The sequence below is a fragment of the Megalops cyprinoides genome, chromosome 4, assembly GCF_013368585.1.
Source record: "Megalops cyprinoides isolate fMegCyp1 chromosome 4, fMegCyp1.pri, whole genome shotgun sequence".
Lineage (NCBI taxonomy): Eukaryota > Metazoa > Chordata > Actinopteri > Elopiformes > Megalopidae > Megalops > Megalops cyprinoides.
Window position 1 is genome coordinate 17444507 of NC_050586.1, and position 71704 is coordinate 17516210.

Here is a 71704-nt window from a genome sequence, read left to right on the forward strand (position 1 = left end):
GCCATCTTTTCCAAATGGCACGCCACCGGCCATGCTTTGCAGAGCAGTTTTCCAAGAAACTGAAACTTAATTTCCAAGAAAGCTGAAGAACTAATAATTGACATTCTCAAGTGTTTCCCAAGACACCGGCGCATGACCCAAGCTTGCACAATAACTTCCAGAGAAATTTGCAAATGAAATAAAATGCAGGGAATTTATTGCATTGGAATCAAACTAATTTCAAGACAAACACTTCAACATTCTTTAAAATAATACATCCTTTTTAATTCAACTGATTACAATGTCCCTTGTACCCATTTCACACTGGCCCTCTTCCCCAAAACAAGAAAGAATAAGCATTTTAATGAATCATGTTGTCCTATGCTCATATTCAACTACAGATTTGCTGTATTAGCATTCCTCTGTGAGATAACTCAGTAAAAGGGCGATTTAGATTAAGTACCATTTCCTCACAGCTACACAGTGAAATATCAGATGTAATTAAACATTTGTATCAGGGGTGTTATAAACACACTTTTTAAGTATTAATGATTGCAGTGTTATTGTCCTAATGCTTAAGCACTTCTCATTTCAGAAAGCAAATGACTACTGCATGCCATTACACCAAATAACCAACAATTTTATAACACAGATAAAATGAGTTATTTTTATGTACTGAATTTCTGAGCTTGCCATTTTCTATCCTGTAAGCCTTCTTAAAAATACCAGTTCTTTAAAAAATGAACTCTTTTGCAGTTGAAATGGCCCAGATGTCAATTTAATTCAATGTCATTAATTTGAAATACCAGCAAAAAGTAAATGAACAAAAACCCAAGGTTTTTTCTATTTACAAATCAAAATGCTTAACATGTTGCAGAAACAGCACAGATCCAACGCCACTGAAGCTCTCTGCAAAACAATGCTCCATGAGAAATTGACAGCTGATTACTGAGCAGTTGTTTGGAGCAAAACAATACTAACTCATTAGAACACTCCACTCACCAAAAAGATGTGCTAACAACAGTCACATTACAACCAAATAAATTTAGTTAAAGGGAGTACACTGATTAGCTCCAACACATGTCACTGAATACAGGTACAGTCAGAAAGTAACACATGTAGTTCCAAGTATGTAACTAGAACATAAGACCTACAAAATATTAACAATGCAGTAACCATATTTTTCACAACTCAATGCCATTTTAGACTAATTATGACCTTATTTAAATAAAGTATTTTAATGACATAAGAGTGAAAATCTCTTATCAGTTTGACTGAGGCTAGGAATACATTGTAAACACTGAGGAGGTAAATACTCAAGAATGACATTCTTTTGAGATTCAGTTCAATCACTGTAGGCATGGATTAATCAACTCCTTGTTACATTATTAAAAATTCATAGATGTGTGAATTTACGAACAAGGCACTATGCATGTATGAAGATAGTTCATTCAAACACACAAATCTTTTCAACAGATATATACTGCTACCCTTTTCCTGCCATACACTGTCAATCTTTTCATGAACTTTAAGTCACTGTGAAGACAAACTTCTCAGAATAAATGTCATATTTGAAATAAAACAAGATAAAAACTGGCCATTCTATCCTAATACCCACGGCATTTTGAGCAGAGAGCGATATTGATGCTGGCCTTTACAGCTATTTAAATCATGTCAGCTTTTATTAGCGTGGCCCTAGTTTGAAGATAAATAGTACAGTAAAAGAGAACAGTACAACTCTGCTGCCTGACATTTTCAGGAGCTCTTTCAGCAATAGAAAGTAACCCCTTCTATAAAGAGACAGTGGCTGTCTGTGCAACTGAAGCCTTGACACAGTCAGGAATGATTAGAGATGCCACTCCGCCCCTGGGGCGGGCATCTTAGAGGGCTGGCCTATAGAGAAGCTCTCCACTGACCGCTCTGCGCTTCAGCTCCTCCCACAGCAGCAGCCGTTCTCTCTGGGAGCCCTTCATGAAGCCCCGGTTCTCCTGGGCACGGCGGGATAGGTAAGGGATCACCTCATTCACAGGTCCATAAGGTACATACTTGTACACAGGAAAGCCTGCCTGGCCTGTTCAGACAATACACAAAAAAGGGAAGACAAGGACTACTGTTATCTCCATAAATGGTTATTTTCATACTGCCCATACCTTCTGTAGTTACTTCAGCTGCTAACAGATCAGTGATTAATTTGAGGGTGATACAGTGTTACATGTGGGCACAGTACATGAGCGCAGTTAGCATTAGGCTATATATAGCTTCAGCTACAATGGCCATCTCCCTTGAACCACCTTCTGTATTTTCTGAAGTTGCCAAACAGAGCTAGTAATAAAAACCTTTCATAGTGCATACTCCTACACTGTTTGACCTCTCAGTTGTTGGTCACACCCACAGACAGAGGAAGGAGTGGGTTCCGGAAAAGGAGAATGAGAAAACAAATGCAGGAGGAATGAGTAGGATACGCCTGCTTCCACTTTCGTCCGAGTGCCTCACCAAGTGGGAAGCTGATCTGGTCACACATCCCCAGGAGCTGGCCGAAGTAGACCTTCTTCTCCGTGGGCGAGAGGCCCATCTCATTCATTCTAAGCATATAAACAAAAGTGCCTTTCAACATCAAACCAAAACAACTTGCTTGGAACAGTTTACACATTTGGGCAATCTATCCCTAACTAATACTGCTTGCCTAGTAATCAAAAACAGAATGTGTGTTTGAAAGGGCTGCGGTTTTAATCCACTCATTCACACGCAGAACAGGCCTTACCTCTGTATGGTAAACTTCACAGTGTTTTCATTGTGTGACGCCACCATGACGTTGGCCTTTCTATTGTTCCTGATCTCCTCTAACACATAGTCCAAACACCTTCAGGGAATGGAACACACCGCATTCAATCAAGGCAAACAAGAGTTAATTAAACTGATATTCTTTGCTTCCTATGGTTCAGCTTTATATGGGCCTGTGGATTAGGTGAATAATATTGCAAAATGATTTATGGCTCTGTCTCCTTTCGTGTGCCTCTGCAAATGAGAGAACAGCCGAGTTCAAAACTAAATCAAAGCATTTTCAACTGATATTTGCAAATTCCCACGTACAAACGCATTGAAAAGGAGCCCTCCTACACACTAAATACATGTGACATTGTTTCACCATGGTGAAAATGATCATTGGGAAAGTTATATAAACCACTTTGCGTTTCTTTGAAAGGTTGACTGTACTGCATCATTTGATTTTACTACATTATTACTTCTTATCTGATCTTTTCAGGATGTCCTTCAGGTACGCTTGAAAAGCTTTGGATGAGATGACTGCAGATGATTACAACGGCAGGTGATTTATGGCCAAATTATATTTGATATGTCAACAGGAGAGCAGCTAAAAGCCCAAATGAACCAAACTGATAAGAAACATTCTGGCCTTATCTGTCCTTCAGAGGTAAAAATAACAAAGGAAAGCTACTGAATGGGCAAGTGCTGCATGTGCTGGTCTGTCCCTCACTTGTGGTACATCCTATTGGTGGCCTCGTAGTCGGGGTTGATGGGGTCTTCGTAGCCAATCTCCTCAGCCCTAGCCCTCTCCTGGTACATGTAGGCTCCGCGCACCAGTTTAGCCCCGAAGTACCAGCCCTCACGTCGGGACAGCTCCACATCCAAGGACACATTATCATAGGCCTCCTGTATAGACAAAAGGGGCACCACATAGTTCAAGGGGGAGGACACAGACGTCAAAAGGACCTTGACTGTACACAGGCTATGATAACAATTCTAAAATCCAAAATTTGTCCATGAATGCAAGATATAATGCCTTTTCAATGAAGAATTTTTTTCAAATACATGTCTACAATACTGATGGATTTCAGTTTGTCCATGCAAGCCAGGTGGGGGATCTCACCTTGAGGTAGCACTGGTACGTGTTGAAGATGATGGGCTTCTCCCTGTTGAAGATCCTCTGCATCTCTAGAGTTAGTCTGCTGATAGCTGGTTGGAAGTAGGTCTGCTCTGCATCCACCATCAGCCTTACACCATTCTCCATGGCATGCTGCAACAGAGCCAAGGTTTCATTGACATTCCCAGGCTGCCCTGCACCAATGGTGCGTGCATATGGCCCAGCGGTGCCCTTCCATCTGCTGACATTTCTCAAAGTAAACACTGACTTTGGATTACACAAACATTTATTTGTGATGGCACTACCTGCAAATTTAAGTGTCAGCCTTGCCAAAAAAATTGCAGTGGATTTACCCAAATGTTTATGTGCAATGCCTATGAAGAACAATATATCTGATACTGACCTCAGGTTTTTATACCTCAGGTACGTACAAAGCTACAGAAAATGCTATGCAGAAGTCTGTCTTTCATGGTGTTTGTTTCTTCATGAACACTGACAATTCAACCTTGTGGCCATTTGTCAATAAACAAGCAGACTGGCACTTGAAAGTGAGTGGGCGAGTAGAAAATAACTCTCACTTTCAAACACAAAAAAGCAAAGGGGAAAGTGCTAGGCCAAAATTGGACACTTGTCACACTTTGTCACAACGTCCTTTGACTTCATTTTGATCTGTTGTAAATACCTTGGCTAGGATATCCACTCTTTGCAGCATTCTCTTCATCTGCTTCTCCTCTTCTTCTGAGAACCTGCTCAGCAGTGGTTCCAGCTGTCCAGTCTGTGGACAAAGAGATCACTAACTGAAAAAGTGCCGTGCACCTTTTACTAGAAACACACTCAATCTCTGAATTGAAGATGTATGATGAGCTAAATTTGGAGAGTCAAGCTGCAAGATCCCCGTATTGCATTCCTGTTACATAATAAATCCAATCTAACCTGATTTAGCAGGGCGTTTGTGAAGCCACGCACATTACAAAGATCAATGCCTACCTCAAGGTTTGGAACAACAAGCAGGTTTGATATCTTTGTCCGTTCATCTATCAGGCTGTTCCAGTCCAACAGGTCAATGGTTCTGAAAGATCAGAAGGTGTACAGGTTTCAGGCCAAGGCAGAACAAGAACTTTCTGACTAATAGTTTACACTGTTATGTTTATGTGTTTGTAAAGAGTGTTAATAAACTTGCATTTTGTTCAGTGTCATTACAGCACCACAATATGTGCAGGTGATAAATCTTATCTGAAATAGCGTATTAGCGATTAGACACCATGCATCATTTATCTCTGTGCTCCAGTTTAATTAGGCAGTATTAGGCTTGTTACCCTGAGGATCCCAGATTTTCTCCTGTAAACCAACTCTGAATGTCCTCTTTAGCACCCAGTCTAGTCAAACACTCCTAAAAGAGAAGAGATAAAGGTTATTTGTCTTAGACTATTCTGATCATTATTACTGCGATACTTGGGGCTAGTCGGTACACAAAAAATGGCTGACCTGCCATACGTGAATGAGCATAATTTAGGCCTAAATACAAGCAAAAATGCATGTAAATAAGCACCTTCAGCAAACACTTGCTTAACAAATGAGCATCTTCCTTTGGGGCCCCTTTGTTGCAGGCAACTCTGAGGAACAATGCCCTAAACAGATGCAAGGAATCCCCAGTGTCTAAAATGACTGCTGTACTATAACCTTGGCTTGTTCAAATGTAAATTGCCCTGTTTAGATATTTTCAAAGAAAGTCAGATGAGACAAAATATGGGGATCATGTGTGTTATGAGGATCATGACAGTGTTTTCTCCCTGTTAGATCTCTGCAGAATATTAGCTCCTGCATATTTCACTCAAAAGTGGCATGTCATAGTAAAACTGTCAAAAGGAATATAGAGCCTTCACACAAACAGCATAATCAACATTCCTTCAGTGCACTACTGAATACATAATTTCTGAATACAGAACAGGCTTGAAATAACACGCGATTAATAACCTTTAGTATCCTGTTCAAAATGGTAACTGCACAAAACTACATAACGTATTGCAAAATCTTCAACACAGTGTAAGCACAAAGGCGGCCTCAACCTGACAGTGCACATATATTTTCTCTAAATAAGCCTCATTGAAAGTATATATGAAAGTATACAGAGAATACCCTGTATGCGCAATTCCAGTAAGTAATTGAAGATTTTTGGGGAGGTGTTTTTCTCCTTTAAACCTTTTAACTTTTAAGGAAATCTTCAACACCAAGTTTGTCTTCCAGTATCAGTCAAAAATACTGACACATTTTTTTCTCCATTTTAGCCATTTTCTACATTTTAGATTAATTGTAAAGACATCAAAGCTATGAAATCACACAAATGGAATTATGCAGTGATCAAGAAAGTGTCAAACAAACCAAATCAAAACTACAGTACCTTATATTTTAGATTCTTCAAAATAGCCAAATAAAACTTTTTTAAAATTAAAAAATGGAAAGGAATTCATTCATAGACATCAACTTTACTATTTACATTTGACTAAGGAACAAATTTCAAGCATTTAAGCATAAGTCTTTAGATCAAAATGTCTTTGAATGCATGTTTCCCATTTTCTTAATCAGGAGTGTCCAACATTTTTACCGGTACTCTAATTTCAATAAAAGAAATGAAAAGAATTTTATATGTTTGATTGAGACATACACTGTTTCCAATGCTCCTCTGATAAACCACCGCCTATGTGTCTACATTCAGGTATGGACTGTAGCCAATCTCTCGAGTAGTACTTATGACTTCGACATCCCAGGATTTTCTTGGATGCCTTCTTTTAGTAGAGATTGCTGTTGCTAATTGCCCAGTTACATGTCTGCTCCTTATCTTGCAAGCCAGTGTGATAAACACTTTGCAAGATAAACCTGTGTAACGAAAGGGCTAATTGTTGTATACTACTTACTTTTCTGTTTCCTGTAGAAAAGAAAAGTAACTGAGTGTAAATTTATAAAATGTGCATTATGGCCTGCCCGTGTTTTAAAATTTGCATAAACCCTATGCATGGTATGTTGTATAATAATGTACAGTAAAAACCGTAACTATGTAACTACAGCCACTTGTACGCCTATCACTGTATGTACCTGATAATTATTTAAACGTTATTTAAATGAAAATAAGTTAACTGTCAGTTAAATAACATCAGAATTCTCTAAGATTTCCACAGTATGTGACAAGGAAGGCATGTTACAAAGATGGAAAAATTGTTCATTGCCCTTTGCCCAGAACATGTCTATTAGATAACAAGACTGCATACCCTTCCATCTTTTTCTTCCAGGCCTGTGCAGCTACCTTGTTTCACCTTTCCACTAAACAGTGCATACAGTGCCACCACTCCATTAGCGTAGGCAAACAGCAGGCAATCCTGATGCTAGGGGTCACACTGTACCTGCAGCTGCTGTAGCTCCAGCTTCTGCTCCAGTGCCTCCATACCAGCCTTTCCCTGCTGTGCAGCCAGGAAGTTGAAGAAACGCCTCCACTTTACCAGCACCTCTGAGAACTGGAGCTGGGGTGGGGGAAGGGACACCAGAAAAGAACAGAGATTATATTAGAGTGCTTTAAAGCACTCTGGCGAACTTTATTGACTGACCCCTTCCCCACCCCACTCACCAAGAACTGAGGCCGTCCCAAAGCCGTCATCTTAATGGCAGAGAAACCATCTTCGGAACTTCCCCCTGGATGAATAAAAGACCTTGGAGTACAAGTCATAATATTGGCACCAAATGCAGAGCTAAGCAGAATGTAGTAGAAATAGATATGATATGCTTTTTAGGTCTTTCCACCATATTTGTTCTCATAATCCCAAGAGTGCAAAAAAGGGTGAAGTGCTTCTATCTTTCATACTTACCCTCTCTGCAATGTGCCATGCCTAACACAGTAGGTTTGGATTGTTGCCATTTCTTAATTCAATCAAACCCTTCATAAATATGCCAAATCTTGCAGGTATTCTGCAAGTGATAATGTTTGATGGGATTTAACCAAGAGACTGAGCTAAAACTGACATACATCGTGCCACTTCTGTTAATGACTTATGCCAGGCTTGTATTCTGTCTCTGGTTTGATTTGCATCATAGAAAACGGCCCTTGAGTAGCATACCCCTGAGAAGGTGCCTCACCCGAAGCTTTGATGCAGTCGAGGAAAGTCTGCATGTGGTGGTCACATTTGGCTTCATCGGCATAGAAGTAAGTGCGAGCACTAATCACACCCCCACGCCGATCCCCGAACCGTCTGTGGGCCTTATACTTTTCCTCACGGTGGTCTGTGCCTGAGATCAGAGATGTAGTGTCAGATGGCAGTACCTTGTGGAGAGACAACAGCAACAATATGAAACTTCAAATGTCTATTCTCTATCAAACCCCAAATGTCCACTATGCTACTTAATGTTCCTTGATTATGTGAAACTCCCCATCAGTGTCTGCAACATAAATAAGTGAATGACTGTCATACGCAGGTGTCTGAGTCAAATAACACATAGGCCTACACATACCAGGGCTTTCTTTTTCTGCCTCGGATACACACGACCTGAAAAAAGCAACAAAAAAGGAAAACAATGAAATAAAATGGGTTGTGTCGTGCACAAGATGCATGTCTTTGGATGCAGTAGCAGGGGGCCCGGGGTCAATCACATTTAATACCTTAGTGACCTTTTGGGCATTAAATAACTTTGTCTGATCATTAGTTTTCCCTTGCCTGCGAACACTGGCCTCAGCACTTTACACACCTCTTCCGCTGACATACAACATTTTGACATTTGCAAAAAAAAGGGCTGCAGCACCCCAGCCCGCCAGCTCGTCTCTGCCCCCGGTTACCAGACCCCGAGTCACGCTCCCTTGTGAGTGACCTGCCACTGCTCACATGTCAGCTCTGCCATTGGTTGTGCATGGGGAGCGAGGTGCTGACGAAGGTCAGTGCAGTGCATGTCGATATCTAAGTTTACACAACACCACGCCAGTATGTCAGTTCTGCTTGATCCAAAGCCAAGAATCCCCCCGGGGACCTTGCTCTACTGACAGGTGTTATGACCTTGACAGATGGCTGAACGGCATATTTCAGCATTTGCTGCTCTGTGGTTTCATTCGTGAGAGCAGTGACTGGTGTAAACTGGTGCCACCCAGAGAGAGACTCTTCGAGACTTGCTGAGAGATGCCAACTGGAGACCGTTAAAAAAAAAAAACACCCTTTGGTGTCTACACAGCCCCAGGCACACCAATAAATATGACACCAACACCCAGTGAATGAGAACATATAAGGGAATTGTTTCAAAAGATGTTCAATGGTAAGGTAAATCTCCAATCAACTGAAATGTCTTATTGTAATACTGACTGTGTGGGCACAAAACAGAACCTAAAATAGGAAGATTTTAGATTATACAGGAAGCAAATTGAAGTCAGCCTTCCTTTGACACCGCACAATCAGCTCTCTCTTCAGCAAAAAACTGCATCTCCTACTGAATAGCCAATTTAAAGTCACACTCTCTCTTTTTTATTTTCCAACATGAACAAGCAGCACTCATACTGAAAAAACAAAAACAAAATAAGCATGCACCGTTGTATTACTCACTGTATCTACTGCTCTTATACAATCTCATTGTAATCACATCTGTGATTGTTCCGTCAATATTAAGCTAAAGGAACAGCTGCTTCTGATACTTATCGCTTGTAAAAAAAAAAAAAAAAAAACAGGAGCAGTTATAACACTGGTCCATTGTGTTTCATTGTTTTGAACACCTTCAAATTGTGATTGAACACCTGCAAAAATGTTTGGGAACATTGCTCTAACATACAAACTATGTATGTTTTTTATTATGTTGATGGTTAATAAGGGTAATAAGTTACCCTTATTAACCATCAACATAATAAAAAACATACATACAATTAACTTTGTTTTTGAAGCCTAGAAAACAGAGCTAAAAATGAAAGATTCCCTGCAGAATTTATCACATCGCAACTCTTTTTAACTGTTACATATAAAGTTCTGAATTCAACTTTCATCAGTGCCATTTGATCAGTGTCAGCTATTTGTAAATTCATATTACTAGCATTATTTTTAGAAAAAAAACTTGACACATATGGTATGCCAAGAAATTTCTCACAAAGGAAAACAGAAAAATGAAACCTTTTCTTGGTAACATGATTTCTAATCAGATGACTAAAACTAGTCATCTGATTACAAATCTGACTAAATCTTTTTTTTTTTTGCAGTTACCAGATCTATACTAGTACAAGACTGCATGCTTGGGAAAGACAGCCACTTCACTGACTTGTTTAGTATATACTCATATAGCAGAAATTTTGGACATTGGACAGATAATAATATTTACCATTGAAAAAACACCTGAGAAAGCCCAGCAGGGGAATCATTAACGCCAATTCACTGTTTAGTAAGACTAGACACACTGGCTGTAATCCCTCACTACACGACAAGGCACTTTTCCAAAACACATTGCATAACATTTTCCTGGCCTCCTCCAATGAGGCATTTCAGGGTTTGAGCTTCCCTTGTGGTTCTCATGTGACAACATTCTCACAGGGTGAGTGAATGTACCAGACCAGTATCTTAACACCAACCAATCAGACAAAGAGGGCTTTGACCAAACCAACCAATAGGCCCTTGGCACTCTATTTACTTTCAGAGAGGTTTATTAAATTACACCTGGCTTCTGACTGCTTTTGCCAATGAAAAATTAGAGAGCAATTTTCCTTGGTTAAATGCAAATTGCAGTGTTTTTTTTGTTTGTTTTTTTTCCATTTGTGGAGCTGAACCCAGTTTTAAATCAACTATTAATATTGGATGGGCACACATTTACATAATTAATGCCCAGATCTCAGAATTCTCGGAGGAGTTTCGAGCAACATGATGAAATTAACAAACCCTTTACTGTACACAGAATTTTATTTTAGTGAGGATTGAATAAATAAAATTCAAGACTATCCAGCATCTGTTTACCTTACAGTATCACAAAACACCAACAGTATCCAAGACCACTTTAAGGGCCAAATGTTAAAAAATATTTCAATATCAAAACCTCAGTTATGCAGCATTTAAAATCATATACTTACAGAGTAACAGGGAAGTAACTCTGCCATTGTAACATTTGAGGAAAGAAAGGGGTCTACTGAAAATATGTGAACACTAGGGCCACTGGAACAAAAAAAGAGGATTCTAAATTGCTTCATTAAGGGACATTAATGTGTACAAAGGAAGAAATCTGTTTGTATTTACAGCGTTTGCAAATATTATGCTTTAACTGAACTGAATGGGTACTGGATAGTGTAGGAATAAGCCCCAGTAACTCTGGGCAAACAACTGAAACCTCCTGTAATGTGTGGCCTGGGGTCACCTCATGTGAATGAGGACTCACTCCATCTCTTTTTTCTCAGCCTCCTCTTGAGTTAGGTCCTCCTCCACGCTGTAGTCTAGCACGGATCCCACCCCGAAGGATCGGTTTCTCTGGATCAGTGGCTTGATGGACTGGTGGTCCTCCCCTGCTACAAATTGCCCATAGAATGTCATCTTCATCATCTGGTCAAAGGCTTTCTGGCCAAGGAGCTTCCTGCTAAGGTCCATCAACTAAAAAAAAAAAAAAAAAATGAATTTGTGATCTCCCTGAGCACTCCAGAGATGGGTGGAAAAAAAATGTGGAAAAACAGGTTACACAAACAGTCCAAAATTGTCTAAGATTACAAATTTGGAGATGCAATATTCCTTACCATAAGGCAAGATAGGAGAATAAAACTTACAAAAGAAAATGTATATATTAACTATAATGAAACAAATCACTAAACCTAGTTTTAATAATTTACTCATTGTGAGCATTGTGTTTCTAATTTAACAACTCAGACAGATTAGAATGCCAGATAATCTCTCAGTGCAACTACTATGCAAAATGGTAGAAATTGCACGCCCAATTTTTGGCTACATGTGTCCTCAATTTTAGTAATTGCATAATGATACAATTATACTTATAACTACAATTTTAGTTAACATATAACGTAATAAATACAGGTTACCGTTTCTTATCCAGGTAGATAACTATTTCATGTAGATAACTATTTCATGTTAGCAACCTTACTCACTTAATAAAATATTCGGCATTTTGTTTTTAATTGTGGTAACTTGGTAACGTTGGCCAAGTAGCTAACTAACAGCTGTAGTTATCCTAATTCTTAACATTATAGCTAGGTAGCAAGCTGCTTGGCTAGCTGTCTAAGCACATCATGCGATACAAAGCATAGATACACATTTAGTTATCGTCTAGTTAGCTCCTTAAATACCTCCTTGTTCTTTTCAACCAGGAAGTCATAGGTGCACAGTTTGAAAACCAGCAAACTTCTGAGCAGCTCGAGGCTGCTTTTGCTCTTGTAGGCTTCCTTGGTATTTTCAAAATCAATATTAATCTTGCTGGTATGGGGAGCAGCTGCATTTTTATCTTGGCTGATGAGGTCCAATTGCGCTGTCTCCTTTTTCACCACCGTACAGGTGGAGTCGTTCTGTTCATCCTTCCGCTGCCTTGAAGCGACAGTTGACCGCAGTCTCCGGCCGGAGAACGCAGTAAGCCTCCTAACGTTGATGTCCGACCCTGCCTTTATAAAGGCTGGCGCAATTTTAGTGTACGACATTTGTTTTAAGTCTTTGGGTCTAATCGCTTAAAGATGCGCAAAGTACGCAGGGCTAATTCGAGTTTGTTACTGGAGGATAAACTACATCCCTCTAGTTAGGGATGCCCGCCTGTGCGCCTGCACTCCATGCTTGTCACACTGTATGTACACGCTGACACCCAGGCACGCCCATATTTAAATATAACACGAAACTGAGGCACTGGTTGGTGTAAACGTTGTGACGCCCATCCGAACTGCAGGCTGCTTGTTTATGACGTGCTTTCGAGACATGACCGTTACTTTCTTAGTAGGATCGAGTAGACCAGCAATACGCTCATCTAGTAGACATTTACCCTGTAGAGAATGGAAACACTCCATAAAGATTACGAATATAGCTGGATTTCCGCCTTATCTCTCCAGCTATTGTTTATATCCTCATTTAATTGCCTAGATGTTTCAGTAAAATCAACATTGCTCTGTGTTTGCCTCTTGAGATTTCAGCAAAATTGTACATTGTATATAATTTTACCAGGTTAAACATACAACATAATTTAATAATGCTTTTGTTCAAATGAGAATGGTCCAAAGAACAATGGCTATCCATCTTTATTTGGAGCAAATATTATTATTAGCAGCAGTAGTATACCACAGAGCTCGCTATCCACACATTTGTTCATTTTCAACAATAAGAATGTTTTTGTCCTTTACTTTCACATTTCAGAATATATAAGCACTAAATTGCCTCATGTTATCTCTCCTCTGAGCACTTAATCTAGGCAATGAATTGTACTGAGAGAAACCAAATACCAGCTCCCCTCAGCTCTTCGAACTTAATTTCTTTCATGTTTTAATTTTATGGCTTAGAAAATGTCAGAGCATTAAAACGTGTAACTACTGACATTTCTGAAAAGGAAATTATACTGAATAAGATACAGATCTCATGGGAGTTGGTGTCCACTTTAAGTTATCTGTGAATACAATTACTTTTCATTTAAGTTACACAAAAGGGTAGCATCCTTAAAATAGTGACAATTGGTGAATGAATTGAATTTGGTAGCTCCTGTTGTAGAAACACAAGACACACAAGCTTGAAACTCCAAGTATATTTCCAGTAGTACTTTGGTACTCCAGTAGTTCTGGTGAAAAAGTGTTGCTGTGGATATGCAGATAAAAGCTTTACCCAAATTTGCTGTATACATTGTTCTCATGAAGTGTGTTTTTTCATGTTTGAAAAGTTATGATGTGCTTGTGGTGAATAGATAAAAAGAGAATAATTTCTCCTGCAAACACAGAGGGCTTCTTCTTGACTTCCAATAAAAAATGCCATACGTCACATAATTTGACAGCCACCCAGCAATCTAGCGCAAAATATTTTAGCTTTATATGTGTGTTCATACATGTCAACAATATACCATACCCTCTTTTGACTTCCAAATAGTCACAAAGAGTTTGGTCAGAATATTTTTGGTGCCTGCTCATGACTGCAGCAGCAGAAAAAGTAGCAATAGTTGTTGTTGTGATAGTGTGGTAACCAGTTTCAAGTGTAACAAATACATTTTTCATAGAAGAACGGAGGTGAATTCTATATTTTTGGCGACATTACTGAAGTATTTTGTATTCAGTTATTTCAAAGTCAGAAGACAACCAAGATCCAATTCTTCATGCAGTATTTGGATATGAAATAAACTATATATTTGGGAATTATATCATTGAAGCAATTTCAACATTTTCTCAACTCCACCTCACAAATAGATTTGTATAGGATACTAGTAACAAGCACTGGACAAAGCTATTTGTAGTAGTAGTTCATCAAGAAAACAGAGGGGGGAGCCGTTGCTGCATTTAAATGTTTACCTCTCCCTTTCAGGGCATGTAGGCCTCATGACTTAAATGCTGTTGAAGCATACATCTCAGTTCGAATTAGCCAGTAGCAAAATTCAGTGGAACAATTTACCTTCTTATTAGCAAGGTGGTAAAGGTTTACATGAGATTGCTGCGTTTTGTAACATGATATGCTACTACCATAATACTATACAACTAGTAACCACTGCTACCTACCACTACTAGGCTTATTTGTGTTATTATTATTATTATTATTATTATTATTATTATTATTATTATGCGCACTTTTACGACAGAGCGCACTGCATTGCCAAACTGAAATGGGGTACTGTAAAAAAAAGTGGTCCGGAACGTCCATCAAGGTTTCGGACTGTCCCGTATGGCGAGGGCACACCCACTTCACAGCAGTCCGTAGTGGATCTGCTGAACAAGAAATCAACTGTTGCACACGTATATTACGAAAGTCAGCCTCTCTTAATTCCCTATTGCCTAGCCAAGGATAGGGTAACAAATCAGGAATTTCCTTCTGCCACTCCTGCAAGTGCAAGCGAAAAGAAAAAGAAAAGAAACGAGCAAGCAATCTACTTTTAAGCTCCCATTTCCGCCCTGAGAAGGCGATCTGGGTAGCTGCAACACTTTTTGACGCGTATTTAATTTTATTTTTGTTTTAAGCCACTCTCTGCGAAAACAACGGGGATTTAGTCCTCTCTAAACAGTGCAACAGTGCAAATAAAAAACGCTTTCATTTATGGTTGAAACCTTGCCTTTTAATACTTTTTATGATGTACTACTTTTTCTTTGCTCACAAAAGTCTACAAATAATTGGAGTATATGCGTTCTGTTTTGCCAGAGGGCTTTGTTTCAGAAAAGGGGAAGAAAATCGTCCCTAACAAGAAGGAAGGCTGTGACAGCGTGTACAAGTTTGGGTTTTGTAACTTTTTTTTTCATTCCTTTCTCCGAGTGGATTGGTGTCGCTATTTTCTTTCTAACTCTTAGGTACGTTGTTGTTGGTTCCCTGTTTCCCTTCTTTGGGATTTTGGATTTACCCGCTCGTCTTTGGATAAAATTACCTCTAAACCATTTGATGCCGTTAAATTCAACTTGATCAAGTAAAGATTCGAACTTGAGGAAAAGTACAAACCACAAAAAGATCAATCGAAACGCCCAGTTTCTTAAAGGGAGGAATGCTCGGGATAAGAAGCGCTTGGAAGGATGCTGTTTCTAGTAAAATGGAAATGAAGACCACTTTTGCAGTTATTGTGGTGCTGGGCTTATTCTTTTGTCGGAGTTGTAGCCAAGAACTTAATCCAAAAGGCAGAAATGTGTGTAAAGTACCAGGGTAAGTAGCCTTAACTTTGAGACGGTGCATGAGTAATGGAATAACGGAACTGCAAGAATCCGGGAACACGCAGTAAAACTTTTTCATGACTTTTAAACGCCGTGGTCAAACTCGAAATCCCCCCAAATTGTGAAAAATTGATAAATCGATCGTAAAACTGTTTGACAAATGTAGGCCGAGTTTATTGTACGCTTGTCGCACAAAAGGTTTCAGTTTTAGGGATTGATGCTGTGAAAATGTACAACTTATTTCAAATGCGTATTTTTTGCTTTTTATATATGTGTCTGCGAGCTACATGCATTTTTTCGAAGCTTGAATTGTAACTTTAATATATGTAACTGGTTCAGATACATTCAAATCTGGATCACCAATCCAGATGTGCACAACTGCATTCAAACATCCGCAAGAGGGCGCCCCTTTGAATGACGTGTGGCACAAGTCGTGGCGACGACACCGTTGTGCAGAATTGTCTAACAGTAGATCAACAGTAGAATATTTGCTACTGTTACTGTTATTTTCTCTTATATTAGTGCTTGTCTAATAGGTCCGTCTCATCTAGCATGTCTGTGGTATAGGGTTAGAAGTCAGATGTTCCTCAGTCCAGCATAATACCACAATACGCATGTGCAGTTCTGTACTCTACATCTGCACATGAGCCAGATGTCTGTTTCAGGTGTACTCCACAGCAGCACAACTTGGGCAGGGTGAATATGTTCACACCAGTGTAGTTTTGGATTAATTAATTGTAAACTGCTATTGAATTAAAACAATGCCATTTACTTTGAACTCTGAGTTGGAGAATTACAAAAGTTTTGAATCTGCGTGGAATTTGACTGGAGCAAATCAAAGATGGAGTCTCCATTTTTGTTTATATTGGCATAGTGTAATGAGGCCCTAGGCAGACTGTCCTTAAGATGGAGGCAAAGGCTGCGTACTCAGCTAGATAGCAATGAAAGAGAAGTGGCCAGTTTAAAGAAAATAAGAATAAAAACACCCCTCAAGTGGATTGGCTGCTTGCTTTGGCAGAGGTTTGGTCTAGACCTCACAATCTTGAAGATCTCTTATGGCACTTGTGTGACTAGCTACTCGTAAAAAATACACTTGAATTCTTTCCATTCAGTGCTCGACCAATCAATATGTGAGTGGGGGGTGTTGGGGTATGAGTTGTGGGGTGGGGGGTGTCTTTGTTTCAATCAGCCCAGTCCTGTTTTGTTGGTAGTTCTATAAGTATATGCTAACAGAGAAGGATGAACTAAGTGTCTATTTCAGTATTCCCAGACCCAGTAGTTCAAGAATGTTGTTACCATACAGTCTATTGTTAGTCCTGTATTTCATGTAAGAATTGGACACAGATGACTAAATGGTCATAATCAATGGTAAAGTAAGTACTTGCTGAAAAAACAGAGTACAGGTCAATTAAATATGTATGCTGTTTTTAACTGACCCTGGCTGAAGGTAGAGCTAGTTGAAGTGACCTGTAGTTACCCCTGCGCTGAGGGATCAGCCAACAATTCTTACAGCCTCTGCCTCTTCAGTGGAAGCAGAAATGCATGCCCTGAGCCAAGCCCTTCCCTGCATCACAGGTTTTAGTCACACAGCACACCCTAAGATTTGTGCTCAGGTACAAATCTTTGGTAGACCTGGGTCTATGTACAGTGTGTGTTGATCACTATAGTTTCCTGTTTTCTAAACATGTACCTTGGTTGATGGGCTGTGTAAGTGCCTGCTTGGATGAAGAAAAATGCCAACAGACTTTGAGTCTAATATTACAGTTTATTTTCATTCATTTATTTATTTGGTGAGAAAGTCTCTGTGGTGAATATCTAAATCTATACTGGTCAGGGTGTTGTACCAGGTGGCTGAAATTAATTCAGTCATGAATTTGGGAAAATAGATACATTTCTTTTCTACTCTTAGACTATTCCATGAATCTTTTTTATGGCTTAAAATGGCTTAAAAATGTCTTTAGCTTTGAAAGTGAAAATCATTTCGGTCTTGAGAAAGCCAAATCAAACAAACAGGAGAATGTTACAATTTACATTCAGTTATCAGCAGGCAAATGTTTGTGGTCACTGTTTGCTGCTTTTGTCAGTTTTTGCAAAGAGTCTCTGAAAAAAGTGCTTTAATGCTTTATTGGTATAGCGTTCCATAAACTAGACTTACGCAATGGGTTGACAAATGGCTGCTTGTTCAGAGTAGATAATATTCTATTTTTATTTTATTGTTTATTTTTTGTTTACTTTTAACATTACCTGGCCTCATTAATCTAAGAATTTAGAAAAATACTGTAGAAAAATACAGTGTAAAGAGGAAGAAAGAGAGTTGTGCCTACCATTTCTGTCCAACATTTCCTGCTGTAACCAAAATAGAACTTAAAATAGAAATTGTTGGTGGCCAAATTCTGTTTTTGCCTTGGTTTTGATGCAAATGAAGTATTTAAGATGCTTCATTCATCAGCCTTGTTTCATGAATGAACTTTACCTAGGGCAGCTCTTACAGCAAAACAAAATATTAATTAAGTTGCTATTGTGCTCATGTCCAATGATTATAGTTTTTTTTAGGTTAGAGGCCTGCAGTGAGAATGAAACTTTAGTAAAGGCATAAAAAACCCTTTTGGTGTTTGGCTAAGGGAAATGACTCACAATGTGACTCCAGTCCCATCTTATTTATAGATTATCTCCATCTGGAGGTTTTGAAATCTATATTGCATTATTTCCTGCAACAGGAAACATGAGACTATTTTGTCCATGATAAACATAACAAACCACTCTGTGGCAGATTTTGAGGTGAATATGTATTTATGATCCATTCAGTAGGCATCCTGAAAACCCAACCAAACCTCACTAGCCCACGCAAAGCTGATGTTTGAAGAGCTAAGATTCACTTTATCAGAGGCACTTTTAATCCTAGCAACGTTCAAAAATGTAATCAGATTTGTCTTTTTTACAGGTCTTAAATGGAATGAAAACTACTTCATAATTGCACTGTATGTGTCCTAGAATGTCAAAATGCGGTAAACCAAAAACTGAAAACTGCTGAAATTGTGGGTGTTCTCTTGTTTGTTAGAGAGCATAATGCCTTAATGCAGCTGTGAACAAAGAACCATATCATTTGCACAGTGTTGTCACATCCCCCTCCCGGGCAATTTAAAGGCGTAAAAAAAGCCATGGATCCCTGGCTTTGAGAGTGAGGTCACCCTACTTTAGATATGGACATCTACTTACAGATGAATGGCTCATGTTGTGCATGTTGATGAAAACTTTCACTTACCAGTATGCTAGTGTAGTGATAATACTAATAGTCGGATGCTCAGTGTATCGTTATTTATACTGGCAGAACAAATCCAGCACAAGTAGCTTCTCATGATAATTTCACACAGAAACGTTTTCTACTCAGACAGATATTATATTTTACACACTCAAACAATTATATAAAGAGAGCCCTGCAGATCAACCTTGTTGGGTGAGGAATTCGCAAACAATGTAATGCCATTTGAAGGCCATATATAGAACCACCTATGCACTCAGAGACATTGCATGACTCCAGTAGTAAATAAAAGTCTTGTGTCTGTTTACTTTTCTCTGCTTTCGTGCCTTTGCTTTGCTTGGACTTTTGTTTTGTTTATTTCTTTGGAATGACTTGGGCCGGTGAGATAGAGCAGAGAAGCCACGGTTCAGGTTTAGCATGCCTGGTGGAACAAAAAACCTCTCTGACTGAACGCAGAAGCCTTCCAGCACTTGTGAGGAAATAAACGTGTGGCAGGGGCCTCCAGAAGGTCACGTGTGTGGGAGGAGGAGGAGGAGAGGCATTTGCCCTTCTAAAACAACGTCTTTTGAAGCAAACCACTCTGCCTTCCACTGAAACCACAAGTCTCTACTGCTTGCACTATGCCCTCTCTCTGCCCATCCATCAATCCTTGATGACTCTATCCACGCAGCTTGGCTTCTTACTGTTTCTGTGGGCCGACACTTCAAGATGGGGTCCTGGTTTAAATGTTGTGCTGGGGGAAGGGAAGTGGGTGGCTCTTGCTAATCTTTTGCACAGAGCTGAAAGCACAAAGCATCTGAAATTATTTGAGCCCTAAAAGCCACAGATGATACGCAGAAATCTGAAATATTCAGCACTGGCCACATGGGTTAGAGGTAAAGGAAGATGAAACAAGGGCCACTGGGGGATTGAAGCTTGCTGTCAGTTCGGGCCAACATATGTCTGCTGCTAGGCGATTTCCAAACCAATCCTTGTCACGCCCTTCTCCTCCAGGTCCCCAGGGTTTGTGTGCTGCAGCGGGTGGAGGCAGCAAGGCGACGAATGCATAACCCGTACGTATCTTGAGCTTAGTTATAATCATGAGTGCTTCCTTCGTTATCCATCGCACTTTTTAACAATAGAGGAGTCAGTGCATTTGACCTAGAAGTGGCAACAATTGTATCATGTTGTCTCCATAGCACTTTGCGAGGGTAACTTCACCTGTAAGGAGAATGAGGTGTGTGTCAGGCCCAATGAATGCCGCTGTCGTCATGGATACTTTGGAGCCAGCTGTGATACAAGTAAGAACGCTCTGACAGTATTCAGCTTGTCAGTCATCTCAAACTCATGTGTTAAAGGCAACAGTGTTGAGGATATGAGGTTATGGATATAAATGTAGTGAGGAATAGGCTCTGTGTTCATTGTTAATTTATAATTACAGTTGTGGAGTAGGGAAATGGACAAAGACAAATCTCAAAGGCATATAAAACATCCATCATCAGTGTTCTTTGGTGGAAATTCAGCTCAACAGTATAGAATACAAATAAGTTGACAGAAAAAGAGAAGCAGGGTGTACTTGGAAGGCTGAAGTGAATTGTAGTGCTCTGAGAGCTGCTTATTTTTTGTCCACCACAGAGTGTCCGACCCAATTCTGGGGCCCGGACTGCAAGGGAAAGTGCACGTGCTTTCCCAATGGCCAGTGCGATGACGTGACCGGCAAGTGCACCTGCAACCCCAACCGCTGGGGGCCTAACTGCGAGAAGGCCTGCCTCTGCCAAAAGGGAAAGTGCGACCAGGAGACGGGCAAGTGCACCTGCCACACTGGGTTCTGGGGTCCGCAGTGCGCTAACAACTGCTACTGCAGCTCCAACTCGGTGTGCGAGCAGACCACGGGCCGCTGCATCTGCAACCCGGGCTGGTACGGCCGAAACTGCGGTGCCCAGTGCAATTGCAATAATTCCCCGTGCGAGCAGTACACCGGGCGTTGCCAGTGCCGGGAACGCCTGTGGGGCACACGCTGTGAGCGCTTCTGCCAGTGCGTCCACGGCAAGTGCAACCAGGCCGATGGGTCCTGCACCTGCACACCAGGGTACCGGGGAAAGTTCTGCCGGGAGCCCTGCCCTGCCGGATTTTATGGCCAGAACTGCAGAAACAGGTGAGCTCATCTCTGGCTAAGACAAACAGAGGCACAGACCTTTAAACTCTCTGCTTCACAAGATCAGGGGGGATTAAGAAGACAAACATCTGCCTTGTTGTCCATTTGCCTCATTTGCATTGTGGTACCATCAGTCAAGCTTATAGCCTTCTTCAACACGTTGAGGAAGTGTGTGGCATAAGGCTTAAGAGATATATTACAGGTGATAATGATCCCTGATAAAACCCTCTGAATCCCCTGCTAAACCTGGACACCTCAAAGTTGATCTCGTAATCCACTGCTGGCTGAGTACTGATGATGGCTGTCTTTCAGGTGTGGCCATTGTAAAGGCCAACAGCCTTGCAAGGTAACCGAGGGACGCTGTGTGACATGTGAACGGGGCTGGAACGGTACCAAATGTGACCAGGCGTGTGTCCCGGGCTTCTTCGGTGAGAACTGCAAGGATGTGTGCCCCCCTTGCAAAGATGGTCATTTCTGCAACCGCATCGATGGCAAGTGCTCACACTGTAATCCCGGCTGGATGGGAGATCGGTAAGTAGCTGTTTAATGGCGTTAAAATTGTCAGTGCTGTAAACTGCACTTACTTCTACCAAGTATTTCGGATGACGTTGTTTAAAGGGAATGCAATCTTGCTTTTCTCTGTTGTTTTAAACTCATAGTTGTGAGATGAAGTGCCCAAATGGAACATACGGTGAGAATTGTGAAAACGACTGTAGCCATTGCTTCAATGGGGACTGCCACTTTGTCACTGGTGAATGTCTCTGTGATCCTGGCTTTTATGGAACATAGTAAGTATGGTTAACCCTTTTGAAAAGTACAGTCCTCCTCATGACACAAAAGGGACAACTCTTCCTTCTCCTTTACATTATGCCAAAGTAACTATACCCTTATTATGGCTCTTTCTTTCCTGGATTATTTTGGATATCAATTATGAATTTGGAGACTTCGCTCAGATCAGGTGTTCATTGAACATTGAAAGGGTAATGCTTAATCCCTTCATTCTTTGCAGATCTATCCACCCGCATTGTTTGCAGAGAACAATGTTTTATTACTCCTATTTTTGTATATTTTACCTTTCTTAGTCAAGAACATGGAGGATTTGATTAAAGTCAGCCTTCCCCCCTGTATCAGTAATACATGTATCTCTAATAGGATAATTGAAGTCTGCATGGACATCTGTTTTTGTTTAGCATCTTGTTGTAATAGGTCCTTTCCATATCTTTGGTTCACTTCTCATGCGGTTGTCCAAGGCCGGATAACATCTCTAGGGTGGGTGAGCTTCTTTCAGGGTGATGAGCCAGAGGCTGATTAGGGAAACATGCCCTCTCCCCAGAGCTGGGCTGTCCGCTGTCCCAAGACCAAGTGGACATAATCACGCACAAACAAGCAAGCAACACAATTGCTCTGTCGTCACACATTGTTTCCCAGTACGTGAGGAAGGCGTGCTTTTATCAGAAGAGATTAATCCCTCTTGCAGAACTTGAAATTTTTCCGCTTATTCACCCGAAACAAATTCTGGAAGTAATTTAGTCAGGTTTTTACCATTGCAGCAGAGCTGCCAAAAATGCACATCCGGAATTTGTACCTGTAACCTGCTAGCTATTATTGTAATTACAACCATTTCTCCTCACTGTTGTCTCTGTGCTGATATCTGGATACACTGTATTCTGAATCTCTTCCTTCCTTGATTTATAAATTTTAACTCTTGTAAGTCTTTTACTTCTCTGGCTGCCCAGTGGCAGACTAGACTGTTCACCAGCATTGCTCCTGCATTTTCAGCAGTGCTTAATCTTACAACCTGCTGTTTACTAGTGTTTTTCTGATAAAGCATTAATATATTTCATGGTATAAATCCTGATTCTCTGACAATCAATTATTATTCATTTCAACTGGATGTTAATTGTGGTTCTATTTGAACATTTACATTTGCTATGTTGACTTTCTATAATAAGTTATGAATTTTATAAAAGAGTATGTTGACTTAAATTAAATAACTATTAAATAGTAGTTGTAATTAGTAATTATACATTATTATGCATTGCACTACTCAGATAATAGTAGTAGTGGTAATAATGATTTTCCCTCTTTTCTTTTTAGTTGTAATCAGACTTGTCAGTCTGGTCAATACGGTGTGAACTGTGCACAAACATGTTCCTGTCATGACATGACATGCAATCCAGTCTCTGGAGCCTGCAACCTGCGTAAGTAGAAGTCTGTGACATGTAAACATGAAAAAAATGTTATTATTGGATGAATTATTTGCATATTTTAATGTACTGCACTTGGAAGACCAACAATATTTGCTTATTATTGTGTTGCTCAGTGATGTGGAGACTGCTTGGGTCTGCCATGAGCCATATTGCAGGAAGAGCAAATTTCAGTCTGTGCAAAGGTTTCAGTCAAAGATTTCAGTCATAGGGGTAATAAGGGTTTTTTTGTGTTATGCCCTTTGAACTGTGGTGATTTGTTTGTTGCTGAATGGTGAATAGCAAGCTTTGATATTACATTAATTTTGCTAACACTCAGAAAGTGAGATGCAAGAGTTTGCTTTGAATACTGCAACTTCCTTTCATCCTGAGAAATAGGAGACATGAGCACTCTTGTTTGGCATGATTCATCAAAAACATTAATAGAGACGAGCTTATTTTGTTATTTGGAAAATTCTGTATTGAAAAGTCACGTCTGATTTGTGGAGCACACCCAATTTGTTCTAACCCTCTTTTGTATGATGATGAGTCTTAGTTGTTCCTTAATTAGATGATTGTGCATATTATCTGAAGTTAGCATAATCAAAAACCCCATAAATCCTATAAAAGGGCATTCTGACTTCTGAGTCACAACTATAGCCAGAATGCTGTGGAAAAAATTCTCTGAATCATAAATGGAAACAATTCTGTCAATGATTTGTGCATGAAAAAAAATATTTCTATAAGTAGTGAAGTGTCTGGGACTGGTAAACAAAAGGCCCGACAAAAATGAACTAATGTGGTAAATGTACTTTTGCACTGCACTTTTGCAGAGGCAAAAAGAAGTGGTTCAATTTAAACCTTCAAGCCTAAAAGAGGACCAGCACCCATAAGGCAAAGCACCGTCATAACCAGTATTTTTTTTAGTTAAATTTGTAATTGCATCTTATGGGGGCAGCAGTGTGGCATAGTGGTAAGGAGTAGGGCTTGTAACTGAAAGTCTGCCCTTGGGCAGAATTGCCTCAGTACATATCTAGCAGAAAAAATGAATGATATGTAAAATGTTATGCAACATTAAAAATGCTGCATAAAAACACACCACAGAGCTGAATGACTTATAAAAATATTTTATTAGATGAAGGCCCCAGTACAACTGCTCCCCAGGCATCAACAGAAGAGGCCTATCCAAGAGTGACCTATAACCCAAGTCCAAGGGTTGTCACAGCTACAGCTCTGGAAACCCAGCACAAAAGGCATCAAGCACTTTTGGAAATATCAGGAACTTTACAAGATATCGATAAATCACTGGTTGAAATAAGCACAAATCTTGCCACAGCTACAGCTCTGGAAACCCAGCACAAAAGGCATCAAGAACTTTTGGAAATATCAGGAACTTTACAAGATATTATTGCAGGATATTTGCAGTGCTAACTGAGACAAAACACAAAGAATGACTGGACAAAATAAGAAATGCCATGACTAAGGCTAAAGTAACCTGCTTACATTTAGTGTTCAAACAAGGCTAACTAGAGCAGAAAAACGGCCTCTGTTAGTACACTTCTGCCAATCCCATGTGAGTTGATCTATTCTGCTAAATAAAGAAAACATAAAAAAGCACAGAAACCAAAATATATATTATTATAATAATAATGTGCCTATAGTAATGCATTTTACATCACTTGCAGAATTTAACAATCAAGAATATTTATATTTGTGTGTTTGCCTAATGTTTTCTGTACATTTAACACCCCCATTCATAGAGGTTAGAGTGATAATATGTAAGGGTGTCATTGCATCTGTTTGACAGAGTTCAGCAAATACAGTAGAATCCCACATTATGCTGGTTCTCTTTCTGCAACATTTAAACAGAAACTATCAAAAAAAAGTAAAATGTTGATACCTTTTCTTTACTTACATCTGTAGCATACTAACCATGTTAATGATTTGTTCAGTATTGAAATAGCGCTGTTTACTACTATGTTATGAACTAGCCCATCCCTGGCTCAAAAATAAATCTTTATAACAGAAAATTGTAAATATCTTGCATATCCTAATTGTGTGCTGTGTAAATGTGTGGAGAAAACAAACTGTAAAGATGGCGTGAGGCAGACCTCCCAATTCTGGGTATCTCCTCACAGGCGAGCTGGGCTCCACAGTCACTGCAGCCACATCAGTAGGTTGTTCAGTTTAGTTTAGTTGTCTTAAAAACAATGGTACAGTGGCAGTAGTCCAATGCCCAACTCCAGGGAACAACAGCTACAGGTGACTCTGAAAATGCTGTCTTGTAAGTCCTGGTGAAACAAGCTTATTCAAACGACCTAGCGCTACAGTCTTGGGAGGCCCCAACTGAAAACTGTCTATCAGCATCCTGGCAAAAAAAAACCACCATGACACCATATGTACCAGACTCCCTATCCACACTGCTTCAGGAACAAGTTTTAACTCTGTTCTGTTCAAACCATACATACTTCTTCCTCCTTTTCCAGTCAGTGGTTCACCTTTTTATACTTACATGGAAGGCAGGTTGCCTCTCGCTGTGTGATTAATTTGCAGCAAATGTCAAACGGAAAACAAAAAAAAAAAGTGTGTACATGTATGTTGCCCTAATCCTAACATTACACTTAACAGCCAAAACGGATAGGAGAATAAACTTGAATGTGGACATGATCAACAAAATACAATGTTTCCACTGCACTAGACAGTAAAGGACACGTTACAGTAAGTTGTGTGCACATCCCCTGTCACCTATAGATAGAGGGTGTGATCATTATACAGCAGTCCATTCCCAAATCAATTCTAATTCACTCCAACAATTAAGTTTCGTACCAGCTTGCCACGCCTACGTCCTGGCCAGTGAGTGATGACATGTAGAATGCCATACAGGGCAACAAAGAGGAGCTGCACATTGCACCAAGGGAGTGATAGTTTTCGTGAATCAAGAATGCAAAAGCATTCTGAAATGGTGCTCTGATGTGGTTGTGAGTGCAGTATGCCACTCTAATTGTGTTGTGCAGTCCAGCAATGCCATGGAAATCTATCTGTATGGCTATCTGTTCTGTGATGTTTTAAGGAAATTGGATATATTCTGGTAGCACCTGTGTAATGCCAACACTGTAGGGAGTGTGTGCCTGATTGATGGCTGGGATATCTCAGCTCTGTTGCTTTTCTCCAACTGGAATGTCCCAGTGGCCAAGAGGCCCATGGTAGAGTACCTTAACATGGGGTATTCAGTTTGTAGCTCTTCTCAAACAAGGCTCCAGGGCATTACAGAGGCCCATAAGCTCTAGTCGTGGCAACTGATAATGGCTTATGAGCCATTAATCTGTCTCCACAGAGAAGTCAGTGCGATCTGTAAAGACACGTTCTCTGTGCATAGTGCCATTTGCCACATCCTCTGACAATGCCAAATGCATGCTAAAACATGAGTCCTATATCTGTAAAATGTTTATTGTGAAATGAATTGTGTTTTATGTTTTTCAATTGCAGAAGGTCATTTTGTTCACATATACATTTGACAGTCGCACAAATTCATCTGAATGGCAAAACATGTTGTCTTGCTCACACATGGATACTTGCATACATGATATGTTTAGTATGCAGCAGTTGTGAATTTGTATGTAAAAAACAAATTCTAAGAACAAATGGTAAATTACAAAATAGTGATCTTATGCACACTAAATGCACAGAGCTGTGAATAGTGAATCTGGCCCCTTGTCCAAATGCACCCACAGCACACAGTCATGATTAATGATGCACGTGTGAGGGGCTCTCTGTGTGAGCGCCGACATTGCATACCAAACGGTGAGCATGAACACACGTCTGTTCAGGACGTGGTGGCAGACGGTTGACATGGTGGCCTTGATGGCATTTCCAGAGTACGCAGGTCTCCGGTTTTAATGTTGTGTTTGTTGGCGGTGTTCCTTTCCCAGCCCAAGAGAGCTCAGGGCCGGCGAAAGGGAAGAGGGATTTATGGGGAAACGGGGTTACCAGAGGTCATGCAGGCAGACATGTTGGGAAGCAGAGATGATGTCACAGTGTCAAGGCTTAACAAGCCCTTCCTTTATTCAGCTGTGAACACAGAGAACGAACATACATCCCGCTCCAATGAACTAGTTCACACTGTATTTGGTTTACATGGCGCACAACATAGAGACATATTGGCATATTGTTGTTATGAACATTTTTTAATGTTCTTTGTCTGTTAGTTCTTTATGCACTTAGATGCAAACGGAACACTTGTATATATTTTGGAGATGTTTGAAAGGAGGTGTTCAGACTATACTTACTAAGATTAATTCACTGTCACCAAGTTCACTGTATTGTCAAAACTTCATATGTATGATTTTAAAATTAAAAAGACATGTCATTGTACTTTAAAATATTTACCTCTTGTGTATTTTACTGACAGCTTCTGTTGTCAATTGTTTTTCATTGTATGATACCATTTTTCAGCTCCACTTGATTTTGTTCATTTGTTAAAAATGTGTTTTGCTTTCCTGTACTGTGTCACAGTATGGAAATTTCTTTATTGTTGGTGCTGTGAAGCTGAATGTGCTTTTTGAGAGGGAGGAAGCAGAAGAGAGAAGGGTTAAGATGAAAGATTGAGAATGAGGTTACATCCACCTCATTAGACCCCAGCCAATAGAATGGCCAGTGTGGAGGCACTCTCTGTGAGGGATGTGGGTTGGCAGAGAGATGGTGACACACCCTGTCCCTTGCTTTCCAGAACCCAACCGGCGGATGGGTGTGATCGCGGCCGGGACACTGGTCTTCTTCCTCCTCATCGTCCTCCTTTCCCTCTTGTTCTGTTGCTGCCTCTGCAAGCAAAAGGATGAGAGCAAGTGCGTGAGGTCACCTCTGAGCACTGTGCATTTGACAGGGACAAATGACAGATGACAGAGAATATTGCTGACAGACAGGGTCTGTTCAAAATACAAACACACACGCGCACACACCCCACACACACACACACACACACACACACACACACAGGCAGTGCCAAACATCTGCCTTGTGTATTTTAACGAGCCACATGTTTTTAAAGTTTTTGACTTATTCTGCCCAAATGCTCTGTTAATACATTTTTCTTGAACATTGTGGACTTTTTGTATCAATGAGTATACCAGACAATTACAAACACGGTAAAGTGCTGTCATAACTGGTCTGCGTCTGTGTGTCATTGATGAAGCTGACACACACATGACAACACTCATGGTTTAGGTGTTGTCTAAAGCTGCTTCCTTTTATTTTCTCTCTCTCCAGCCCAGACCGTGAAAACTCCACCAGCAGCAAAAAGGCCAAACGACTCCTCTGTGGACGTTTCAGTAGAATCAGCACAAAGCTTCCCCGGATTCCGCTGAGGCGGCAGAAGTTGCCCAAAGTTGTCGGTACGCCCCAAAGCATCACTCTCCCTGCTTTATAACTGTGAGGGGATAATTCCTCTGCAGTTTCACCCTGAAGCCTACAGAAAACGTAGGTTATAAATGGTTCTAAATAGTGATTGGCTGGTGAGAGGGTCGTTTCATTCGAGCACTGTCCTTATGTGCCTCCCCGTTGAGTCTTAACCTTGTTGCAGTAAGTTCACAATGTTTGCACATCCAGGCATGGCCTGGGGAAGATATTTTGTCTACATATGGAGGCAATGCAGATATGATCTTCACACCCACCTTGTTTACACGCTCTGATAACTCCTATCCAAAAGTAAATGGGGATGAAGTGTGCAGATGCCACCTTGGTTTAAAGGAAAAAAGCCTTGATTTAGTGATACAAAGGTTCTTTCTGTATGAAGTTTTGCACTGTAAATAGGTCCGAAAAAGTCAGTTGTAACTGCCAAATGGGTATGCTATTTCATTTGAATGGAATGTACTGGTCGCAAGACTTATTATTCTTGGCAGTCTTAAATGCCATGTGTTCATATTATTACAACCCTAAACAGGCCCTTTTCTCTTTTCTTTACTCTTTTTCCCCTCCCTTTAAAAAAAAAGTTCGCTCTTCAACTGAGGGCCATATTATTAAAAAGCTGGAGTTAGTGGGGGTGAGTGGTGAGTGATCTTTTATCAAAGGCTGTTCTGTTTTGTCAGTTCTGAGCTCCTGTTTGGAAGTCTTGTGGTGATGGTAGTGGTGTAGACCAGAGTTCTCCCAGTTAGCAGTAAAGAGAAAAAGCACACAGTCGCACACATACAATTATGTATACACACAAATGCATGTATACACAAAGGTGCATACACATGACCCAGCTGAAAAGGAACAGGGCATATTGGACACATTCTTACAACTTTTGGTATGGATTTTGTTTTTCTACATGACTACATGTTATTTGAAAGTATGGCATTTGTAAATACTTGACTTGTCAAGGACATTATGTCAGCAAAAGCCAGATCACACAGGTAATCTGAATGATGTAACAGGTGTCAGAATTTTTTTCCGCTCCTCTTTAAAATTCTTTGTATAGCTGAGGGGTCATTGCTGGGGTAACAGAATTCTTGTCTTTTAAAATAATGTGGATTTTATAGCGAGTTTTCAGTGTTTTGGCAGTTGGAGCTGCAGATACATGTAATTGAAAATGCAGCCTCTTCTGATAATTTTAATGTGTAAAATGTTACTGTGATGTCATTTAAAATGCCAGGAGAAAGATCAGAGTGATGAAAATCTCAGTACAGTACATCATGCCAGGCTGCCATGAACAGGTCACTAACTGTTTACATTATGTGTGGCCTTTTGACTTAAAGGAAGCCTTTCCCTGTATTCACTGTCTGCAGCAGCCTTACCCCCAATGACCTGTGTCTTATTCTATCACCTGTCACAAAGGACTTCACAGGAATGCTCCACTAAATATCTGAGAGCAAAGCTTAGAAAACAGTGTTTAAAACAGTGACCTGCTTTTCTCCAGATGACTAAGAATCATGTGCTTCTCCACAAATTCAACCAAAGATGTAGGCAAGCAGTTGCCTTCATCTCACAAAAGAAACTGTCAGAAAAATAGCATTGTTTTTGAAAGCCAGTGTCATCTTCTATACTCAAAAGGATACATCAATGAACCCTTTTTAAGTTGAAAAGAATTGAAAAAACAAACAACTTGTCTGTTAGACGAGAAGATTGTAAAAAACATACGATTTTTAAGTGGGACAACCGAGCATTCTCTCAAACAAACACATCCTTTCATGTTGGTCATGTCAACCAGGGACTCTAGGCAGGGGTGTGTCTGAATCTTTCAAAACAGGATATCAAAACTAATTTGCAGTCAATGTCAGAGGTGAAGCTGGGCCCAATATTTTTAAGTCGCTTCACGCTTCTTCTCAAAAAAACAACGGAAATACGGAAAAGCATGGAAAGACTGAAAGACGGAGCCATTTAGCAGATACAGTCTGAAATTTAGACCCAACCCCCTCCTCAGCCCCCCTCTCAATAGAAAGAGCTCAACCATTTTTTTCTTTTTTTTTTTGCTTTCCTCCCAAAGCCTGCAGCTCTGCTTTCCTCATTGCCCGCCTGTAGGAGTGAGATCGGCCGCTGTTTGAAACTCTACCCTAACAGGGCGCCAAAATCCTGCGCATTCCACGGGGGGCCCTGTGGGCCTTCAACAGGAAGAGGCCAAATTTATCCCAGCCTGTGTCAGACCTGTGATTTATCCACACAGGGGTTGGTGGCAGCAGATGTCAGAGACAAAGAGGGGTGGGCAGTGGGGGGGGGAGTTGGAGTGCACATGCCCCAGGGAGCTCCTTTCTTTTTTCACAGACCATCGCATGTCTTCATCCTGTCCTGAAAAAGTCCAGCTGAGTTGCCAAGCTCCTCTCCAAAAAAACCTCCTTTTTTTGCTGGGATCGTCCCATCACAAAGGCACATCTCTTTTTGCTCCTGCCTCCCACACATACACACTTCCCCGCACCCCCACCTCATCCCCTTCCGTGCTGCAGAACGCATCCAAAAAAGTGCTAGCGATCTTGGGCACCTGCTGCGATGGGCTGGGTCTGCAGCAGCTGTGAGCGGCTCTGCAGCTGGGACTTGTCAAGAATGCGCTTTTGTCTCATTGGGCCGTCTAGAGCTGGCTCCAGCGGGGCGCGTTCTCAATTAATCCCGCCAAACGTTGTCTGGGTGTTTAGGCGGCGCAGGCTGTTTGCCATCCCAATTTAAGGGAATCAAGATACTTTCTGTCCATTTTCCTCCTCTCTGATGATGGTTCAGCGGGGATTTGAGAGGAATTTTTTGTTTTTGACATGACATGATGCTGTGGTACCTCATACTGTGGTAATTTTTCTATGGAATCAGAGGCCCTTGAGGATCCCTTACACGTCAGATACTGTTAACTAGAATATTAGTGTTATGGGAGTGGAGAAAGTCTGAACTGGCATATGTCTCAAAATCTGATATTTCATATACGGATTTATGTGTGCTTTGTGATGGCAGGATATTGACTGCATTTTTAACATGCCAGTATCTATATGTTAAATGCTGATATGCTAATTGGATTCTTGACTAATTGGTCCATAGGACTGGATTTATTTTATCATCACTTTGTTTTCCAAATGAATGTGGGTGGAGTAGGTCTGAAGACACTGAAGTGGTTTAGATCTTTCATCTACTGAATGTGATTTCTTGGCAGGGGATTTGGATTCTCCAAAAAATAATCATGTGCTGTGGAAAGTCCCCAACGCAAAGTTTTGCATCGTTAAATGATTGTGTCCTTGTTTCCTTCCTCTTTCTCATGTATTTTGCTTTGTTCTATAAATGTTTACCCTTGGGAGATACTAACATACGTTTAGCCAGAGATGGAACTGGGTCAGAGGGGCAAGCAAAAAGATGTGGGGAGTTCCCTGGGAAGTAGTCTGAAAGAACAAATGGATGGCATCATGTGTCACAACCATGATAAACAGGCATGTCTGATGTGGTCAGAGTCCAGTTAACTCAAACTCTATGGCCAGATGGGGAACAAACCGCAGCCATCCTCCAGCTGTCCGCTTAGGTCAGCAAAAATCATCATCAAAGAGTAAGATGAGAGAAAAAAAAGCCAAGATGGACAGTGAACCAAAGCTTCACAGCACAATAAGTGGTCAATGTAACTATTCTTAAGTACAAACTCATGGATTTTCACTTTATCTATGACAAAGCTGAGTTTATTAACTACTTTGAATTTCATTTTAGCAATGGTCTTTGAGTTTGTGCCAAGTTACTATTCATACTGTCCACACTCCAGACAGACTATACCTTCTTTCCCCCACTAAGACCACAATATATTATATAAACACATGTAATGTGATGAATGTGAACTACTGCTCCTTGGAAAGGCAGGTAGACACCTTTTGCTGGTTCCAGCTGACCTGGTAATTCTGTATGTTTTCTTTTGAATGGCCAGTGGCCCACCATGACCCTGAGAACACCTTTGACTGCAGCTTCATTGAGCCCCCCTCTGTGGTGGAGCAGCCTTCCCCTTCCTGGTCCTCCCAGGGGTCCTTCTCTTCCTTTGAGACCAGTGACGACGGCCCAGTTTACTGTGTGCCTCATGAAGGTGAGTGAATCTGGCCCCACAATACACTGGGAATGTCATCCCAGCTAAAGGACTTCATTGATCAGATTGAGAGTAGTCTCCTTCTGAAAGTCTGACGTAGAAGATTTAGTGGATAAAACAAATATACACAGGCCTACTTGGAAGAATATAATTATGGAGATATGTTCGACTTATCAGATGCCATCTCATCCAGTCACTAAGCAAACACTAACAGGAAACCTTACGAATGGCAAATTCAGCATGTGGCATGTGTCCAGGGCATTAGTCAGTTCTTGGTAAATTGTAGAACAGGAAAGAGTGAGAAAAAAGACTTGGTAGACCAAATTCTGAGTGTGGTATGGGGTGGGGAACTGTTTTTTCAGTCAACCAAAAGTCTAAAATCCTAGACTTAGATTAAGAAGAAAGGAAACGTTAGTTAATATATTTCCCCACATTTGTGTGTAAATGTCTTGTCTTTGCTCTTTAGATTCCGTGGCAGAAAACAAAGACAAGAGTAGCCCAAATGCGGCAACAGAGAAGACAGTGGCGCCTAGTGAGGAAGATGCTGGGGAGTACACCTCACTCAAAGACACAGGTTCTACCAAGCAGTCTGCAGGGGACACCAGTGAGACGCCACTACTGAAGTCTTCTGACAGTGAGGGGTCCACCAGTGGCTCTGAGTCTGCCATTGGGGCTCTTTATGCTCGCATTGCTCGACTATCCAAGCAATCCAAAGATGAGGAGGACAATGGGGGCAGCGATATCAAAGGAAATGGAAAGCCCCCGTCTCCGGAGAGGACAAAACCACGTCCGCCGGACCCATCCACGAAACCTAAAGTCTCATGGATCCACGGTACAGCAGGGGCCAACCAGGCAGAGAAGAGCCAGGGTCCAGCAGTTCCCAAGGAGAAGAAGAGAAGCTCCACTGAGGCCTCTGGGAAGAATGAAGAGAAGCAGAAAGTCAAGGAGAGAAGCAGCAAGCACAGAGAGCACAAACATCAGGACACCAAGAACTCAGAGGGGAGCGGTTCCCCTAGCAAACATAAGGCCCACAAGAGCAGGCCAGGCCAGGAGCAGATGGAGCATATCAACGGGGCGGTGCAGAATGCTCTGAGGAAAATTGGCAACTTCCATGCCGACAAGAAGGGAAGCGATGCCAAGGAGCCCCCCAAGAGTCCCAGCAAGACACGCTCTGAGGTCATCCATCCCCACATGAATTCAGAGGCTGCCACCCTCTTAGCCGCCCAGCTGAAAGAGAAGACTCAGAGCATCAATCGGAATGAGGGCGGCAACAAGCCGAATGGCCTGTCCACCCCTCAGGCCCACAGAGAGAAGCCCACTCCGCCTCAGAAGGCAAAACGCTCCACACCTGGAGCACACCAGAGTTCAACCAAACCCTTGCTGCCCACCTCTAGCAACTTGCAGAAGATGGTTGCCCCTGTCGCAGAAACTCTGTCTCCAGAGGCTAAAAGCCCAGAGAAACAGGACTCTAATGGCTCTAAATCTGGAGACACGGGAGACCCCACACCCAAGAAGATACCTATTAAAAAACCTCCAAGGAAGAAAGGCAAGGAAAGTACCTCAGACACTAAGGAAACCTTGGAAACTAAGAGCCATCCGAAGACAGCCATTATGCCACCGCAGATAGTGAAATAGACTGTTTTCAATTGCCAGAGCCGTCATATGGTTTTGGTTTGAGACACACAGGACAACTTTGACCTAGTTTTCCATGCAACAAGGCAAACAAATCTAATGGTTTTCCATCCAAATGACTGTGGATTTGAATTTATTTGTTTTAGAAATATTCTGGACCAAAAGGATGCATGGAAAACATCCTGTAGAAGTCAGACGTGGTTGACAGCTATCTCTGAATTAGAGAGGAGCTGTTATGAAGAACTCTAAACCGTTCAGTATTACTTGGATTTAATGCAGTGTTTTCATTTTTTTCAGTTTTGTATACTTGCAATTTAGTATTTTCTATTATTATGTGCAACACAGGATATAACTACGAGATATCAAACAGTTCTGACAGTGGCAAAATTCCTAAATCAGTACTGGACTGCATTTCTCTCATATATGCCCACCACTATGTATTTTTCAACTTATTTTGTATTTGATATATCCCAGGCATACATTTTATTATTATATATCGTAATATATAAAATAGTGTATATATAAATGTTGTATTTGATGCAACAATAATAATCTATGCAAAGGAAGTGACCAAAATTTGTAAAGGTTTTACTCAGAAAGGTACTGAACATGTAAGACATCATTAGTTTTCTGAATATCAAAGTGGATCAAAACTAAATAGCAAGCTGTATGTGTTATTTATATGCAAGAATTTGGTTGTTTTTAGGTTCTATACACCATCGGGACAAGTCCTCATAGTACATAGGCTGACAGACAGAATTCTTTGAATGCTAAAACTTATGTTAGAGGCATTGTATGCTAACTCTATATGAAGTGCATATGGTATTTCTCTAAAAAGTATTCTACCGTGGTCAGTATTGCATAGTAAAACCAGAGTGTTTAGTCTTGAAGATCGGGTGGTTTTCACATATTTCCTACAGTCAGGATTCTCTCCTGTGAAGTAATCTGTCATTGTCATATTTTTTTGCTGAGCTCTTTCTTGTCTACTGAAATGCTTTGGTCGAAGACATCCACCAGAAGTAACAGAGCTTACCTTGTAACACAAAAGCATACCTAGTGGTATGTGTAAACGATGCACAGTATTAGCAGAATTTAAAACACCACCTGTTTTTTTCTGTGAAGTAAAAGCAGGTGCCTGCCATTTCCAGTACGAACAATGTGAGGTAAGGAGTGGCTTAAAGGTGATAGCAGAATAACAGCACAGTGACTTCTCTTATCCAGTGCTAGCTCTGAGGTGATGTGGATACGTTGCAGCAATAGGATTTGTTTTCACAGCTGCATCTTTACACGCCTGTAAAGCATGCTGTTGTCCACTCTAGAGACTCCAGGCGTTATCATCTTACCATTGTTTCCAGAGGGTTGCAAGGTCGTGCTTGAATGGGTCCCTGTCCACTTTATGAGCTGAAACAGCACGGACGACTGTGGCTTTTTGGCCACCAAAGTATTTTTTGCGGTTAACAGACCCTTCTCTGCTTGAAGATCATTGGACCGTGTCATATGCTGGCTAGGTAAACAAATCTGTTGTCGCCTCCCTATTCGTGGATATAAAAATGAACAGTTCTTGCAAAAAGGGACCAGAAATTGGTTTGTGATTGGGGTTGTCAAAGACCACATCAACATCCATTTCTTTTTTGCCCTTCCTTCAGAAATTTCCATGCTTATCAGACAATAAATAATGCTAAGTTTGCAGACAACACTGGGAGTTCTTTACTGGCAGCATCGGAATGTGTTTTCCGCTTGTTTTCATTGAACATTTTGACACCCCATGTTGCCACGCACCAGTGAACAGTTACAAAGGATACCATGTAAAACCTACTCCTGGCTCATTCCGAAAACTTACTCCTGGCTCATTTCCATTACTGTTTTCAACTACAACTTGACAGCCCAGTGTGAGGGTGCAGCTGTTTGGTGTAATGGTAAGGAGTAGGGCTTGTAACCCAAAAGATGCTGGCTTGATTCCTCACTGGGGCACTGCTGTTGCACCCTAAGGCAAGGTACTTAACCCAGAAGAAGTCACTCCAACATATATGATAAGAGAATCTGCTAAGCAAATAAATGTAAGTGTAATTAATTGACTCTGTTTCCATGTCTTTATCTTGAGGTGCAGTTAGGTCTGGAAACTGTGCCCATATAGTCACAAGCATGCTGACATTCTCTCACAGAGCTATCCATGTCTCCTTCTGGTTGTACAGTGTTTGACATTCTTTTCAGATTTAATTATCAAAAATAAGTTCTATTTGTGAAAGATCACATTATTTACATCTCTTTGCAAAATTCTGCTTCCTCTTTTGTTATAAGAAAAGTTTCCATAAACAAGGCCTACTTTGGCCAAACATAGTTAACCACTCCCTGGCCCTAGTGAATGCTAGGTAGTTAACTGTACCTGCGGCAACTTTTTTCAACCCCTCCACACCAATAGTTGGCCAAACAGTCCAGCTGTTGGTGTGGAGCTGTGGCCGATTTAAAATGCATCTTGGTCACAGGTTAGTGGAAATGAGCCATTATTGCTAAACAAGTTAAAAAAAACACACATTTCTTCCATTTTCATGTAAAACCTAAAGGTGTTTCAAGACGGAACTGTGATAACACTACTAGTATTGTGTGGTACTGCTGTACCAATGGGTATTGTTCGTTGCAGATAGTTATACCTGGAAATTCGTATGAAATTCTCCTATGAAATGTTTCCATTCAATATTGTGGTTATACTGCCTGGTCATGCAAGCCATTGAATGACTTACATGGATAGGACTCAAAACTGATGATACCTCACCCTGCTGTTGACATTTTTTGGTAATGTAGCTATCAGATGAACTGAAACTTCATCTGAGGTTCTGCAGAAATTTGACCAGAATGTGTCTTGTGGAAATGACCTTTTATTGATATGTTTTGCACTTCAACATTTACTAGTTCCACATTTCCTCAACTGTTCACTGAAGGCAGACAGAAAACTTATTTTGGTATATACTCATATCAGACACTTTATTTTAACTTAATTTGCATGACAACAGTAGAAAAATCACAATGAGTATAATTTTCAGATAAACAAAACCTGACAAAATAGGGTCATGGTTGATTTCAAGGTGGAAAACACTCTTGTTCAGCATAATAATTGATGGTTATACTAAGAGTGAAAATATTCCCATAAATAAACAGGGCTCTTGAAATTAACTGGAGTATAGTCAAATGATTGAACACATATTAATTGTGTTCGGAAGACTAGTTGTCAGTCTTGAGTGACAGCATACAGGCATTAAGTGGCAGTTGCTCTGTATTAGGGGTGATTTGACACTTTCTTAGTGAATGCTAGTGAGTGGTTTTGTTTTTCTGTGTTCCAGTTTTGTTTTTTTTTTTAAATTGTTTCCAAGGTACAACTGGTTTCTACATGCTTTGTTATTGTTCTACTTGTAAAGAATTGTTTTGTAACAGTATTATTGTAAATGTGCATAAGCTGTGCTTATATGAATCAATTTGCTGTTTTGTTATTCGATGTCAATGAACTGGCTTTCATATTTTATTTGATTTCTTTTTTTACATGTAAACTTCAGGCTCAAAGGCAAACATGAATGAAGACTTGCTTTTTATTGTTTACTACAACAGAATTGTACTGGGAACGTCTTGCTTTGCTTTGAAGATTTTTTTCTTTGAACTTGCTAATAACAGAATCAAATTCTTAATTAATGAGAGCCACTTCGGCACAAAGTAAAGCATGCACATGTTTTTGCCACTTATTTGGTGGGAATTCATTTGGCCAAAGAATGACACTCTTTGAATGTGCCTTACCATTGCCACTAAGAAGGCTATTTTATGTTTTTATTTTCATTAAATGCAACTAAAAATATCTCATGGTATATTATGAGTGAAAATTGACAATAAATTCAGATGCCTTTTCAGAGTCCCTTATATCTGACTGGCCCAAGCCTTCAATAGGCTGTGTTTGCCTCAAGTAGGGCCTCAAAATTGTGGTTGTTGTTATTCTTGGTCTATCCATTGTTTTTGGGTTTTGTTGTTAATGTGATGTTGTTGGTCTTCTTTGTTTAAATGACACAATAAAAGGTATCTGTACCCCTTGAATTTCTGACCTCCATCATGTGATCCCTCAACAGTGTTTTCATTTTGGAAGTGCAACTCGTGTGAGCATTTTTGTAACCGATAAATCCATTGTCCCCTCTGTAAGGGTGGAAAGTTTCTACAGGATGGAAATTGCATTTTGGAATGGCAAATCAGTTGAAGTCTCAATGAAAGCCCTCTGATGTATCTGAAACAATTAAGAAGCCCTGCAATAATTGCTGTTTTACAGCCTACTCCTTGCTGGCTTTTCTGGAGACAAGGGGATCTGTCAGGTTTGCTATAGTCAAATCATACCATCAAAGAAACCGGAGCCAGGGACCCACTGCTGGGCCGCTCTTCAGGACAAGAGGCCCTTTCACAGTGGAACAGTCGGAACTCTGTGCAGAGGGACCCTGGAGTTAATGCATCATGCGCTGGATATTTGTACTCTTTGGGGGGAAAAAGGGGGCACAGCGGCAAAAAAAGCAATAGAGGACGTGGATCATGTGGTTTATAATTAAATCCAGACTTCAGCGCTCACTCTACTGACACGCCGCTCCAATTACCCATTTTTTTGCATAGACTAAACAAACCCCACAATGCTTTCTGGGGCTGCCATTGCAAGCACAGCCCAGACATGACACGGGGGTCAACCTCACAGGCCTCGGTCCATTCCACTGTAAAGGTGAGGAAAAATGCTTTCACAGACCGTTCAAGGAGATGGCTCTCATTTTCCGCTAGTGACAGGTGGTCTCCTTTTTGCTTGTTGCTTCAAATAACATTTTCTTTTGTGTTTACTGTCTCGACAATGCACTGCTGTCGAAAACGTTTAAGATTGCATGCTTTCTTATGTGCTGAATATGGGGATATTCAGCGCTGCTTGCCAAAATGTAGTTCATAAATGCCCTGTTTACACAGAAAATATTAATTAGAGAGCCATAGCTGCAGGATATCTGTTCTGCGCACATTAAGAAAAAAATGTATGAAATTCCAATCAGTGATTATGAGACTGACCCTATGCATGGAACATTTTTTTCACAGTATCCTAAGGACATTGCAGTACTTTTCTGTATTTCTGTGCTATTTTGATCAAACAGTACACCTCTCTTTTCTCTTGTCACAACTTATTTAAGTGCCAGGCTAACTGACAGTGTCTTTTGACTAAAGTCTGTGCCTAACCTGGTTGTAGAACTCTATTTAGATTTCCTTCAAAAAAAGGCTAATTCAAATGATTTTTTGCTGGTGTATTGGAACTGTAAAGAAATGTACCTTGAATGAAGAAGGCAACCATACATGATAACTTCCAGATATGGCCATCAAATGTTTGTGGATTGGGAGCAGGGAAAAGGGAACTGAAGTGACTTGTTGACTGCCAGTCTAAACATATCTTGGATCTTGGCCTATAATCAAGTGCCAGGTCTTTAGGAACAACCAGGCCTTAAGACTAGGCCCTGTAACTCTGCCAGCAGTCAAGGCCCAGAAGCCTAATGAGATCCCTCGGTTTCCATGGCAACAGGCAGAGATTGCATCCACATCTGGTAGCTATTTCAGCCCTGAAAAAAAAGAAGAGAGAAGAAATTTATGAGTGGAGAAAAAAGGCAAAGTATTTTCTGCAACGCAAAGCAGAAAGAAAGCTTGAGTAACGTTACATTTTAAAGGAGCTGGAAATATTAATTTTCGGAGGCCTGTATTGTGTGGAAAAACTATATTTTCCAGTAAATGTGGGTGTTGAATTAAGGTTCTCCACTTACCATATGCACTTGTAAGCTGACGTCTTCCACAGTGTTTAAATGCAGAAGTGAAAAGGAAGCACAGGGGGCCCCAAACTTGAGGGGGAAATTCAGATGGTTATGATTCATTCATACAGGACCTAGCAGGCTATCACAGTAAACCTTGTTTTTGTATTTGTTCCCTTTTTTATGATGAGTACTGCTTCTAACCCTAGTACTACTACTACTATTACTACTACCGCTGCTACTACTACTACTACTACTACTACTACTATTACTACTACCGCTGCGACTACTACTACTACTACTAATAATAATAATAATATAAATCACTATTAATGTTAAACACTAAATAATACTTGGAGACATAAAAGAGTTAGTTGGATATACTGCTATAGTGGGACAGTTTGAGTTTATCTTTGATCTCCTGGTCAAATTTTTCCTTAGCGTCCCTGCTGTGTGTATTGTGTATGGGGTAACTGGCACATAAATACAGTAATAATGAAATTACATTAACCGTAAATGCATTTGGCAGTCCAAGTGTTAACCACCAAGTGCTAATGTCTAGCCCTACATTTAAAAATAATAGTGTCTGTGTGCTTGAGGTTTTTGCTTGTAAGGTGACATATCTTGTCCCCCTGCTAGTCATTCTCTGTTTTGATAGGTGACTGTAGTAGATGGTATATTGTGTTGTATTGTATCTTGGAGTAATGAGGGTCTGTTATTAACTCTTTAAATTCTTTGTGTGAGCTTCATTGAACCTTGAGTCATGAAGCAAAAGCTAAATAGGATCTTTTTGAATGTTCACACCTGTGTCTCAGTACTACTCAGTATGTGCTATTCTCCTGTCACTCAACAGCGGGTATGGAAATACAGACAAGGAGTCTCCGAGTTTAAAACAGAATCATGAATTCTCCTCAGTGACCCTAAGCTCCACAGCTTCTAACGGGCATGAAACAGACCTGTCCTGAATTCATGTCGGCTATTTGTCAGACATATTTCATTAGGTTCTTTGTAGTACCACAGCTTCCTCTTCTGATTCTGATTTCTTCCCTGAAACAGATGGTTTGGATAACTAAACAAATACAAGGGTCATTGTGGGGGTTGGAATTTCCCCTGCACGGACAGGAGCTGAAGCCCAGGGAAGATTCGGCAATAGGGAATGGTGGTAGTCAAATTTATAGGTTATCAAATGGAACCTCCTTGTATTCTTTCTCATTTTGTTACCAATAGAGGACAGCTACAGTATTTATTGATATTCTTGCTACACAGGGGTGTAGCAAGCATTTCTTGTGTGACAGTGGATATTTGTTTGAAGGTATGCAAATGGTAAATGGTAAAACAATGGAATCATAAGTTCATGGTATTAAAGAAAGAAATGTTTGTTTCAAATGCATTTTGTAAATGCAATCACAAAACCATGTAAATAGATTTAAAGCTATACATATTGATTGTCAGTTCTTCATCTGAATATTTTCCATCTAAATGTTCTATGCATGAACTTACTGAGGGTTCTGTGATAGCAGAAGGCCACATTCTGTACCAATGAGATCTGTAATTGGTTATCCAGGCTTGTCACCTCTTCAGCTTTCCCCAGAACTGATTTTCTCAGAGGTCATTTCCTGACTGCACAAAATTTAATGGCTCAATTTCTGTTCAAGCAAACCCCACCAAAACTGCTGTGTATTCACTGAGATATCATGTCCTCAACTTATCACAACAGCAAAATGCTACTACTAGCAGGCTGCAAATGTGGTACTTTACCCTCTGTTAAATCCTAACAATGAAATGGTTTGCCTCCCATTTATCATTGTAAGCATTTCTCATAAAACTAATTATTTTCCATAGAAAAATGAATTCTAAAGTAATTTGGCTTATTTACTAGTGACTTTGAATCAGCAGAAAAAGGCTGGAATGGAAAATAAATATTAAACATCACTGAACAGAAAGCATAAAGTATGAGACTATATTAGCAGTAATGAATGCCACATCCATCTTCATTAGAACATTTTAGTTATAATAAAGGAGAGTGCAAACAGTTGTCTATGACAGTAAATGGCATTGCTTTTTTCCTCTTCGTCAGCATAACGCTGGGAGAGTGTATTAAGGAGGATCTGGATTTAATGGAAAACAGTCCGACTTGTACTCTCTCTTGCTCGCTCTCTCTACTCCATCCCCCTCCCTCCCTGTTGTCTCACTGTCCCATCGTACCCCTCATGTGCCCCCTCCTTCTCCTTGTCTGTCACCCTGTCTCGCTCTCCCTCTCTACCTCCCTCATTTCTCCTCTCCCTCCCTCTCTGTCTCACCCCCCCCCCCCCCCCCTTTCCCTCCCTCTCTTGCTCTATGCAGAGGAAGCTGTGTGGTTCAAGGTTTCAGTTTTCACATACTCAAAAAGCAGACTGTGGGCTTTTTTTTTTTTACTTTTCAAAATCTGGGCATTGCGCCCCTCAAGAAGGGAAAAGCTCAGTCCTCCATCTCTGTTCAGCTTATGATGAGGTTTTGGATGGAAAACAATTGAAAGATCCATCTCAGCTTCCCTAAACTAGCAAGGACAGCCATTAGAAGTTCAGAGCCAGTTAATTTTTATGAGCAAGGAATGAACACAGGGCTTGACTAGACTATGTATGAGAAATGACTCCTGTGTGGCAAACTGGCTACACAATTGATACACATCTTCAGTTTTATAATAAGTTGACAGTATGTACAATATTTGATTAGATACATTACAATGCATTTTTGTATCCCAGGTAGCAGGCAGGGCATAAAATCTGATGGCCCTCCGTAACATGACTAAAAAGCCCTGATCCCTAGAGGAGCAGTGTGCAGCCGCTATATGCTCACCGCCAGCTGTAGGAGTTCACTCAACAGTGTATTATTTTTAAATCTAATGTTTAACAAAGTCCACAGCTGTTAGAGCAATTGTGAGAGTTGCTGAGGCAACTAACTGTATCTGATTCAGTGTGGCTGTATGCTGTGGCTTAACTTGCACCTAGAAACACCATAATACCTTGGCTTTACACGTTTTTCCTTTGTTCGATCACCCAAATGATATGTTTCAGAATCTGGCCAAGCTGACCCATTTCACATTCATACAAGCCAGCTTTGGCATTGTAAAGGCCTGTAAACAAGCAGAGAAATGTCTAAAATCATAAATTGCTTGTCTGTTTGGATGACCTCGATACATTTGAAGAATAGTAAAGTTTCCCTAGTTTCCTCTGAATGCATGACAATTAAGGAGTGAGCATTGGCTGTTTGAATGACAGCGATTCCTTTTTGTGCATAATGCAAGAAACCCATACTGAAGCTGTTACAGGGAGACATGTGTTTTAAATTAGCTGTGGCAGATTAGAGAGAGGAGCTGCAATGGCAGTCTGTTTGCCCCAAAGACCTCTTATGTGGTCAACCCCTGGACACTGAGAACTGAAATCTCCACATCCGGCGTGATGTCACTGCAGCCACATATTCTCTAAATCGAAATTTATAAACATCAGCCTGGAAGCGCCTTAACGCCCCTCACGAGAACCACAGCCGTTAGCATCAGAGTGCAGTTCCCTGCAAGCGGACAACCCAACCCAACAGTAATTATGTGCGCATTGCAGGAGGCCATGAAAACAAATCTCTCTCCACAGTTAACTTGCTGCTTGCTGGTCATCTTATGGGTTTGAAAGTGATATGTTATACTGATTCATTCAAAATGCACTGATATGCAGTGTCATCTTATTTAAAAACATGTTTTGTAAATCAGTGCAACATACAATTGTCCCTGGGCGTCCATAGCAACAGTACCTTGGATTTTGCGTAGTGACCCTATCTTGGTTTGATTTTGTTAAATCTCTGCAGTCATTCTAATGGGTACTGTGTGCTAATAACTTTCCATAAGGTTGTCTACAATGCCAAATTTGACATGATTCTACATGACTGAGTTTGTTCTATACCCACCACTCTCTCTATGTGGATGTACCACAATGTACAGTTCATGGCCAGTGGATTGTATATATATATTATCACTTTGGCCCATAGCATCCCATGGGTTTTTTATACTGTGGTCAAGTCAAAATCTATCTTTTATCTCCCTTTGAGATGCAGGTCTTTTCACAAATTGCTCACCCCTCCAGCTGGATTATGAGCCAGCAGCACAGATCTACCCTGTTTTACCTTCTGGAAAAGTCCTTGCGCCTTCCCATCTCCCAGGAATGATCCCATCCGAGACAGGAACAAGCCTAGTAAACTTTGATGATCATTTTCTCCTGCAGCACTGCACTGCTGACCCACATCTGTTGGCTTATCCTGACATAAATTGAGAAATTTGCATACATTATACAGCCCACATTGCCCAGCTGCTGGTTCAGGCCCTGGTGCTGCTTTAGAGTTCTGCAGCTCCTCCCCCAGTTAGCCTCCCTGCTAATGTCATCTGACTCCTCCTACCATTCCAGAAAGCTGCTGTTGGACAATTCTCCCCTCCCAGCCTGCTGTTAAATGTAATCAATTCATTATTGTGTTCCTTTCTGGAATGAAAGCCTTTTAGTTTGTTTGTACTGTATGTAAGCATATTGAAAGTCTGAATCTAAATAGCTCATTGTGGTATAAATAATATGCTATGCATTGTAATTTATTGCAGTTCCATGCCTCCATCTACTGAACCCTTCCCATGCCCCTCCTTGTCCTGACATAACTATCCTGATACAATTTAAATGACACCCCCCCCCCCCCACCCCTACCCACCACCACTCCCAATCTCCTTGCTTCCCTGTATACTCTACCACCCCTCCATCCCAGCCTGTCTCGATGCCCTCAACAAAGTCCAAGTCATTTTATTCGCTGGTTCCTCAGTGGTGAAATGAGCTACCTATTTTTACCAAATTGACCTGCTAGCTCCTCCAGAAGATCCGTCTTTTCAAACTGTCCCTGGCACCAATAACAAGCCTTGAAGTTTTGTTTGAGGTAATACATTTCAGAGACTATCACCACAACTTGCAGCGTTCATCAATGTCATGTTGCCTCCAGACTAATTGGATGCTGTTGTGTAAACAATGGAGTAATGCCAGCAAAAGTTAACTCTTATTATAGCAGAGCACAACTTGCCCTATCACTTTGCTGGAATGATCAGATGTGAGGTTATTCAGTCAGTTTTTACACAAAGTACCAATGTTCCTGTCCAGACAATGCTTTTGAACAGTGACTGTTGTTGATCAGTAAAATACTGAATGTGTGGTTCACATTTTGAAAGTAACAAAGCCAATGCAGGCATCCAAAAAATGCATACATAATGGAATAATGGGAAACAAATGCTGGCGGTAATCCGCCGGGGATATTTTTTTATGATAAATATGCAGAATTACAACAGTGCCCAGAGTTATGCTGACATACAAAAGGCACCTCGACTTCAAAGGCAACTGAGCAGAGACGATGTTTCCCAAAGGAACCAGAAGGAAATTATGTGGTATTCTCATAAATGATCAGAAGTTACTCCTAAATAAGGCCACATTAACCCTGTCTGATGGTTCTGTGAGAGATCCAGCCCCCTTGGATCACAGGAGCAGGAAGGAGTCACAGATGAAGTGAAATGCATTGTCAGTGGAAATGTGTCAGATGTATCCAAAGTTCAGTTGCTTGGCCACAAACAGTACTTCTACTTCAGGATCAGCACATTATGTTCCAGATTTTCAGGCTGCTCTGAAGCCTCTGGACATTTCTCTTGGTCCTTCTCCATGCTACAGCCTTTTGCTGGATGGAGGCTTAGGCCTTTTGTCATGAGTTAGCTTGATGAAGCATCTTAATATTTGGTAATAAGGTGACAGCAATAGAATTTATGCTTTCACGTAGGGAACAGCAATGAGCTGGTTATGTGAATAAACCTAATCAAGACCTATTAAGTGTATGATATTATGACTGTTTGTTCTTTATATGTTCAATACTTTCATTCAGGGTCTGTAATGACATTTTAAAGGGTATTGCATGAAGTATTCTCTCTTTACAAAATGAAAACTGTTCTGGGGGCAACAGACAAATGCCAATTTGCCGTCTCTCCAGGTTAAAAGATCCAGCCAGTCAAAGGTCCAAAATCTAATTTAAATGCTATGTGATAACCGTTTAATGCCAAGTGTTGCAGGAATTCATAACCACACATTGACCGTACGTCTGCCTTTTACATTACACAGGCACGCACATACTTTATATATTAGTGAAAGACACTGTATATGGTGTATAATATGATTGTCAGAATTACACATCAAAGTAACTCATGAACAAAAATACAAGCCCCTACACAAAATCTGTACCCTATTAATAAGTACCTAGGTCCCTTGACACATCACAGTTTAAGACCCCCCCCCCCAACAAACACACAAAATTTGAAAAATAAAAAACAAAAACTGTGTCCATGTAACTGTTTAATAAAAAGTTCCTTTCAGAAAAGTGAAGGCTTATTTTTCTAAGTTAATAGTTAATGGTTACTGTTAGCTGGTTTCATTATGGCTCTATCCCCCACATTGTTTAATCTCCATTTAATAAATCAATATAGGTCTCCACATATCCAGCTTTCAAAATGACTCTGATATACCATTATAAACTGGCCCTTTGGAAAATTTTATTCAATTTAATTAATTTTATTCAACATGATTAGAGAGGACATTTCAGATACTTGATTTGTCAATTAGTCTGTTTTGGGATATATGTCATTATCGTGTGACCTATTGTCCTTAGAAAACTAATGTGTGGCACTGTAACACTTCTACAACTCAGCCACCAACATGAGGAATACAATGTGGTGTACTACTCAGATGATGGCATTATAGTTACCTGACTGACCACTGCAGTGAGAGAGGAAACATACTGTATATGCATAACTGCCTGGTGAAGATGAGAACTTAATAACATTATATTTTTCCCAGCACTCAAAGTTTTTGTCTCAATTTTTCTTTTTTACACTGATTGGTTGGAACCTTTAATCACACTTCACATGTCTTATTTTATTAGGATATAGTGTAAGTGTTTGTCTGTTCATTCATCATCATTCATCAACATTTCTGTCTTCCAAATCCCCATTTGTTCCAATGAACTGTTTGAATAATCATTGTGTTTTCACTTGTGGGAATGTGCTGCAGATGGTTTTAGGCTTGAATAGTTTTTGGCTTGAACTCACACTCCTGATACAGGTTGGTAGTAGGGAGGATGATGACACAGGCTGTAGTAATATAGTAAGGCATAATGAGGACCTACCCTTCAAGAAGCCTCTTGCTGAACCTCAGTTCTGGTCAAAGGTATGCCACTGCACTAATGGTCACTACTACCTTTATTCCTTCAAGAAATATAGATATATACTTTGTTTCAGAAAGCATTCCAAGTGGCACATTAAATATTGTTTCTTTTTTTCAGGAAATAAATGGACCACTTCAAAGCACAACCAAAGCTGAAGTCAAAAGGAATTCTTTGAAGACATCAAATGAGGTATTCCGTGATGGCCAAAATGGACAGATTTAAATATGTACCATCCTTTTCTCTGTCATAACACATTTTACTGTGGGGTACCTCTTTCCACTATAAATATGTGTTTTCCACTTTGCTGTGACAGGACATTTTAATGAACGGCAACACCAAAAACAAAGCGATCTCCGTAACCCCTCGAGGAGCATTCCCAGACAGCAGGGATCAAACGAATTGGCCTCATTTGTGGAGCCAGGGCATCAGAGGAAGGGAAGTGCTGTGGTCTATAACAAGCTTGGACTGCTGAGTGTGAAGAAAGAAGATGGGGCCAGGAGATCCGGTGGAAAATCACTTCCCTCTTTCATTTTGCATGCAGGCCTCAGGGTGGGGGGAGGACTCCAGGACCAGCACACCTCGGCCAAGGAGGGAGAGGAGCGCTCATTACGCCTCAGTGGTCTCCCCTGGAGCGGATGAGTTGTTTTGGCGGAATAACCTGGCATTAGTAGGTGAGGAAGGAGCATTGTGTTAGTAGCTGAGAGCTCAGTGAGGAGTCCAAACAAACTGCAAGCAAGCAAACAAACAAAAAATACATTGTTACGGTCCTGGCACTAGGCAGAGCTTTCAGCACGCCACACCAGAGAGATTGCATGGCAGTATACCTGAAAGTAATTTAAAAGTATCAGTATGGTACACAGCAAGTATAAAAAAGATAGAACACACAAGATACACTGTGAAGGATAATTTATTAAACCAGTTCGCACAGAAAAGGACAATTTTCAATACAAAAATGATCTTAAACCCTGAGAGAGAGAGAGAGAGGGGGGGGGGGGAGAGAGAGAGAGAGAGAGAGAGAGAGAGAGAGAGAGAGAGAGAGAGAGAGAGAGAGAGAGAGAGCATGTGAATGTGTGCGTTTACACATGGAAGTGTGTTTGGGCATTTATAACTTTATACTCCTACTGGTTTTCAGACAGGGAACAGCAAGTTCTACTACACATTAATTCCACTGGGAAGCGATACTGTGACCAAATGACCTGCCTTCAGCCAGAACTCCAAGTTTCCACGTTTTGACCAGCTGGGAATTGTGGCTGCTATTGCTTACTTTGCCATCTGACCTAAACCACGCTAACAGACCTGTATGGCAAAACTGTATGGCCTCAGTCAATCATTCCCTACTCCCTGTCTTTGTCTCTGACTTTTGCTCTCTTCTCTCCCTCTCTTTCTCTCTCTCTCACTCTAATCCTCTGAAACAAAGATGTAGATAGATTTTCAATGAGGCCTTTCTTTTATGACATAAGCAGTGAGGAAAGGGCTGAATACACTCAGGCACTGAGACACCACGTGAAACAGCATGACTGTTTTCACAATATCAAACTTCTTCTGCTGTATGCTGAATGCATGCTTTCGTGATATAGAGGTAAAGGGAAGTTTTCCAAAATGGAGGTCAAGGACCCTTTTTTCACTTTGGTCCATTTATATGCTGAGCTGTTGCCAGCACAAGGAAATTCATGCCTTTTTAATGGTGACTGCTTTGCCGTTTGACACATCATCGCTAGCACACGTTGCCTGGAGTGTGAAGACTGAGGTTCAGGGTTGACTGGAAAAGATAGAAAGAGATGGTTTTGCTACAGCATTCCTATCTGGAATGGTTTATTTTAGCTGGAAACATAATTGTCTGTGGCTAGTGTTTGGAAGTACATTTCTCCTTTTCCGTTGCCAGGAAACACAGATTTGAACTTTGTCGCTCTCTAGAGGTGATATGTTATAATTACACTACACCAGTCCCTACATCAACATGGAAGACAGCATTTCTATCTTGCATTCACAGTAATATGCTTCCATTGAAATAGAGGGAGGTACCCCATGACCTGAGGCAGACCCTGTTCAGAGCACCTTTTTGTCTTTAGGTTTATGTTGAAAACATGCTATTCTACATATTCATTGAGGGGCAGGCTATCCAATCACTTAATTTAAGGTTAAATATATGTGATTGACTCTTCACTGATCATTGTGTCAGTGCAGGAAAGTCCATCAACAGTTTCATGTCTGGATCACACATTAACAACACATTAAATATTTACCAATTTGTTCTGTCAATCTAACCACAATGTTTTCTTATTTTAGACAACAGTATTATTTTTTTTTTCATGCCCTACAAAAAGATAAAGATAGTTTGCTGTTCTGGAATCCAAAGTGTTCCATTTAAACAAAAGAAAACTAATACTCACAAAGCACCAAAGTAAATGTTCTAAGAGGTTTGTTTCACAACTGTTTTTTAAGAATCATTGCTATGTGGGAAAAACTGATAAGAACACAGATGCTTTCAAGGACTGTGCACTTTTTCCTGCCAGGAATTTATAATATTAATTAGGGGTGTAAACTGTAATTGGCATGTCCAAGGAAGTACGCGACATTTTCTCATGAAAATCTGACAGGATCCGACAAAAATTATATTCTGATCCATTCTAGTCTTTTCTATTTGTTTGTGATATTTGTGTGTGAACGTAAAAAAGATAAACATATTAAGGAATAACACAACTACATCCTTCACCCCCCTCCCTGTTGACACCTGGTATAGTCCACCACACCATGAGCATTAGCACTGATATGATTATCATTGTAAATATATGAATTCTGCTCAAGCAGTGTATTTCTGACCAAAGATGTGGACTGCTCTCTTGTGCCTTTTAGCCTTTTCTAGTGTTGGAAGCCCTTCTGAAAATGCCTCCAAATCGACTGTAGAAGAAAAACCAGTAATTGCCAGAGGAAAGCTGTTGGTGAGTGTGTGAAGCTTCTGGGTAACCAAAAAATGGTTTCAGGTTTATTGTGTGGGATAACCACACTTTTCCCAATGTACTGTAAACAGTTCAACCCATTATATTCTTTGGGAGACTTGGGAATCTGTGACAAGAAATGGAACAGCCTCACTTTGCAGCACAGAAAGTTTGACATTTTTATCATTTTTATTGTAATTTTTACAGCATCTCTCTGGGCAATCCTTATGAAGATCATAAAGATTAATTTTGTGGTTGGCTGTTAAAGGTTGCTTATTGACCATTGCTGCTCTCACAAATTTGTTCCCAGGCCCCCAGTGTGGTGGGATGATCCATCAAGAAGATGCCAGAGCTCCGGGAATTTCTCATGGAGCGCTGGGCACTGTAGTATCCTTTTACGTGACACACTTCAGTCCTCTCCACTATATGTTCGTGTCATGAGCCTGTGAAATGAGGTGCTTTACCTTTGTGGTTTGGAGTTTCTTTTAAGGCGGTTTTAAAAAGGGGATCCATTCTGAAGACAATATTTGAGAACAGTTATTTACTGTTTTCTCATGTGCCAGTGTTACATTGTTTACCTTGAATTTTCTGCTGAAGTCATAACCTTGAATATGACTCTGGGGAGGAGAAGAAGCCACGGCTTATTTTCTACAATGAGAAAGATGAAGTTGTGAAGGTAAGTAATATATTCCACAGAGGCTCATTATGTGCAACATGGTACTGCCATTTCTTTGTTATAAGGTGTGACATAAATGACATTTAACAGAATCGATACATGATTTCGACAGTTTGACATTTGAAGAGCACATTTTGCCATATTGAAGATGTGGATTTCTATCCCTTAGATATTCCCCTAACTATCTTATATTGACCCTTATATTGATGGTCCCAGTTTCTTGCACAATCCAAGTTTGCCCCCTACTTAAGGAACAGGTTTCTTAACTCCCATATGACAACCATTCAATGGTTTCTTCTGTAAGCTGAGATGCATACTAATCTACACAAGGTCACTTAAGAATTAAAATCAATTTATTGACTTGCTCATGAAATTAAGAATCTGTCTTTCAACTTTCAACTGTACATGTACATGTATTTTTCAGAGTAAATAAGGGAAGGTGTAAGCAAATTCAGAAAGATTAATTGCTGATTTAACAGCCTGTCAGAAAGATTAATTCATTACAAATAATATTTCTTAATAGGGTAGTTGCATCCCCTTGTGCAGTCAAAAAAAAAATCCAGAAAAAAATCTCATACATGTACAGCTCTGCTGAGAGAACACAATGGTGTGAGAGTGTTGTGTTCCGTTTTCTTATTTATGTTGTTCAAACACCACTTGCATGACTTTTATGCAATACATAAATGTGCACATTTGGTCTTTCAATCTGCCAGAAACGCTTCTACTTGACATCCTTTTAGACCGTGCGAGTGAAGAAGATGAAAGCGGATGAGATCAGCAGCCTGCTGGACTCCCTGGGCTTCTACCGGAGGTCTCAAAAGGGAGAAGAGGTCCCAGAGGAATACCAGCACTATCCGCTGCGGGCTCCCCGGGATGAACTGTGAGGACACACTCACCATGGTCACTCTTGTCACTGCATTTGGTCAAAATGACGTCGGGAACCTCAAGACCAAACTGCGTCCGGTTCCAGACTGAAGCTGAGGACTCAGTGCAGTTGTGCAAAAGATGACCACACTGTGCATTTGAATAATGAGTCATCTTAATAAAATCTAAATGGGAAAAACATCACCTGTGGCTTAATTTCATCTCTTATCATATATTCACCTTGCTGCAGCCCATTTCACACTTTCAGAAACAACAGAAGGGCAACTGATTCCAAGTCCACATCCTGTCCATGCTCATTACAGGCCTGCGACAAACCTTTTTTTTTTTTCATACGCCATTTGGGAGCCTGCTTGAATTATGCTCAAATGCATGCTTAATTCTGCCTGTAAAATCCATTATGAATATCCATTCAGATTAATTAAAAGCCAAAACAAAGTGCTGTAACATCAATATGCAGCCCTTGTGCTTGTTTCTAATCCCTTGTCAGACAGCCTCCTCTGATTTAATCTGATTAGCAGCACTGTCAGTTTACTAATCCATGCAGTCCCGTGACAAAAGGCCAGATGTCTCAGAGGAACAGGACAGCGTATGGTTCTGACGGGCCGCCATGCCAGTGTTTTATACACCTATTCCCCAGAACCTGCGCCTGGGCCTGGCCTATGCCAGCGGCTCTATCTTTGGGAACAACAGGACAGGTGACAGCCAGGAACACAACTATATTACAGGTATTTCAGTTCCACAGCCATGAGACAGTCTGTTTTTTGGTCACACTCCTATTAGAGTGTGACAAACAACAGACAAACAAGGCCATTCTGTTTTTCAGTTGCTTTCTAATATAATGTCAATTGCTCATTATTAATACTTTTCTCAAAGTTTCTTGATGTTTTAATCAGACTAAGATTTGCATTCTGGGCAAAATTTTGATTAAGACCAGTAAAGTGTTCTTTTGCGAAATTGTGATTTTTTTTATTGTGCTTCTCATATGCGTTCTCTCAGCAAATGAAGTAGCATCACACCTGCCCCTTCAAATGCTGCTGTATTTCAATGCCTTCTACTTCCCTTTCTGGTGGCTTTCTGAAGTATTTACGCTGGATGTGAAGGTTAGTTCTTAGATTTGCTCATCATAAGTGAATGCAACTTAGATTCAAGCATATTTGCTGCTGATACCAAGCCTAAAGCTTTTTTTCTCCCACAGTTTGACCTGCTGCCAAGATACTATCAAGGTCTTCTAGTGACGGGGATAGCCCTGCTCACAGTATTTGAGGGCCTAAGGCTTTACCTTGGCTATGTGGGCAACCTGAAGGAAAAGGTACAACATAAACTGGAACAGTACAATACAGTACTGTAAGATTAACTGCCTTCAGTTCAAAGCAGCCTCCTCCATGCAGAACGGAAACAATCTTAGCTTCAAAAGGCAAACACTCCTTTCAAGTCACATCTCATTTCCTTGTTAAAAAAAATAATCAGAGGATGGATAGAATGTGATCTCCCGTTGGTCCTAAAATGGTCTAGTTTACAAAAATAGCTTTGTGCTCTGGGACTTTCAGACCCTGTTAATATCCCCCGCTGAACCCCACATTTGTTCCCGCCGTTTCATCAGGTGCCAGAGCTGGCCGGCTTCTGGCTGCTCACCTTCCTGTTTCAGCTGCCCATCCTGCTGTTTTTCCTGACGGACGAGGGTACCATCATCTTGCCCCTGGAGAGGGCTGTGCACTCCATCTACCTCCTCTTCATCGTCTCTGAAGTTCTGGCAGCTTTCCTCGCCCTCAGGACCATGAGCCGGAAGCTCACGCTCCAGTTCCACCTCCGCCAGTTCAGAGAGGTGGTGAGCCTGCAGCCCACAGGCATGACCCCCTTCTTCAGCCTTCCTTACGGAAGAAGCGTGCTGCCAATGCCCTCCACTAAAGACATTCAGGTCTGATGTTACACAAGGTAAACCTTCTAGAGTCATGTCACACACAACCCACGGCATCCAAATGCCCATCATCTTACTCTCATAATGTAAATTCTTAACATGATGTGACAACCCTTAAGAATCAGGCATTCGGCTGATAGAACTTTCCCAGAGGGGTGGATGTGAAAACTTTGAAAATGTCTACAGGACATTCACACTGGGATGGAATGAGTCCAACGCCTCCCACTGTCATCATTAATTTCCCCAATGATAATGTGTTTCTGTCATGAATTGGAAAAAACAGATAACTGCTGGAATTGTTAATATACTGTTGATAATTTTGCTGTGTTCAACAGCTAATAAAAAGAAAAAGGGCATTTGTACCTGGTCACTATTGTAATTGTACAAGCCTACAATTCCTGATATTTAGCATTATCTGCAATGCACTGTAAAGTGACCTAGTAGTCTTGCTCTGGCCCAGACACATTGTGCAAGACATATAAAAATGACTTTGACAAGTTACAGGTTAGTGGGACAAACCCCATACCTACACAGCACTGAGAGGACTGACTTACATTGTCCTGAGAAGCATATTTGCATTTTTGGAGCTGTAGTTTAAACCAGAAACTACGTCATAGGTCTCCATGAAAGCACATATACAGCAGGTCAAACAAACGGTATTTCTTATATTGCACATAAGTGATAAATCAAAATGCAAGAGGCTAATTATAATTTCATATGTGGAGGTGCTCCTCAAGCCACTATAAGAGAAGGCAGCATAATAACTGAATCCATGTGGCTGGAGAGAAAGGTTTCATAAACCCCTGAATCTATAAAGATATTGAGGTATCAAGGACTCACTGATTCTAACCAGCACTAGCATTTTCTTGTGGAGAGCAAAGCAAATTGATTCAAGTTAATGACTGACACCATGTGTTAGCAGCATTCATTGCAGAGTCCATGAAGCCTCACTCTCCTCTCTCTACAGCACATTAATTTGACAGCTCGAAGAACGGATGTCATTATTATATTTATTTGGTTGAACATTTCTGATTTGTATTATAAAACAAATTCTGGCTGCAGAACAATTAAATTCACTTTCATCTTAGTTCATTTTGATTCCGTTGTCTGTAATACTGCTGCCTTTCTTGCAATCAGCTGTAAAACTCTCAGTACTATGAGGTAGTAAAAACCCATTAGAAAACCTTTGCCTCATTTTAACAGTTGATAAGTGACTTCAATGAAGGCCATTCTGATAGCTGAGAAGAGTTCTGAGACAATTTACAAGAACAAAAGGAGGACTTTTGACTTAACATTTTGCAGTACACACCTTTGAAGACAGACATCAAATATAATTGTTGAATGTATAATAATGAACACAGCTTGCTCTTATTATCGCTGGTGCTGTGAGCAACTACAAAAAATGAAAGATTTCAAGATATTCAGGTCAGTGTCTCTCCTGATGGATCAGGACGTGATACAACTGAACAATGCTGTTTCTTCACTGACGATGACAGAACATTCATTCAGGAACAGAACTGGCAGCAGCTCAGCATCACTCCTCTTCCTTGTTCTCGTAAGTATGCTTGACATGTTTCCAGAGTTTCTGAGAAACGAGAAAACACATGAAGTCGGGTCAAATGGACTGCCACTGCAATCTAACATGGTTTGCTTCTTGGACCTATTTTACGTCATCTTTAAAACACTAGATTACCTTGATGGTCAGTTTGCGAGCTCGACAGCAAGCCATAGAACTAGCAAACTAGTTAACAATAGCTATGATTTCAGCGTATTGGCTAGCTAACGCTGGCTAAAGGACAGATCTAGAAAATGGCCAGCTAACTAAACTACCAATGTCAAAGAGCTTAAGGCTAATTTTCCGTGTTAGTCTGGCTAGTTAAATTACTTTGCTGCAGACTACATTTGCTGTCATCATTCATGGCAAGACGTTTAGGTCAACACATATAAGCTTTTATATGTAAGACAAGGATCAATAAATATTTTCTCTCCTATTTTCAATCATTGTTTCCTGCATTTTCTTATCTAAGGCGTAAGACAACATAGCGAACGTGTAGAATAAACAATTTCTTTATTTTACATGTACAAAACGGGAACACATATTATCACTACCAATCAGTGTAGCCTGTTTTGTTACTTTTTTCATGTTCATTTTACATTACATTATTCTCATTTAGCAGACGCTCTCAGTCAGAGCGACTTACATAGGTTACATTTTTTATATGGTATCCATTTATACAGCTGGATATTTCCCGAGGCAATTCTGGGTTACGTACCTTGCCCAAGGCTACAGGTGCAGCACTACAATGGGAATGCAATGCGAACCAACAACCTTTCGGTTACACACCCTTCTCCTTACCGCCATGCTACGCTCCCTGTCGTACTGCTTCAACCTAATTCAACACTGACTTTTGGGTGTTTTCGCCAATTTAGAATATACAGACCCTCCCGTGTTACTGGTCTTCACGCTACACTGCATGTTCTGTTATACTTTTACTCTTCCTCACTTGTAACTCGCTTTGGATAAAAGCGTCTGCCAAATAATTGTAAATGTAAATGCACTTGATTTAGCTAGCACGCTAGCTAGACTGCCTTGCTTTGCAAGAAACCTTATGCAAGCGAAGGTCATGTCACTTAAGTCTGAAGTGTCTTAAGTCTCACCCCACGATTCAGTTCTTCGAATATAGCGTCTCCTCCTTGATCGAACACTCGTTCGAAGAAGACTGCTCCCACCATAATGCTTATGGTGAAAGTTGATGTTCTCCTGAAGAGCAAATTGTACACTGAAGCGGCTATCGCCATGTCGGTTTGACAGAAGAGCGAAGTTCCTACAGGACGCCTGTGACGACACCATGTGAGCTACCGGATCTCACCGCTGAAGACTTCCGAGTTCAGCGCAAATACGTGCCTCTAGCAAATGAACTAGACGGACTTTTTTGACCGAAACATGTGACTATAAAACGGCATAGGTTACCGCTGTGTATGATGTCACATCCAAAGGGAGACCAGTACGTCCTCACGATTGGCTGAAGTGTACGTTCGCCTCTAACACTCCCAGGCTTCAGACGCGACTGCGACCTGTCCGGGAAATACGTTTGCATAATTTAAGCTGGAAAAAGGATAAAAAAAAACACAAACAGGGAAATACAACTGAACTCAAAGATTATTGTTAAACTCATAAAATTATAAATGATAAATTTTCTCTCTAAAAGGGGCCCATGAAAATGTTTTTTAAAAGCAACGCTCGTTTTGTTGTTCATCAGACTGAAAGATCTTAGGAGATAATGAAAACCTTTCAAACATACATTGAGTTTAGGCAAATCAAAATTTGGCTTATGAATAAAAATTTCTGCAAGAATAAAAAGTCACCATGATTTAAATGGGCCTGGTATCGTTATGATAATAGAAAATAATACCTTTTAATACAAATTCATAAGATATGTTCACAAAGTTATATGTACTCAGCTCTTTCAAAACCTGAAATACCACAGCCCTTGTGCCCTCACCAATAAAATGCAGACACCATTAATATAACTATATTAATATTACTATTATTTATATTAATATTTTGATAACATTGGATTACAAGGGTGCATTCTATGCAATATTTTATAGTGTATCTCCCTGACTTTATTTTGGATTTAGAATTTGTAAGGAAATGTGATTCTCAGATGGAGTACTTGTCCAATGTATTTATTAGTGCAATATGTATCAGATCATACAGTGCCATTAACTGTTCAGAGGATAAAACATTATCTTCCCCATGAAATACATCAAGAATAAACTTAATGTTTCTGTCATGCAATTTTATCAATATTATTCCACAGAAGAATATTGTGAAGTGAGAATTTGTGGAGGAAACAAATATTCCAGGACCAAAAAAGCTTACTAATGAAACTGTGATAACTTCATAGATTATATCTCTGAGAAATAATTGCATTTCAGGAAAAATGTAAACCTCCCAGCTTTTTAACGTGTTACTGGAAATAAAGTACTATACTGACAACCTCTTCAGATCTCTTGGTAGACAGAGCAGATTTTAGTTTACGAGGTTTGTTCCTCCAAATAAAGTCAAGAGAGATGTTGTTGATCCCTGCACATGTTGCAGTGCTAATAAATAAAGACAAGAATCGATAACCAAATCAAGACAAACCCTCTGCTTTGGAATGGAGCATTCTCCCATGAATTGATAGGTAGAATAAGTATCCTTTTGAAGCCAACTGAATATGCATTTAGTTTTCTTTAATTTGGGAGAGAAGTTCATATGTTGTCTAACTATAAGATTCCAAGGTTCTTTGAAAGATACATTGTAATACATTAGGTTTCAGAAGTAAGAGAAACATTTGAATATTCTTGAGGGTATTAACAATAACAGTTGCTTAAAAAAAGTAGTATAGTCCACTAGTTGACAATTTTTGATTTCTCTACCAAGTCCTTGATTGTCTGTATTTAAAATATTCACAAAATAGTAAAGCAGTTCAGCAACTAAAATAAATAAAAAGTAGAGGGTGGCCACCCTTGGTATACCCCATGATTGATATTAAATCTTTCGGGAGGATTAAAGTTCAGTATAAGTTAACAGACCTGTTGATAGCACTCCAACCACCTTATTGAAATTAACATCAAAACCAAAAGCCATAACAGAGCGAATAAGAAATTAGCATCAATTGTATAAAATGCTTTACAGAAATCCAACAATAAATCGAAAAAGGTCCAAAAATTAAATGAATATTAGACTCACATACCATATTTTCATAAAAATGTCTGTGATTCATTAATAATTTGGCCCAAGCCTGGTTTTAGCCTCCTGATGTACACAAAAGCAACCTATAATCTATATTTAATACAGTGATGGGTCTCTAATCATGAATTAAATATGTGTCTTTGTCAGGCTTTGTAATCAATGAGATAAGTCCAGCCAACAGTAGAAACCATGTCATCTTTTTCTAAACATTCTCGGAACATTAAAAAATAGGTTATTCTATAAATGGTAGTAGAACTGTAATCAGAGCCCTTTTTATAGATTTCACATCCTCTTATTTCCTGTAAAGTTAAGCTTGATTCACAGACTGCATGAAATTTACCATCACTTAGAAGGACATAATTTTGAACATGTGGTACATAGCTTTCACAACTATTCTCCTGAACCTATAATCCACAGAGCTGGTCATGAAAGCCAGTCACAAAATTTGGTATTTGTTTGGGGTCTCAAGACTGAGTTGAAAAATCACTTGTTTGCCTTTCCCACTGTTCAATCTATTTAGCCCATGATCTAATGAAAGCCCCTTGCACTAGCTCCATGTACAATTGTTCTTACTGTCAGTTCTTACTTACTTGACTGTCAGACTCTTACCATTGATCATATTTGTCCATTATTTCAGGAACTCTCTGAGTTCATTTGATAGCAAAAATTCTAACATTAAACTAAAAAAAAAACATTATTACTGGGCCCTGAATTGTTTGGAACAAAGATACTGTATCTTTGGCTAAGGATTTTATATTTTCATTAAATACTGGTAATTGGTAGTGTAGTAATTATTACTGTAATATACTATTAATGTAATAGCATGATCCATCTATCTTCTGCTGATGATATTCTTTCCAGTACATCTCCCTCCCTAACCCTAACCCTAATGCATACATGTGATTATGAGGGTGAGGATGTTAGCTGAATGATTCCATCCATGACTGAAGTATGCCATATGCCATTGTGATTTCTATAACTGTAAGTCTGCATCACACTAGTGTGATTCCTGAAGAAGAAAAGGGTCTGTGTGAATAAAGAGATAAAATGTACAACAGAAAAAACATGTGTTGTGTCAGAATGAAGTTAGGCTTTGTTCTTGATCACTTCGCCAAAAATACAGCTAGCAAGCTATTCAAGTGCTTGATGCAGTTTAAGTAAAATAAAATATTAACCTGCCACACAGGCAGTGATATTCATCACCTTCTAGGCAGCTGAATGGAATACTGACAAGCTCACAGACAGCTAAATGAAATATATGAGACGCATAGAGACCAGTATCAAGAATTCATCAGCATCACAGACCCCTGAATCAAATATTGACCAGCCTCACAGACAGATTCATCAAACACTGTCCAGTACTTACAGTAGTTAATGTGTGAGCTTTTTTAACTGTAGTGAATGCTGCTGGTCCAGAATGCTACAGCATGGCTATTCTTCAACAAAACCAAGGTGTTCATGTCTCACCTCTCTTCTCCTCACTCCACTGGCTCCTGATTGCTGCTTGCATCAGGTTTGAAGCACTGGTTCTGACATATAATTTAGCCAAAGGAATGGCTCTCCTATACCTACAAGTCCTTGTTCAGCTCCACAACCCAGAAAAATCGCTCCACTCAACTACCATACATCCATTCAAAGTCACGTTACCCAGTCCCACCTCTTTTCCACTCTGGCTCCGCAGTGACGGAGCGAGTTTCCTACAACAGTCACGACTGTGGAGTCTCTGGCAATCTTTAAGAATAGGGCAAAACCCCACCTCTTCAGACTGTTCATGGACAGTTAGTTCTATCTGAGCATTCCAAAACTGTCCTTCCTTTCCAGTCCTGACTGTTAAATAACAAGCAGTTTGTCTAACTACAATCACTTGTATGTATGTAAACTGAGTATATCCTCAGTGTTAGCCTCAACTGTGATTTTTGGCTTATTATAATGGCCTTATAAGTCACTTAAGATGATAAATGAATATATGTAATTTAAATGTGTCTGGCCAAAGAAATACTTGTCTCCAGTGCACACTATTCTCCCCTTCCCTTGGATGCAACAACATGAGCATGATCCAGGATTAAAGCTTAGGGCTAAGAACATTGACTGTTAGCAATGCTTTGTGAATTCATACATTAAATTCTTTCTGTTAACAAGACAAGTCAGTAACTTTCTTTCTTACTTAGCTAGAGGCTATACAAGTAATATAGTGTGCTGATTAAATCAACTGCTAATTCAGGAACATTGACTTTAATGAACAGGGAGTCTGTTTACTTCTGTCTTAAATCCACAACTGACAAGGCTTGTCAATTCTCTAGATTCTCTAACTCGTTTCTAAGGGAGTGGTTTATATGTCTGTTTACAATACACATGTTGTTTATGGATTGTCTATTGAAAAGGCTTAGCATATGATTATCCTGCAAACATATTTTAACAAATTAACTGGTACAAAGCATAGCCTTTCAAGTCAACATGCACCATGGAAGTAAGTTTCTGAATGAGTCCAAAGTCAAAGATCAAAAAAGGCTTAATATGACAATTTTAGAAGCAATGTTTGGTTCATTAAATGCTTTTGGCTACATATTTACACCTTCTTTCATATGTCAGTTCTTTTGAGTTTATAGTCATGAACTCATGATTGGCAAAATGAGATGCTTCACGTCTGTCAGCCCCTAGTTTTGGTAAGTTGTCAAGTTCTTTCGTGTTTTAACAGTCGAAACACTGTAGCTGCTGTTTGATGTTTCTTGATATCTTCAAATTTTATATACACCTCTGGTCTTAAGTTGGAGCATGGTGGGACACAACTAACCACATGAGATCTTGGAAAATTCAACTGTATTATGCATTTAAATGAATCTAGAAATAAGAATGTATCTTTAAGTTTTGTCATTCGACCCCATCCCTCAGGGTGCCTACCATCCTGCAGGGGAGGTGCTGATGCCTAATATGCCCAACTGGCAGTGAGCTAAGGGCTCAGTTGTTGCCACCCCTCTTGTGAACTTAGGGCAAAAAGCAGGTGGAGATCATGGTGTAGAGAGTAATTGAAAGCACAGCAAGCATAATACATTTCACGACTAGATGGGGAAGTTTAAATAGACTGTCACATTAAGACTTTCACCTCTTATGGCCTCCACCTTCCAAAAAGTTCATTTTCCCCTCGCCCATGATAATGAAGCATTCAAGTGCCTCAGTCCAGCACTACTCAGGCACTGCCATCCAGAGCAGATAAATGGCAGTACCAATGGGGTTGAAATACAACTGAAATAGTAATCGAGGGAATAAATGAAGAATAAATGTTACAGATATGCAATGGTGTATATGGCTGAAATGATACAAATTATTCTAATACCAAATCAACAAGTCCAAAAAGTGAGGTTTAAAACATGAAACACTTTGCCACTTTTTCTTTTTTTCTTTCAGTCATTTAGTTTAGTGGAAGTGTGTTAAGCCTTTCCTTTTAGTGTGTATTTGGCTCAGTCTGTAGATTTCTACCTCATGATGGACAGCGTGAATCTCCATGTGGAAGATTAATAAACAGTGTGTCCACTGGGCGGTGCTAAAAGACCATGGTTGATCTTATTGCAGCCACCAGCAAATGGTGCAGCTCCTGACTGTGGGAACTAATCAGGAGTGATTTCACATGCATGAATTTGTCATCCATGGCGGTGAGAACTGATTTGTCTTTTTCATTTCCTTCTGTTGAGAGTTATTGCTGTTTTCTAAGCACTTGCAATAGCACACTGAAGATTCCATTTTCAGTTGCCAGGGAAGATAGTAAAGAGCAACGATTCTTTCATAGAAACAGTAGTAAATATAGCACTAATGAACAGCAGCTGTGCTGCTTTAATTCAGACTAGATTCATAAGCCATTGGAGAGATTACAAATAGAAATAGTTTCTTAAAATGTTTAGTCTGAGCAGAGGCAGCTGATGAATCCCATTAGAAGGATTTCAATCAGCAGGAGAGCGTTGTCAAGTTAGGGCATCAGCCTCGTATGCAAACATGCCCTGTTTGAGAATTGCTCTGGCTCAGTTTTGCATGTCTCTCCCAGAAAATCATTTGGGAGTATTCAAAATGCAAATGAGCAAATTATAGCCTCTTCGGCACATAAGGCTCCCCACAACCAGTATTTCAAGGGTCTAAGGAGATCGAAGGCTGTAGGGAGATGCTGGTCAGATAGTGCAGTAATACCCTTGAAATCAAGACTAATTACTTTGAGCTTCCCTGTGGATCAAGGCTCGGAATGGCACAATTGTGGCTTAGTCTACCTCTATTGTAAATTTTGTCAAGCTGATGGTCATGGGAAACTCTTCAGCTCTAGTGTACCCTGTTTTGTACAGAGGATGACTGTTGTGATTACAGGGATTATTTTCCCCTACGCCAAGCATTAAAAGCACTTAATTTCTACGACATGAGAAAGTGACAGAAAGATGACCCTGAAGAGGGCCACAAGCACCTGAATGGAACATTGAGGACTGGTCCCCTATGACAGAGGGGACAACCACCCCCAACAGCAAAGCTCAGCAGTCACCTATATGTCTGGAACTGGTTTTCAAATAATATCTATTTCAGTCAATTAGACATTATATTGTTTCCCTGTTTCACAGAAATCCATTTTTAAGGACAATATAATAAGCTGAGCATATATCTGTACAGTATATATCTTTATTGCTGGGGATTGCTTAAAATTGTTGCCTGAGGGAATTATCATTTTATGGTTGGGGATAAAAACAACATTTGTTATTAGGTTGCTAGTGTTGCAGGGCTGAAATTAGTTTCTTGTGTGAGTCCTGAGTAAAACCAGTAGGGTAGCAGAGGGGCTGCAGCGTTGACATCATTTCTGAGACTGGGTTAGTTAGCGTTGTTGCCAATGGAGCTAGGGGCAAATTGTCTTTAGATCAACTGGTAATAACATTAGCCATTGGAATTTAGCTGTGCGATGGGAAAAGGGGTCCGAATGTCACTCGTGGGGGTGCCAGCCTCTTTCACCTATGTTGCATTGGTGCCGTGACCCAGATCAATGGTTAAATCTCAGCATGGCTGCCAGAGGTTACTGTGGAGAAAGAGGAGGTCAAAGGGAGGTGAGCGTGGCAGAGCTGAAATTAGTAGGCTGTCTGAGTCCTGTGTAAAGCCAGTAGAGCAGCAAGCAGCAGAACAGTTTCAGCAATGATGTCACTCCCTGAGACTTGGTTAGTTAGTGTTGCTGTCGATGAAGTTAGGGGTAAGTTGCCTTTAACTCAACTAGTAACAACACTGGCCATTTGAAGTTAGTTTTGTGAGAACTTGGGTGCAGACCTCACTTACAGAAGTACCAACCTCTTTCACATTTGTTACGCTAGTTATATTATGTCCTATGCTTTAAACGCCCATATATTTCATGTATCTTTTTCTGTGTCACATGTGTCCCATTGGATTATTTGATTTATTTCTGACTTCTAAGATTACTTTTGAACTGAATTGAGCAAGACATGCTTTCACATCAACTGTTTGATTACAAGGCAATAGTCTTTGCAATAGTTCAGCAACAAGATCTGAACTTTCATATAACCGTGTTATGTCTGTTGCCATTATTAAATGAATGTTTTCTTATGATAATCAGAAATAATCTGTAAATATGGAAAATGTAATTCAACTAAACACAGTCACAATATCACCTAAATCAACACAACAATCCATTACCTCCTCTTATGTCTGCAGAAGGGGGCTGACTGAATCAATGGACTGTCATGGTGTCAGCTGCATACTTGCTATTGTCACATCAGTGGAAATTGCTGCTCAGAGGTTGACAAAAGGAAAATGAAATATCAAACATACTCATATCCATATAATAACCCCAAGAAAAGAACAAAGAGATGAAACAAAAAGAAAATCAGAAACAATAGTGTTCCCTTGTAGACTTGATTGATCACACTGAGGTGAAATGGCAGTAATAGCATGGGGTTACTCCCAGTCCTGTAAGGCCAGAAGGTGTCTGGTTTCATTCCACCATAATCAAGTAACTGAATTAATTATAAGACATGTGCTGCTGACTAAGCTCCCATGGAGACCTAACTGAAAGCTGGGATTTACCTAATTGCAATCTAATGAAGAAACCATTAAGCTTAGAAACTCAGAAACTTGGAGATATCATTTCCCATTGGTGTAGTTTCATAGGAGAGCTTTGGCTTGAGCCATGCCCAGTGCAGATTCCTATTTATTCTCTTGTTTACAAATACAGTGGGATATATGCTTTTCAAACACAATCTGCAGATACATGTGAATATGGATGGAATGTTTCTAACATCTTCCACTCTAACAATCTAAGTAAAAATCCTTCATGGGACTCAGCTGGTGTCCTTCAACCTTTCTATATGTTTGCCATTTTAGACTGTCACTACATCCCGCTTTGAGAGCTTTGTGGAGCTTTTGGTGTCGGCTTCACATTGAATGCCCCTGTCCATTTAGCTCTGTCAAACATTGAGACTGCATATACTTACCAATGAGCAAACGTTGTAAGTAAAGTTAATTCTACTGTGGCCCTAAAATACTTTTATTATGGGAAATACCTTCATTTAGCACATGGCACTATAGCACTGTAGTACCACACACCAGCACATAGGGAGAAGCAAGCGCAGCCACTGTGGGCTGGAATTTCTTTGGTTTCCCTTCAGCTTCACTCTTAACGAATCCCTGAGTTAATTACTTGATTAACAACCATTAATTGGAAATCTAACGATTCTCACCAAATAAAGGGTTACAAGCAGGGCATGTGAGGGTTAAATACTTTAAGCTGTGAAGTGTGAACAGATGAAAAACAGCCAGCGAATGGCAAATGTCCATGTCTCTCAGCTCTGTGGAGCAGCAGTAGATTAATGGACTTGGGTAAACAATCTGTTTCTCCACAAATGGATAAAGATATTGAAGTGAATACATGGTGGATAAACCAGCGGGGTTGTTCTGTACTGATATGGCCATTGTAGTCTTATCGACGTGCCGTGAGACCCATTTAGGGATTTATTTGAACTGCTGAGCGTGATGAAGGCAGAGGAACAAGTGCTAGTGGAAATTAATGTTGCCTTTTGAAAATGTCGGCTTGAAAGCTGGGGAAGCCTGAACTCTTAATGCCTCTTAATTTGTTATGCAGGTCATGATTATTTTAATCAAGATCACTAAAAAAACAACAAAAAGGCTCAAAACAAATCAATGATCCTCTGCTCACCAGCCTGTGGGTCAGGTCAGTTCCTTCAAAGTTTTCATCCATTTTCTGTACTGCACTTTTTTTGTGCAAAGGGTCATTTTATGATGTAGCTATTACAGGTCATGTAGAAACACTAGAACTACATTTTATTGTGAAAAATAAACAAACAGATTTCTCTTCTGATTAATCATGAATTTAATCTAGACTTTCCTGCTCAGATGCCTTTTTTCATTTTCCTCACCGTTCTGGAAAAAAGACACCACCAAGAGACTTCACCCTCCTTGGCCTCTCTCAGATTACTTTTAATAAGTTTGAACGTCATTGCTAAAGAAGTGAGCGACAAGGAAAAAAAAAAATCTGCCTCTGGAGATTCAAACACATCTCGAGTTGCTACTTAGATTTCACCGCTGCAAATTGCCTTTCATTGGTGAATTGCTGTGAATAATAGTTTTCAATGAGCAAAGGGACATAATGCCCCTATCTCACAAAACATATTGTTTCCCTCGTGATTTTGCCTTCCTTTGAAATGGGCACAGAGTCCAGATCATTCTGCTCTGAATGCTTTTTTCTTCCTTCCCTCTTCATGGAAGCTGCTCTTTGGTACAGTCTGGCTTCTTCTTAATTAAAACTGCATCCAGCTTTTGAAGTATGCTATGTATTCTTTGGAAAAAAAGCTGGTTTTGCACTAATAATGAGAAACAACAAACAGATCTGTTTCTATAGCATCTCATGCATATTCATCATTACTATGCACTAAACTATCCTCTGTGAGCCTGGAAATGCAAAAGAGTTATGTACACTAAGTCATGGAACTGTGCAGTAGCAGCTGGGCCAATGCTTATACACAACATTCCAGGGCTAGATTCAACCCTCTAGACCAGAGCTAGGGATCAAAAAATGTTTGGTGCCATGAAGTCTCCGCTATGCTTTTCCAAAGGTACTGTATCATGATGTAAGGTGCACTAATGCCATATACTTTGCATATTACACTTTTAGCAATTTAGTTTTTTAAAGTGCCCTTCTGACTTTTCTGGGAGTTTACCATGATTCTTGGTGAAACACTGCACATGTACATTGAAATTGTACCCCTGTGATGTCAAACTACTACCTTAATATTTTTGCAGACACCTGATCAGTACTGGGTTTCATGAACAATAAGAGACTGCCAAAAGCCAACTAAAAATAACCATTCAATAATATAACATGCCAACTGAAACATCTGTTTTCTGTCAACTCACAGCAAAAAGCATAGAGAGAGCCTTGGAATAAGATTAAATGCAAAAGATGTCAGTATGAAGCCAAAATATAAGCAGAAAATGAGGAAATTACTAAGATGTGGGGAGAGCATGATTAATCCATCTGCAAACAGCTGAATTTGTTCCTGCAATTATGGTAAATTGACCGTACAATGGAGCACCAGTGTCTGTATGGTTCGGAAATTGTTTCCGGGTCTTGAGGTGGCCGCATACAGCATGATTCTCTGATTTCAAAAGTCATGCGATGTTTCAAGCCCCCCGCAACCCCCCACCCCAACCCTCCAGTTTAACAGTAACCTTCTTGTAATGTGTGTTAAGTTTGTCAGCAGAAGACACTGGCACCATTTTAAGGAATCATTTTCATTTGTTACAGGCTTGTCATTGCCTTCCCCTTCCTATGCATGCTTTAAGGTTCTCTACATCTTTAGATCCGTCTGTTGTCACCCATTCTTCCTGAAGCAGGCATGGTTTCATATTTTCGTCCTTTATATCTGCATATGCAACCCAACTCTTCATTCTGCTACTGCATTGTGTAGCCTACAACCCTTCCAGTACAGGAGAAATGTGAACCCTTAGACATCTCATATGTAGCCCATTTTAGTTTACAGTACTTCAATCATTCAATCAGTTTTTTTCTTTACTAATCAGATTTGACTTAAAATTGCACTTTTGACAAAGGATTTGTCTAAGAGGTTTTCAGAGAGCATTAGGGGAGAGAAACAGAAAGATAGACGGAAAGAAAAACAGAAAGGAGAGATAACAGAAACAACATGAAAAAGATTTGAAAAATGGGAGCAATGACAAAATGGCACCAGCAAATTACATAATGTCATGGTAATATTATTAACCACCTGAGCCACATATTTTCAGGGGGAAAGTGGCCTGTAAATCCAGGTTCTGAAGGTATGTTATTTAAACTGTAAATGTGTACAGATGGTGTATTATAGTTCTATAGAGACTATTTTTTTTACCCATCTTTTAACTTTTATAATACTAGAAGGTACACAGAGACACAGAGTTCAACTAACTATGCTATGCTGTGCCTATTTTGGCTAATATGCCTATTTTTGTAAGATAGATGAACACGAAATCATTCCAATATTAATAATAACATTATTATTATCATTAATATTAATAATAATAATAATAATAATAATGGTACAAAAACATGTTTTCTTGCGAAAGCGGGAAATGGTGGGCACAAACTCTCAGCAATGAACTGAAGTATCATATTGCTTTTATTGCCTTTGAAAAACTTATTCCAGGTCCAGGCATCCCAGTCTGGGTTGAAATTCCCCTTAGTTACACTAGTCAGTAATCAGAGAATGGAAAATGTGAGCATTCAAAAACCTCCATAAGTTTTTTGTTCTTTGTTGTAACTACTGCTATAACTGCTATATTACCTGGTACATAAATATGTTTCAGAAATTTCAACCCACAAAGTCCCAAGGACAGCACAATATAATGAAATCACATACAGGTAAAAGCCTGTTACCACTGACATAATTTTTATTATGCAACAGTATGCATCAAATTTATGTTTGTTCTACAGCCAGGCAGTGCAAGGAACCCTTGTCATTCATGGGGATATGTATTATAAATTAAAAATGGGAAACTCTGCAAATTTCAAATGGATTTTTAGGCCACAAAACAGACATTGATAAACAGACTATATAAAAAAAAAAACAATGTAATAATGTGGTAATTAATGTACTTGTGGTATCCGAATGTGGGAATCGGAAGTAATGCCTTATATTAACACTCAAAGCCACAAATTGTAAGGTTGTCCTGTATGAGAAAAACTGCATGTAAAGAGGTCTTTTGTGTTCACCTTAGAGTCTGCAACTCATTTTCAGCAACAGTAATTTCAGTGTGCTTCTGATGAGTTGACTAAAGAGTAAATTTTTCACAGACATTTGAAAACTGTTCGATGGGGAATTATGTCCTTGATTGAAACTACAGGGGAAGCACAGAGAGAAGTGAAGGAACAATGTGTGGAAATGACTCAGCTTCAGAATAATTTTATTATCTTTTGGGAGGCGCAGCAATCTTTCTTCCTCGCATCTTCAACATGACACATGCGAAATAAGGCCTTTGCAGTGCAATGGGAATGTGATTGATGGCAGTACTTAGGGAATGGCTTCATTATGTGTTACTATTGGTGGAGCAAATTTTGCCACCTGTGCGAATGTGGTTTTTGCTAACAAATAACATATGGCATTTGAATCCCATCAGTGACTTTGCTAGATTTACTTTTTAAGTAAACACCAGCTTGGATATTAGGAACATGAGGTTTGGTAAATCAACAGTAGTGGGTCATCATGTTTTTAGCATAAGATGTGTGAGTAACCCAATTTTTCAATATTGTCCCAGGATTGTTTTGATTAGCACAAGCGTAGATGGTCCTAAGCAGTCCTGAGAGTACTGCCACAGTACTTTTTTAATATTGTTCTCCTCCTTCATTTTTACAAATTTATACACTTGTGCCCTTTCTAGTGGGCCCCAGAGAATGATTGCCTGGATGTTAATTGTGATATTTTGCTTCATTTTGTGAAGGGAATTAGCTTTCAAAACACGTTTAAAATTTACCAGCTGCTCTCTGGAAGTTCAGTTTTGTCTGCGGATTACAATAAATGGAGCCTGATTGCTTTGTGTAAGCGTGGTGTTAAATGGACACGGAGAAACCAATTCCATGTGTCTAAACAAAGGCAATCCATTGAAAACCGGCTGAGGAGGTGATTGCCAAAACAAAAATGAAATAAAAACATGAAAAAACACAAGACAGAGACAAGTGTATTGCAGCAATAGCCATGTTAATGTAGCCTGGGGCTTCTGACTGTTGGCACTTCCATGGTCGATGGAAGGTTTTGTGTGCCGAGCCGGCTGTGTACCAGGCTGGCACAAAGCTCAACGGAATTGCGACCCATCAGTTGTCACCACCACCCGTCTGAGCGGCTCAGATTGAAATTTAGCTGAAAATCAGCTAGGCGAGGATTTTCAATTTGTTTCTGATTGCCTCCGTTAGGGAGACGCCAAAATAATTCACTCCCTTCGGTGGTGGAAACGTCCCTTGTTGCGCTGATGAATATTATGGTAGAGCGGGTTGTATTAAATCTCTGGGCTCGGTGACAAAAGGGTATGCCGTGTATATTAGAGTAGAACCGCAGTAAATGACTTGTCGCAAAGCCTTAGTGTCTGCCTGTGGCTGGACACAGGGCCTTGTTACAATGTTCTTGCAAACCAGGGGAAGCAGGTAGAGGTTATTGGTGTGGATGACTTAAGGTTTTCAACTTACTTATACAGTCAGGCCAAGACATTAATTTCACCTGATTATGCAAGAATAGTATGGAGGATTTTGTCAGATAAATTGAAATCAAGTACTGAATAATCCATGCATATACTGTACATGAAAACTGAAAATTACATAGCTTGCTTCCAGTGTTATTCTTACTTACTGTCCTTGTAATCATTGATGCTGATTCACATTCGTGTTATTTTGAATAAAGTAGAACTAGACACTAGACACTAAGACCACAGTGATGGGATCTCAAATTGGGTGGCAAGAAACATGACAGACTATCAAACTATCAAACACATGTCATGCCCAGTTGTCACTGCAATGTGTATGACACCTCATTTCAACATCCAGGATCTGGTAATTTGATATTCATGGTATCTTTTCTCTGAGAGATGTTATCAAACGGATTGGTATTCCACACCACTTCAAAACATGACTTTTTCACATTATCAAACTGAAAAAATAAGAACAAAGAAAATAGGTCAAAGCCTAAAAATAAGCACACCAATGTACCCAGCTATGCTTGATAAGAAAATGGAAAAAAAAGAAAAGAAGTTGCTTTCAGAGTTGTTAGTAGTTCAGTCGATTTCAAAGCATTTAAGATGCCAGCTGTCTTTAAACAGCACAGGAGCTGTGTCACAGGAGACCAATATTAGTTGTTTCAGTCAGCAAAAAAATTGACAGACAGACTGGTTGGTTGGGTGAATGTCCAGTTTCCTTTTTTTCTACTTTTTTCTTTGCTTCAGTTTCAGTAAAGTAAAGCAACCTGTTTGTTTGTTTGTTGGTTTTTTGATTTTATATTGCATGTAAACACTCATTTGATGTCTTTTCCATTAGACTTCATAACTTTCAATCAGGGGCAATGCATGACATGAATTATGAATCAGGAATGACCCAAGACATGAATCAGTGCACAATGACACTGAGATAATAATAATAATAATAATAATAATTGTTTATATTGTTTATTATTTATTATTATTATTATTATTATTATTATTATTAAGTGGTGCTTCAATGTGTAACTGCTTTTGAAAATCTGTCCTTCTTTTCATCTGTGGGCTGGCATGCAATTATTTCCAAATAAGTTCTGTCATAATACATTCCTATAAACTCCACACATTGACTTTCCTTCAGAAAAATCTGAAGACACAGCTCTTCCGGACTTACCTGAATACCTGAAACACTACCACCTAAAGCAGTTTCTTATACCCATTAAAAAAAAAAATCTATCTATGGTTTCATGCACTTTTATCTCTACCAGCTAGCTTGTACCTTGTCTGGCCAACTATTGAAACTTGGTCATATTGTGCTTCTAAAATGTTGACTCATTATTTGGCTTTTTGCTCGTGTTGTACTCTGCCTCACTTGTAAGTCCCTTTGGACAAAAGCATCTGCCAAATGAATAAATGCAAATGTAAATGTCCTGTATAATCAAAGG

General features: G+C 40.0%; 5 protein-coding genes across 5 annotated transcripts; 3 read left to right on the forward strand and 2 right to left on the reverse strand.

The window, feature by feature from the left end:
• Positions 1–1237: 1237 nt before the first annotated feature.
• Positions 1238–12589, reverse strand: prodhb (proline dehydrogenase (oxidase) 1b). Its single transcript, XM_036527448.1, has 14 exons — positions 12141–12589; positions 11228–11436; positions 8354–8388; positions 7982–8131; positions 7476–7540; positions 7255–7371; positions 5176–5249; positions 4847–4928; positions 4542–4634; positions 3866–4012; positions 3473–3648; positions 2741–2839; positions 2473–2561; positions 1238–2050 (listed from the first exon to the last, which is right to left on the reverse strand). Exons 1-14 carry the CDS (start codon positions 12483–12485, stop codon positions 1860–1862), a joined length of 1872 nt encoding a protein of 623 aa, XP_036383341.1. The 5' UTR covers positions 12486–12589; the 3' UTR covers positions 1238–1859.
• Positions 12590–14731: 2142 nt separating this feature from the next.
• Positions 14732–34832, forward strand: scarf2 (scavenger receptor class F, member 2). The gene is made up of 11 exons (XM_036525904.1): positions 14732–15645; positions 19906–19964; positions 20091–20192; positions 20527–21046; positions 21359–21577; positions 21706–21834; positions 23144–23247; positions 27959–28073; positions 28495–28619; positions 32579–32731; positions 33198–34832. The coding sequence occupies exons 1-11, from the start codon at positions 15491–15493 to the stop codon at positions 34364–34366; spliced, it is 2850 nt and encodes a 949-aa protein (XP_036381797.1). The 5' UTR covers positions 14732–15490; the 3' UTR covers positions 34367–34832.
• A 15390-nt stretch (positions 34833–50222) lies between these two features.
• selenoe (selenoprotein e) lies at positions 50223–51893 on the forward strand. The gene is made up of 4 exons (XM_036525978.1): positions 50223–50336; positions 50644–50720; positions 50931–51009; positions 51750–51893. Exons 1-4 carry the CDS (start codon positions 50223–50225, stop codon positions 51891–51893), a joined length of 414 nt encoding a protein of 137 aa, XP_036381871.1.
• Positions 51894–52501: 608 nt separating this feature from the next.
• zgc:112294 (transmembrane protein 17A) lies at positions 52502–53815 on the forward strand. The gene is made up of 4 exons (XM_036526231.1): positions 52502–52619; positions 52891–52994; positions 53090–53203; positions 53495–53815. Exons 1-4 carry the CDS (start codon positions 52502–52504, stop codon positions 53813–53815), a joined length of 657 nt encoding a protein of 218 aa, XP_036382124.1.
• A 992-nt stretch (positions 53816–54807) lies between these two features.
• Positions 54808–56644, reverse strand: LOC118777172 (cytochrome b-c1 complex subunit 9-like). The gene is made up of 2 exons (XM_036527931.1): positions 56468–56644; positions 54808–55394 (listed from the first exon to the last, which is right to left on the reverse strand). The coding sequence occupies exons 1-2, from the start codon at positions 56606–56608 to the stop codon at positions 55344–55346; spliced, it is 192 nt and encodes a 63-aa protein (XP_036383824.1). The 5' UTR covers positions 56609–56644; the 3' UTR covers positions 54808–55343.
• Positions 56645–71704: the final 15060 nt, after the last annotated feature.

Coding starts and splice junctions, on each gene's coding strand:
- prodhb (XM_036527448.1), bottom strand. CDS start 12,485: ATGTCGTACACTAAAATTGCGCCAGCCTTTATAAAGGCAGGGTCGGAC. Junction 4,635..4,846: donor TTGTTGTTCCAAACCTTGAG/GTAGGCATTGAT, acceptor CTTTGTCCACAG/ACTGGACAGCTGGAACCACT. Junction 4,013..4,541: donor GAGTGGATATCCTAGCCAAG/GTATTTACAACA, acceptor GCTCTGTTGCAG/CATGCCATGGAGAATGGTGT.
- scarf2 (XM_036525904.1), top strand. CDS start 15,491: ATGCTCGGGATAAGAAGCGCTTGGAAGGATGCTGTTTCTAGTAAAATG. Junction 20,193..20,526: donor TGGAGCCAGCTGTGATACAA/GTAAGAACGCTC, acceptor TGTCCACCACAG/AGTGTCCGACCCAATTCTGG. Junction 23,248..27,958: donor CTCTGGAGCCTGCAACCTGC/GTAAGTAGAAGT, acceptor CTTGCTTTCCAG/AACCCAACCGGCGGATGGGT.
- zgc:112294 (XM_036526231.1), top strand. CDS start 52,502: ATGCCAGTGTTTTATACACCTATTCCCCAGAACCTGCGCCTGGGCCTG. Junction 52,995..53,089: donor TATTTACGCTGGATGTGAAG/GTTAGTTCTTAG, acceptor TTTCTCCCACAG/TTTGACCTGCTGCCAAGATA. Junction 53,204..53,494: donor TGGGCAACCTGAAGGAAAAG/GTACAACATAAA, acceptor CCGTTTCATCAG/GTGCCAGAGCTGGCCGGCTT.
- LOC118777172 (XM_036527931.1), bottom strand. CDS start 56,608: ATGGCGATAGCCGCTTCAGTGTACAATTTGCTCTTCAGGAGAACATCA. Junction 55,395..56,467: donor TCGAAGAACTGAATCGTGGG/GTGAGACTTAAG, acceptor CTCGTTTCTCAG/AAACTCTGGAAACATGTCAA.